The 72,089-nt window shown below is 43.7% G+C and overlaps 2 protein-coding genes and 1 pseudogene across 2 annotated transcripts; all 3 read right to left on the bottom strand.

Annotated features, from left to right (window-relative positions):
• Window positions 1-8,293: 8,293 nt before the first annotated feature.
• Window positions 8,294-9,654, bottom strand: LOC124412771. The gene is made up of 3 exons (XM_046892889.1): window positions 9,646-9,654; window positions 8,873-9,583; window positions 8,294-8,791 (listed from the first exon to the last, which is right to left on the bottom strand). The coding sequence occupies exons 1-3, from the start codon at window positions 9,652-9,654 to the stop codon at window positions 8,294-8,296; spliced, it is 1,218 nt and encodes a 405-aa protein (XP_046748845.1).
• Window positions 9,655-14,413: 4,759 nt separating this feature from the next.
• Window positions 14,414-53,211, bottom strand: LOC124412772 (annotated as a pseudogene).
• A 1,582-nt stretch (window positions 53,212-54,793) lies between these two features.
• On the bottom strand, window positions 54,794-60,043 carry LOC124412774. Its single transcript, XM_046892890.1, has 7 exons — window positions 59,991-60,043; window positions 59,413-59,561; window positions 58,503-58,685; window positions 57,303-58,462; window positions 57,082-57,254; window positions 56,163-57,022; window positions 54,794-56,112 (listed from the first exon to the last, which is right to left on the bottom strand). Exons 1-7 carry the CDS (start codon window positions 60,041-60,043, stop codon window positions 54,794-54,796), a joined length of 3,897 nt encoding a protein of 1,298 aa, XP_046748846.1.
• Between the last annotated feature and the right edge of the window lie 12,046 nt (window positions 60,044-72,089).

A 72,089-nucleotide genomic window follows, 5' to 3' on the forward strand; every position in this document is an offset into this window, starting at 1 on the left:
TCATCCGTAACTTTGTCAGAACGGTCAGAACCGACGAGAATCCAGGGTTCCTCGGCCAAATACCAACTTTTTTCTGAATTTTTGGTGCGGGGCGGCTTAGTGTCTGTAACTCTGTAAAACCCACCCAAGATTTCCAAGATCGGTTCATAAATAGCCGAAATCCGTTGAAAAATGTACAATTGCCAGGAAGTTAAATCCCACTGCGTCTCAATTGAGCAGCTGGCCAGGGTTCTACTTACCATTGCACTTACTGATGGTAATCACACCACTGATGGTAACACTTACGGGGGGGGGTTGAGAACCGCGGTTTGAAAACCACGGTCACACACACTCACACACGCACACCTCACACGGACACACACGCGGTGAGCCAGAACCGGCATATCCACGTTCAGTCAGCTCAGGCCGGTCACACGGGCGCACGCACACCTCACACGGTCACACGCGCACGCGGTAAGCCAGAACCGACATACTACTGCTACTTACGCAGTAACAGCTATACATAAATCAGACCGATGTCCGCTCGTACTACCGAATTCAGGTGACAGTCAACAACTAAGCTAATAATCGTCAATTGAAGAAGAGAAAAAAAATTGTGACAGTGCGGTGATATCGTCTCAATGTTATTGACAGGGCTTTTGAAATCCGTGAGATATAAAAATTCCCTGACATTTTTCTGATTTTTGCCTGATATACAAAATTCTCCGACATTTCCTGGTTTTCCAGACGGGTGGCCACCCTGCGGCAGCCATAAAGTGCATAAACATAATACAAAATTGTCCACATACATCAGAAGAGGGGCTTTGAAGCTGTCGGTCGTTTCAGGCGCATCGTCTGCAATTTCTTCGTAAAGTGAGGTTATGGTGAGGGATGAATATCGGTAATCCGAAGCTGTCAAAGTATGTTTCGTGTCCCGACGAACTGACAAAAAATGCCACCCTGTGGCTACCGGGTCGCGTGTGGTCATCGGTGTTCGATACAAAGGCTGTCGGGCGTGTCCAAATGAGTGGTATCTGATCCGTTGCAACAACCCTGGCCCTCCCGTTCGGAATCGTCGGTATCACGCTCCATATCTGTAGACTGTCCATTTTGCGCTTCGTCGTCTTTTTCTTCTTCTTCTTTTTCCTCGTCCTCGTTATCGGAAATAATCATACCACGCGCGGAAGATTGTGAGGGGATATTCGAGTCGCTCGTAGTAGTACGCAGATCGTAGGGAACGGCAATTTCGCTATCCGACGTAGGTCTGGGCGAATCAGGAGAGATTTTCGACGAAGCGTCTGGTTCTGGTATGACAGCTTCTAGCGATGAATTTCTCTGTGGTGGTTGAGGGGCCTGATGACTGGACGAACTCTTCTCTCCGGTGATGCTGTGCTTACTGGCTGACGATGCTTCTGTATGATCGTATTCGGTTAGAATGTCGTTGCGGATGATCCATTTTTTGAGTTTGAGTGCGTTCTTTATCGCGCAGGCGAAAAATTCCTCCTTCTTCACACCATGGAAGAAGCACCATTCCGAAGATCGTTCCAGCTTGCCGAATGCCGGGCTTTCGAGGTCCTCCAAGTTCAATACTTGTCGCGCAGTAACATTTTCAATATATTTTAAATTCTCGCGTCCGCGGGCAACAATACGATGAGCGTTACGTGCGATTTCTCGTAGATTAACGGCTAATTGAAGCAGAGTGATGTCACCTTCGAACCACTCGATGCCGTGGTGGTAACACGTAACGTAATTATTTACGGCACGTTCTTTAAGTGGCAGATCCGCGAAGGGATATGGTGGTTCTACTAACCAATGTGCCGAGTAGCGGTAATCTAGGGTGACGACTGCCACTTCTTTCGGTATAAATTTGCCGTAGACACGTCGAAACCCTTGGATATCCATCACGTAATTCATACTTGAGCTTCAACGAACGTACTCGAGTAAACAAAGATTGCAAGAGCGATGCTGTCGCGGTGTAGTTTGAATGCTGACTGACTCGGCATTGCAGATGCGTGAGGCGTTTTATATGCAGCCGTGTTTATCCGATGTCTCCAACTGGCCTGATGCTCCCCTTGAAGACGTTGGAGTGGAGGAGTGAGCGCGTCCCCTCTAGCGGAAGTCACCACCTGCTGTGTCGCGGCAGCGCTCGAGATGGGAGAGGAGTAACTCTTACCCCGAAAAATCTGTAATGACCTGACGTGCAGCATCCACTTCAATCAGATTATCGAATTCAGCGTACACCAGGCAATTTACAGTTTCTTTGAGGGCTTTGTTAAAGCGCACTTCGACCCTGAGAGTTTCGTGTTTGATGAGCGACCAGTAAGACGGACAGTTGGCGTAGAGATCGGGAGTTAGATCAAATGCCATTAGGCAATTACTTTTGGCGAACTGTTGCCGATTGATACCATTTCCGTCGTTCAGAAAATGAATCCCTGTACCGGAGAAGAGGGTGTGATAGGCGTCCACGTAGAGATCGTCTTTGCCAAAGTTCATCTGTAACGGTTTCGATGGAACTTGCACTCCGTCGACGTACAGCGAGAGGAAATTTAGAAAGTAGTTTTAAAAATTGAATGGATTGCGTTGTCTGTCTCCGTTGAAGGCTTTATTGCTGACAAATCCGATTATTACTCGTTTCGGTAGTTGACCGAGTATCACATTGTGCAGCGTTTCTGCTCGTACTCCTGCGCGTATGGTAAAGGATTTCACCTCGACTCTGTTCACGGGGTATTTTGCTGTACCTTTGGCTAGTGTCCGTGCATGCGCCAACAAGATTCCGGGGCTTATCTTCATCCGACGAACGAGCAGCGAAGTTTCCAGGATGTGTAGCTTGTGGCGATTTTCGGCTTCCATGATGCAAAAGTTATCTCTCGATCTCACGAGACGAAGATGCAGTTACACGCCGTTGAGTAAAAATTTGTCTTGATTGAATACGTCGCAGTGTAGATGACCAATGAGATCAACGGTACGGGCATTGCTCATGACCCGTTTGCGTTCGATGAATCCTCGATCCGCACCGGCAGCGTCAGCGTCGGATACATCTGATACTCCTTTCTCGCTGTCGTACCATAGTGCCGATGAAAGATGAGATTTCTTGGCGTGAGGTGCGTCATTCAGTAGGGTCTCTATGTACGCTCGATAGGCGTAAGAGTTGTTGGCTGGGGAGACTAGTTTTTGATTGAAGAATATATCGACTTGATTGGACATTGAGTGAAGCAGATTACTTACCGGAGTGGCGTGCGGAGTGGGCGCGTTGCTTTCGCTTGCTGGGGTGACCGGAGCCGATGGCTGTAACTTCACTCGTACGCTAAACATAGTGTGTGCCAAGTCGATGTACTCATCGCCGTTTCCAGGTACAACAAATTCAATCGAGGAATCATCGGTTAGAGATGATACGGGTTTGTAGTGTACCCATTGACCAGCCTCAATAGACGTATGCGTTGGTGGTAGAGAAAATAATTCCAGTTCCGACTTCATACACTCACCCGAATGCGCGTGCAGGAAGACCGTTGCTGATGTTTACGTTGTAGGCGTGCGGCGCGTGGATTTACCGGGGTCCAAATATGTCTGTAAGGGCCCGTTTTTTACAACACTTTTTCCGTTTTGTTTTCTTGGTGGTTCCGGCCCGCTTGGGTGTCTTTGCCGTTGTTTTCTTCTTCGACCTTCTCCGACCAATTTTTCCCGTTGTACCAGCTGTTCGTCGCGCGTCGACAAGTCTGTTTACGCGGGCGATGTTTGACTGACGCGCTAATCCTACGAGCCTCGCCTTTTATAGCCGGACCCCTTCATGAGTTTATCAATCTTTTCTTCAGCAGCTCTCTTCAAATTATGTCCCGATTCTGCAATTCGCCTCTTGACTGCCTGTTTGAACGGCGTGTCGTTGTTTATATCTGACATAACGTTCATCCCTGCACGCAGTGCCTTTTTTCCGACCGCTCTGGCACCACTGGTCAGCAACGGAAATATTCGACGAAACAGGCCTCCCAAGAAGCTCCCGATTCCGTGTCGTCGCTGATGTGGCGCACCTCGGCAAACCGTCTCTATGCCTCCACCGCCAAGTTGAGCTTCGTAATGATGCGCGTAATGAGTCATGTTGTACCTGGTGTTCTTTTTCTTTTTATTTTTGCCGCGTAACTCCTTACCCCCGTTTCAACGTGATTCCATCCAATTACTAAACGCGTCCGAAGTGCAGCGTAACCGTCAAAGTCCCGCGCGCGAATGGCACTGGTCTGCCGAATTGATCTCTTATATCGATTTCGATGGTATGAAAGTTGGTCAGCATCAGTGGCACGTAGTACAGCGGTGATAAGGTTTTCATCTCTGATTCGCCTCGTGAGGTGCTGTCTTTACTACATGTTTGAATGACTCGTAACAGCGGTGCGTAAACGTCTCCAGCGATGCGTGGTTCCACTAGGTTGCAATAAATAATCGTCTGGCAGCCAGGGATCCTTGATGATTTGTTGGTTTCGGATGCCTTGCACTCCGATGTTATAACTGCACCATCTTCAGCTGAACCGCAATACGTTACGCAGGGAGCCGTTTCATCTTTTGGTGGCATGTACCCTGGTGGATGTTCAAACGTAAGCGGATAGTGGATCTCGGCTAGCCCGACTTCCCATTCACCCGTTAATTGGATCTGACGCGGTAACTGCGCAATGTAACAGCACGTCCGATTCTCCAGAAAAAACTGCATTGAGCTGTTGCTCGGTAAAGTTAGGTAAAACTGATCCTGAGCCATTTTAGTTTCCTTTGCTGCACGAGATCGACGATGAACCAACAGAGACTGAGGGTCATGCCGCGGTAGTGCGCAATTTTATGAACTACGTGTTTTCCCTCTCCACGCGCTGACGTTCAAGCTCGTAGAACAAACCGTCGATCACCTCGCCGTTGAGATCTTCCAAGACGTATACTATCGGCGACTGCGCAAGCACTCGCCGGATCTTGAATAATTCTTCGCTCCAGTTCGCCACGTAGCCTTTCTCGAACGTGCCCTTGGTTTTGCTAATTCGTACAAAGTCATTCATACCGAACCTCGGCTTGCCGTTTAGACGGGGTGGATAACGCTTTTGCATGTGGACACGTGCTGTTGCAGTGTTACGAAGTGTCACTTCCGACGGTGCCATCCCAATGCTCGACTGAACCGTGTCGCTGTCGGCTTGCACGACTTGCGGCAAAACATCTACGTAGCGCCACGTCCTTTTGTGCGTAAAGTAGCGCCACAGACGTTCCTTGAGCGTACGATTGAATCGCTCCACCATAACTGCTTTCACGTCAGGATTACGTGTAACACGATATCGTATTTCATTGTCGCGAAGTATCTTCTGAAAAGCGCTCCCGACAAATTCTTTACCCTTGTCCGTTTGCAGTAGGTCGAGTCTGCGCGGCGTAGTGCGTAAGACTTGCTCAAAACCTTCAGCAACGGTTGCGGCTGTCTTTCGTTTTAGCGGGACCACCCAAGCGTACTTGCTCAATAGGTCGATGACCACCAAGAGATAACGAAAACCATTGTTTCGTCCTTTCATGGAACTCAGATCAGCCAGATCAGCTTCCCACACGTCGTCTATGTCGGAAACGCTGTACCTTGCTCTCGGAAATTTTCTGTGCACGGGTTTGTATAACGTGTAGGCATCCTGAGCCGCCAGCCATTTTCTCACCGATTCGCGAGAGTTGATTTTGCGTGCAAGACGCTCCAGAATTTGTGCCCCAGCGTAACCGGCGGTATGCGAGGGATCGTAATACGCTTCTTCATGCAGAGTCGTCATTTTTCTTCTTCTGCTGAAGTGTTTTCCAACTAGATTTTGTCACAGTGACGCGTTTGCGTAGGGCGTATCCTACGTCGTGAGATCGGCTGGACACGGGTGTAGCGTTTGCCCCGCTTCGCCGCTTCGTTGGCGAGCTACTGGTGCGTGTCAACGGTTGTTGCGGAGTGCTCTTCGATAGACCCGGCGCATCGAATGTGCGTATGTCTGTCCAAAGCGTATCGTTTCCTACGTATTCTCGAGGCACGTTGAGCGTGTGAAGAAACCGTGCAAATTGGCCAGCCCCTGCGGGAGTAAAAGTCTTCCTGGAGCGCATGGTATGATTGACCAGGTCGACGATTTTTTTCCCGGGAACTGTAACGCCGTCTATCGTGACGGTTCCGGTGGCATCCCACGTAAATCGTCCCGGTACGCCGCCGAGATCGCGCATCAGCATTTCGGCCTTTGTGCGGTACTTTTTCGGTACCGCTGACACGACTTTCTTCGACTGCGTTTGAACATTGTCAGGGCTCGCAGCTGTGCCGGGTGATACCACTGATTTTTCGGCTGCGTTTCCGTCTTCCTCCTTCTCATCCTCCTCCTTCTCCTCGAGAACATCTAATTTCATGGGCTTGCGTGCGTCGTTTGCAAAAAACAAATATCGTTGAAGTGCCTGCTCATATAGTTTCCACTTTTCTGCATCGTTTTTCGACGGTTGGTTCAAGATGTCCTTCATCTCGCTGTCGAGCCTTGAAGCGGGATCGGTGTGAGTGGTAGATGTATTTCCAGGCGAGAGCGTAGCGGCTATACCCTCGCTGACACGTTGTTGAAATCTCTTCATACTTTCCATCGGAATTAAAACCATCTTCTTTGTACTCTCCATCTCGTTACTTGGAGAAGAGACTGGAAGCTAGAGTACCGAGTATCGGTGCGAGTGAGAGGGCGAGGACACCGTTCCCACGTTGAACAAGAAATCGCTTTTTCGACTTCTAGGTACCCTGGTTGCTGGCCAATCGTCGTAATGTCCGTTTATGACGCCCCAGACGAATTTTCTGCGCTCTGGACAGTGCTACGTTACCCTACTAGGTGTTCAATGCACACTCAGAAATGGTCTTCACCAACGAATCATCTGCTGTGCGTAGCAATGCTGATCTCTGCGTCGGTTTCAATATCTGCAAGGCGTGCAGCGCTGCTGTGTTTGCTCCGGTGAAACCAGCACGAGCTCTGCGTCCGGGCGCGGTACGGCGTATTCGAGGCATCATAACTAAACGACTGGAACACGATGCGCGTTGCTGACCTTTATATCCTTTCGCGGAACGTAGACTTAGTGATTTTCATCTGAAGGAAAGATATTTGACCGGAAACGGCAATTCTCTGGAGTGGATTGCTTCAGGTTGAGAAGTAGATACCGTGCGGCGCTGCGGTAGCGTCGTGATAGGCCTCTTGAACAAACCCCGGATCCTCGGGATATACCTGTCTGGCGAGATGCTGAATCTGGGCGCGATCCCGTGGATTTTTAAAGAAGACTATGTAGTTTGCGTTGAGGGAAATATCTCGTTGACCGTGTCCCTTGTGAAACAGATTCTGTGTTATGCAGAAGACGCTGAGATACTTATGATGGCAAACCTTGGTGAAAAAATCCACGACAACGTTGTTTGAAACCTCTTGCATTAGATCGTCGATTATCAAGAGTTTGGGATTTTTATCGCCGTCGTAATCGGCGTGTTGGGGTAACCCTTCGCGGTACTCTATACCCTTATTCCCGACGTACAACGGTTGCCATTCGTCAAAGTACCATATAACGCGACTCAATTTTGTGTCGCACATCGACGGACCATGACGCAGAAAATTCTTGACAAAATTCGATTTGCCGCACTCTGATGGACCGGCGATGATGGCCGAAAACGGATGTTTCCAGCGTGTGTCCGTCATCGATGAGCGGGATTATTGAGCGAAGTGAGAAGAAGAAGAAGAATACAGAGATGATGCGAGATCTATAATTTTAATCGATTGAAGACACGTTCTTTTACTATACAAGCCTGTTCGCGGCGGCGCGGCGGCGGCGGCGGCCGCGGTACCCCTTCGTGCGCTGACCATGAGCATATTCAAGCGCACGCGGGCCGCGCAGGTACGAGCCTATCGGCGCTGTCATGAACGTACTAGCTGATTGAGCGTGAGACGCGTACGCCATGAGCTCGCTCGAACGCGTGCGCGCTGTGATATCAGCTCGAAAGCAGCGCGCCCCGCCGCGGTTGACGGTCTAGATTTTTTACGTGCAATGTGAGATTTTCGTTTTCACAATTTTTCATGCTGGATTAGGATTTACGTGTGGTACTAACCTTTATACAGCTGGGTGGGGCGCATACAAGCGGGCTTCTCCTAGGGTGTCCGGGCACGAGAGTCTCGCTGGTTCGAATGAGAGATGGATAGAGGCAAGAAGCCCTTCGGTGGTCTCTGTCTGTTTGTTTGTCTGTCGGTCGAGCGTGCGCGTGGCCTGTAAACTTCCGTCTGGGTGTTTGTATCGCAGGGTGAGAAGACGGTAGCGGGAGCGTAAAACTGTTGGGAGGCTGGGTTGATCATCATCTAGCACGGTAACCGTAGGGCAGCGTGTCGAAACTGTCGACGCAGCAACGCTTTTTCGCGAATACTGGCTTGCACGTTTTGCGCTCGGAGCGAGTCACCACTGCGTGCAGTTCCGTACGGCGAATAGCACGATACTCCAAATTGATGGGTCCAGCGGCTTCTACCACCATCCTTTTGATGGCCTCGAAGTTGATCTTCGAGCTCGTCGTGTGATTCAGCGTTATACCTTTCACCTTGCAAATTTCAACCTCTTCACCATTCGGACGTTTGACGATGAATGCGTAGAACTTTGGCCCCCCAGAGACAAAAGCCCGTATAAAACTCCCACGGCCGTAAGGCTCCAGCTCGTCCGTTAGATCGCCAAGGAAGTTACCCGTAGAAGGTTCAGACACGTTTAGTCGGTAGTGGTTCCAGGTATGAATGACTGAATCAGTATCGTAGTAGAGAACGCGCCGATCGAGTTTCTCGAGGTACGAGTAGAGCTTCAGCCGAGCCTGAGCAGTGGTGTACGCGGCAATCACGACGTTCGCCAGTGCTCACGGTTCAACGCTGTGTTGCGCGTGCGACCAACGCACGTACAGCACATCGTCGTTCACAGGCAGCAAACCGGACACCTCGACTTCAGGGTTGGTCAAAAGCTCGAGCAGCTGCTGTCGCGTCTTGATAACCTCCGTTTTCACCAGGTTCTCACGTTGCCCAAACTCACCCCAAAATGAGTTTAGACATAATTTAGAGACCGATCGCATACCGGGATTCTTTCCAATACGGTCGCGATCTAGCCGTATACCCTCGACACGTTCGTACTCGTCGAGATATCGCATTTGAGCCGACTCATCCTCGCATTCAGCAGGCCAGCCGCTTGCCTCTTGCTTAATTTTGAGGAAGGTGTCGATGTAGTCGGCGAAATGCCCACCTTGACGAGTAGTCGGATCAAAAGATGTTACCGTAAACTGCCAGATTTCGCGAATGCTCTTGATCTTATAGCCCATCTCCACGGTTTTTTTCAATTCAACGGACACCCACGTGACCTCGAATTCTCGCGCGGCCTCGTCATCATGTCTACACTCGCCCTGACGCAAACTCTGACAACATGAGCGGCACAAAGCAAACATAAGTTTGTCATGCATGCGCGCCGGCAAAACAGGGTGATACAGATTGCGCGGCGGTAAAACTCGGCATTTGGTCAACCCCTCGACTCGCGTGATGTCGCAACCACTCGCCCATGTCAAGAGCTTACACTCCTCTCCAACGTAGACCGTCGGGTGGCCAACCGGAAACCATCCATTCTTGCAGATGAACGGTTACAACGAACAAACATCGACATATCGTATTTCCTCGCACGCGTTGCCCGCTGCATCCGTTTTCACCTCATAGTATCGGGAAGTGTTCCCCGTTCGACCGCCGGTTGAGCGCTTCGCTCGTGGCAGTGGCAGCAGTCAGCGGGTGTGTCGCCACGTACTCCCTCATCTCCTCGTTGTCCCTCAAGCCTCGATCAAAGACGCATTTCCACTGCTCTGTCACGCGGTAACCCAGTTCACGCATACGCTCGGTCTCACGCATACGCTAGGTCTTCGCACGAGTTTCTTCGTAACGCTTGTCCAATGACTCACCATTAACGTTACGTCTGTCGCGGTTGATCCGCAGACATTCGCGACAGCCGTGCCAAAGCACCCGTGGAACTCGAAGACGTGCCGCGTGCCGTCGCCCGCGACATGGTATCCGTCCACCTTGCGACTTGTCTCCGGAATCCGAAACTCACGCCCGTTTCCGGCATGCCTGATGTAAATGCCCAGCTCGCGCTCCTTCAGGACTAGCCATTCCAGAGCCTTGCGAGACTGGGCGTCGGCAAGTCGATAGCTGCCCGGTGGCAGGATACCTACTCGCTCTGGTTTTAAGAAATTCTTACGAAACACCGCCGAGTAAGCCGAGGCAATTGTCATGCTCTCGGTAAAGGGACACACTCTGCCGCATTCCAGAAATACGTCTCTGAATGCTACGCACGCGCGCCGCAATATATCGACGTTCGACCGGCAGTACGACAGCAATTCCGCATCAAAGTCAAACACTTGATCGTTCGTTACAGCCTCGTTGTACCATAAGTAAAACTCTGCTCGCGCATTGCTACTCATGGTATCCGGAGAGTAAGGCTTTGCTGCGGGAAGCGGAACCACGTAACCAACGTTTTCAGGGGTATTGAAAAGGTGAGGAAATACACCTTTCACGGCAGCAGCCGGTAGTCCAAATGCCTTCGGTAGCGCCGATAATGCTATAGGCATATACGCTAGAGAATCTAGAAAACGGGGGTGCCCCGTTTCTAGCATAATGATCTTGCTACCGCTTAAGATGACCTGCGGTGGATTTCCAGCCCGCTGAACCATATGCCGCAGTATGAATTGCGCGTCAAAACCTTTTGCATTGTGTGCAATGCATACGATACGTGCAAAGTCGTGAACGGGCCGAGTAGCAAAGTCTACCAGCTCCTTGACCGGATCCCTCCTGAAAACGAACTCACGTACGAACCCGCAAGCGGAACAACCATTCGATATGTCGTGATCGTGGATACATTGCGTACACATTTGGTGCGCTACGCACAGGTTCGGCACATGTATGTTCATCGTCGCATCACCGTCCACCGTCTCGCATTGCTGCGTTTCAAAATCATAGAATATAAAGATGTAACGTTTTGGCCTGGTCGAGTCTTTTAGTGGCGTCATGTAGCAGTAGTGATTGTATGGTCTGTTGCATCGGCACGTGGCGCAATAACGAGTTTCACAAATGTGAGCCCGCCTCGAAAGATTCACGAATCGCCCGCAATCCCGGCATAAACGCAGCGTTGTACATACGGAGCGACGCGGACTGAAGGAGCCGATCCTGCGGTGATACTCCAGGCAGCCGTTACCACGAAACACGCGCCTGCAATCGGGACACTCGATCTCGCGAGACTCGCTGTTGCACGGTGGCGATGCGAGGCACTGTGGGCACTTATCAGAGCATCGGTGTTCGTACCCGTTGTTAAATTTTCTATTGCAGGGTTGACAGAAGAAGGCCCCTGCTACCGCCGCGGTTAAATTGACAATCGGACAATAATGCTTTTCGTCTGGATAGTACAGCAGATTTAAACGGTGCCTGACACCGCCTGTTCCGGTTGCTCTCACCACAGCAGTTCCGTCGTAAAATGCGGCTTCGCTGGTACTTAGCCTCCCCAACTCGTACACTGTGATAAGCAATCCCTCGCGTGCCAAACAGTTCTTGAACTGTGCGATTTCATACACCGTGCACCCTGTTGGCGGAATCTCTACACCAGCGCTCGAAACAAGATTACGAGCCTCTGCACGCTGCATACTTGACCTAGCAAATCTCACCATCTCGTAATGCTCGTGCAGGGCGCCACTGCGGGCCGGGCCCCTCTCGGCGTTAGCCTTGGCTACAACGAGGGCGCGAGGTAGGCATAGTTCGTCGCTGTTGACAATCTGCACGACGGATTTTTTAAATACCCCCGCATGCGTGATCGGCTTCGGCTTTCCGCGGCCCGTCGGTACGCCAACACTGTGTACCGTCACAGTGAAGACACTGTCAACGCCAAACTCTGATGAGCTCTGGGCTACGCTGGAAACCAGCTTCCAAAGGTCAGTGTACCGCGAGTCCCTCGCCGGACGGAACGATAACCACGCAGGGCCTCGATTGAAGCTATCAGCGCTAAACGTGAAACCTATGTAGTTGCTACTACGGCACGTTGCTACGGCATACGCATGCAGGTCTCTGAACGCGTCCTCCAGCCACCCCACCAGATTAACACTCGATTCAGGGGCCGCGATCTTTATTCGTAACTCACGCCCAGTGACAGCGAATTTACGAATAAATTTCGACGATTCACCGATAACCGTAAAACCCAGTGAAGTAGCCCCTTCCTCGGATGTCTGACTTGACTCAGACTCGCTCGCAGCTTCACTCTCCCGTTCCGTTTCCCTGCCCATGATTCCAGAGTTAGCTGACTCTGGCTCGTCGTTGTCGTCATCGTCATCGTTCGACTCGTATGTCACGTCTGAATCGTTATCGCGATTCATCCTGACTCTACCCCTACCGGTCTGTAGACCTGAGGTACTGGCACTCTCGTTAATGCCATATGGGCCAGCATTTCTTCTGATAATGGGATTCCCTGTTGTACAGTAATGTTCATCGATGCATGCACTGTGGCTAATTTTATTTTTTCAGCTCTTGTTTCTTTTCTACTCGTATTTTATGTGCCTATGGCCGGTGAAACAGTTGCACATGAGAAATGGGAGAAACCACGACGACAGCCTCTCAGCGCTGTCATCCATGTAACCTCTGAAATCGCGAGGGCACGAATAACCTCTTTCACAAAGTGCATAAGCCGTCAATTCAAGACTCGACGAATTATAAATATGATAAAATTACTGCTTCGTTCACAGCTGTGTCCACCAGCATCGATCTTAATTCTAGCGGATGAAAAACTCGATGTAATTCTTTCCACATTGTATTTTGCTTCATTTTCTACCCCATATCGGATATCCGGTTATTTAAATTCCACAATGATCAAAACCTACACCACTCGTAGCACAAACACCGTTTCAAACTTACCTGCGCGCTCCTCAAACGCGGCCATCAACTCACGAATAATCGCGAAACGGGAGGCACCCCGCCTCCGGATTACCCGCACGGCCGCACTGAGGCAATCAAAATTATTTAATGCCCCGCTGGCATGAAGAAGAGCCAGCGACCGTGCCCCGCAGACCGCCAGGAGCTGCCGCAATTGCCGAAGTAATTCCGCTGGTGTCATGCGGAACAACACCTCCCGACGGAAAACGGGATGCACGCGCCGAAGAACAGCGTTACTCTTGCAAGCTAAACTAGCCGCCTTCACTACAGCGTACCGCAACTCAGAGACTTTACACATTTCGAAATATAGGGTTCTATTCCTCAGCAAAGTGATTTTAAAACTGCGCAGATCTCCGAGCGCACAACTATTTATAAGTTCAGTAGGTCGGGCTTTGTTTAGACCAAATGCTAATACAATACGCTAACCCACCGCTCCTTAAATGTATGAAATTTTACTATGACCCACTAACGTAAAACCTCCGCGGCAACTAGTGCCGAGGCACCCGTAGACGTGCTGAAAAATAAACCAAAGCCACGTCGACCAAGATATCAGTCCTCTACCCAATACAGACTACATGTCAGCACCGGAGGACACATCACTAGACCACAAAATCAGAATATGTCACACAAATACAGGGCGTACAGTAGAAGCGCTAGCATCCTATCCTTCGTAGTATCATCTACCTGCGATTTTCGGTTGCAAGAGAGTACGTTAATTTCACGGGAACGTTGACAAACACGCAATAAGATTCCCTCAGCATCCTTTCGCTGCCCCGCAGTTATATCAAACGCTGACCCTTTCAGGTGTAGGGGGTGCAGCGAGAACCGGCCTGTTCACTGTAACATCCTATGAATGATACGACATCGAAATGGGTCAACCGGTGAGATCCCTTCGCTGTTCCCTGAGACATAACAATCAACATACCGTAAGGGTGTACCGCGGAATAGCGGGGACCAACCTGCCTTCCGTCACAAGGCCCAAACATTACTCACATAACATGAACCATACTGTATACACCCGCAACCCTTTTCATTTTTTTTCTTCTCTTATAACGGCTACATATACTTCCCTCGATAGACGGCAACTACCTACACCACCCTCCGTAACGGACACGAGATATAAACGTATTGCAGCTTTGGCCGCTGAAGATCGTAGACTCATCTTGCGACATCGAAATGTGACAGCCGGTGAGATCCGCCGCTGTTCCCTAAGACATAACAATCAACATACCGTAAGGGTGTACCGTGGAATAGCGGGGACCAACCTGCCCTCCGTCACAAGGCCCAAACATTACTCACATAACATGAACCATACTGTATACACCCGCAACCCTTCTCATCATCTTTCTTGTAATGACTACATATACTTCCCTTGATAGACGACAATTATTTGCACTGCCCTCCGTAACGGACACGAGATATAAACCTATCTCAGCTTTGACCGCTGGAGATCGTAGACTCATCTTGCGACATCGAGATGATACCCGGCGAGATCACTTTTAGCATACCGTAAGGGCGTGCGACCACACTATACACTGACAGACCTCTTCGCCATCTTGCTTTCTTATAATATCTATGTATATCAACTCGGTCACTTATAATGTCTGCGTATTCTACCCCTTGATGAATTGCATCTGTTTTACTCCCCTCGTGAAAACGGAAACGAGATACAAACAATGGCATGTGTTTAATACAGTCTGGTGAGGATCGCCTGCATGATCCGAGACATGTTTTGAAGATACGCCCACGGACTTCCTCAAGTTCATTTCATCCAGCAAAATCACCCTATGTCGTTGCAAAGGCGTTTTTTTATCGAAATGTTTTTGAAGCAATTTGGCGAAGTCTTTATCGAAACCACATTTCAGGTCAATCAGTGAAAAATATTCGCGGATGGTTCGAGAACAAGGCAGTGGCAGAACACTGTTCGTGCGAAGGAATTCCTAAAAACTCGGCGACCTTACATTCATCAATAAACAAAGCATGATCCACTGTTCCCCGTATCGACGATTCTTGCCGTTCTTCCTTGCAGCCTGTAAGTGTGTGTACTAGACACAGGCTAGGAGGCCTAGGTAGACGGGTCACCTAGTCAGTCGGTCCATAGACGTCGTAGAGAGCACGACTATCTATTTAAGCTTGATCAAGCAATCTCACGGTTATAATTTGAGTGCACTCAATATTTATTTAATTGTCTACGAAAAAACATTATGTACCTTGCCAATCCTGTTGGATTTCACATTTTTAATTAATAAAAATAATACGGACCGACTCGACGACACAAGACTTGACAGGAACGAAAGATAAGTCATAACTAGACAAGGATTATTCCAATGAATCTGTGTCATTCTTTTAAAATTATTTATGTTTCATTGAGTGTTGTTTTACATTGTTTTTATGTGTGTGTGTGTCTGAATGACCTTTTTATTTATACATATATTTTTTTTTATCCTTTTTTACAATATATTTAATTGAGTGGCTATTGCCCTTTTTACATCACGTATCTATCTTTTTTATTTCTACTTATTTATTCTTTTATTCATACACCTATTTTATTGATTATTGTTGATTTGACTGAACATATTTATGGTTCTAATGCATAAAACCCAATAATATTATATCTCGTTACAATATCTTTTATAATTGTACTTCTTCACCCCAAATTCCTTACAAGCCGCAATTATTTCCTGAAGTGCAGTCTGTTGAGTGGCTGGAATTTTTAGTTTTGAACATCTATCGATTAAAGTTTGATTACGAATGAGAGCAATTTCAGCAGCTTGTTCTTTCAAACTTCCCTCCAATAGGTGGATACGTTTGCGGGTTCTTTGCTGAATTCGTCTGATACGTTCATTCTTTTCCGCAATGCGTTTACTTTCCTTTGGTCAATAGGGTTGGAAGCTTGATGGACACGTTTCAATGATTTTTCCGGTTTCGATCTCGATTCTCTCTTTAGGACTACAGCCCTCATTTTAATGCAGCAAGCACATCTTTTCCTTTTCGAGATCAAAGTGCAATCTCGGGCATGCCAATGTTCGACGCCATCTTTGAAGACGCTGTTTAATGACAGATGATGCTCGTTGATAGAGCCGAGACCATTGCAGAAAATCATATTCTTGAAGTTCTCCAAAGCTTGCGGTAGTAAGTCCATGCTATCCAAGACTTGCGGGTGTTTACATTCATGCACGTCCACGACACGCCCGTATACAAAATAACGCGGCTGTTTGTTGGGGTCCAGCTTGACCAGTCTTTGTATGACCGGTACATTTTCGCCGTTGTTGACCTTAGATGTAGCGTATGAAAAAAGAACACCCGCGTTATCTATGCTCAATCCACCAACAGTCCACGACTTCGGTATTAAGATGGATTCATTGCTCCCTTCAATAGTACCTGTACAAACAGAAATAAACTGAAATTCCTGAATAAATAACACATTTAACCATAGACTGGTCACCATAAGCGACCTAACGAGTTTGGTCGGGTGATGAGGGATTCGCAGCTGTATTATCTCTCTCTACACTGGCCGAGCGCGTTGAGCATGTTTTTGGCAACGCCGCTCATTAGATAATTTCATTTAGTATCAGAAAAATGCTATCAGTTCATAGAATTTATTTTATTTCTCTTCAAAATTTGCAGGATACGTAATTGAAAAAATATAATAGTTTCTTAAACATCTCAACGACAAAAGTAAAATTTTTTTCAAGATTTTCCAATTAACCGATTGTTCATTGAAAAAAACAGCGAAATGCGACGCCACGCTCACAGGGTGACCAGTCTAGGGTTGAGGATGTACGAGTTGAATAGTTCCAGCCAAAAATTGTATCTAATTGGAATAATATCGTAATACAGCGATTCACTAAAAATCTGATGAAAATCAGTAACATTAGGCATGCTTCGAATAATAATCAACAATAATATGGTTCAATGGTTTTGATGAATTATTGAAATTATAAATTACTCAACAATTAATCTGTTAGTTTTTCTTGTCCGTATTACACTAGTCGAGTATGGTAATTTTTTCCAATGCTTATGATGTTTTTTTCAAACTCATTAGCTTTCTAAAAAATCATTACACTCAATTATAGTATAGAAAAATTAACAGATTAATTGTTGAGTAATTATATGTTTAAATAATTTGTCAAAAAGTATTAGACGATATTATTGTTGGTCACTGATGTTCATAGTATGGCGAATTTTTTATTGAAACGGTTCGACTCACACATCGTTAACGGGGCTCTTTCATAGCACATTAGAACGCACACAATATCCACTGGACTTAATCAACTTATTTATTTTACAGTTCAATTAACTGGAAACACTTACAGCTTAAAGTAACTTCTGAAAAGTTAAATTTGCAGCCACTCGTTTGGGGGGTGCGAACATCTTGTATTGGTTCATTCTGCATCGGCTCAGCTGAATCATTCATTACGGGATCCAATGCCATTTCGTTGGTTGAAACATCTGTGAAAATAAAACAAACGTTTATATACTCACCCACCTTTATATCTATTAGAGTTGATAATCATATTATTGCGAGTTCATTCGCATTTGAACCATTTCTTTCTGTTAGGAATTTTGTAGAAAGTTAATAAAATTTGGCGATAACATTCTTTAGCATCAATTATGGAGACATCATTTTTTTATTAAATTCCAAGCTTTTTAAAAGTTCCTGCGCTTTTAACACAGGCATCATCGCTGAGTATAACCACGTCCTTAAAGTTTTCGTGTCATGGTATTTTATATAATTATAAATATGAGAGCACATTTTCATAAGAATATTATATATAATATATGTATACCTTGTATGGAAGATCTTTCAATGGGGTCGTGATCAGAAGATGACAGAGTTTCAATTGCTACGGCAACCGGTGTACTCTCCGCTTCAACTGTTGGAGTCTCTTTCGTGACACAATAATCGTGCCCCTTCCTATTGTGTTGTGCGATGAAGCCATCGGCAACATTGACATTGCCCAATTCATTGATGTTGTCAAATTCAGAAAGCACTGCCGAAGAGTCGAGACGAACACGGGAATACGGCGCCTTAAAAAGCAGTCATTGTCATATTCAATTTAAAAAAATCAATGAACTGAACCGTACTGAACGCGCGGTAGAGCGGACGTACGAAAATCGTGCTCCACGGAATTCGAGCGCCAGGTCCTCCACCTCCTAGGAGGAGCGCATCTTATGTGCGTGAACTTAGCTGAGCAATGTTTGAATTGTTTAAAAAGGATTACTGTGCTGAGTCGTGCTATGCGTGTGCTGCCTTGTGCCGTAAATCAATGGTCAATATCTCAAAAAACCAACGAGATATCGTCAAAAAATGTTTTTTCGACTAGCTGAGCCATTAACGACAAGTTTAAATATTATGATTGTGCTGAGTAGATAAACGTGCACTGATTGTTGTGCCGCCAGAAAATTTTCTGTAAGTGCAGAGAATTTTGATATATTCGAATTTGAAAAAATGGCATCAGCTTCGCCTTGTGAAAATTGTTTAAAACAGATGATGGTGCCAGGTTGAGCTCCGTTTCTAGGACTTTGTGCCGAAAACCAGGGGTCGATAACTCGAACCGCCTTCAAAAAATTAACAAAAACAGTTTTGTGGCACTTCGTTAATAAGAAAATTGAAAAATTTAGAAAAGTCTAACTTTCACAACTGTGCAGGATTGTGCTGGCAACGCTGAGCAACTTTGTCTTCTAAACATTTTTTGTCAGAACCCCTTTTTCCAAAATACAAGAAAGTCAAAAATTATAAAATTTCTCGGAACGCAGAAAGTTTAAATTGAACGATTGTGCTCGATTGTGCCGGTGATGCTGAGCTACTTTGCTTCCGGAACATTTTCTGTCGGAACCACGCTCTCCAAAATACAAGAAAGTCAAAAATTATAAAATTTCTCGAAAGGCAAAAAGTTTAAATTATTCAATTGTCCTCAATTGTGCCGGTGATGCTGAGCTACTTTGCTTCCAGAACATTTTCTGTCGGAACCACGCTTTCCAAAATACAAGATAGTAAAAAATTATAAAATGTTTATTTTGAACTTTAGAGCTCAAAAGGAAATGAACAAACTTATAGGGAAGCAAATTTTTGTCAATTATGGTCTTTAAATAGAAATTCATCATATAATTAATTTAATGAGTACTAACTTAGTAATATTTAATCAATTCTTTTTTAATGACCAAAACTGTCGGAAATTCAATTTCCTACACTTCATTCATGCCCTGGAGTTAAAAATAAACAAGATAATGCAATAGTTTCACTTCGTCGCTTTTTTCAGGTTCAATTTGAAGAATATTGATCTTTTAAAAAAAAAATAGTGAAGACCAAAGTTGTGGAAAATCGACTTTTCAACAAGTATTGTCTATAGAATTTTCGTTACAATTGGAAATGGCTGAGTTATTCAAGAAAAAACGTAAATTCAAAATAGCGGACATAAGCATAAGCTAGATTTGGTTGCCATTCGAAATTGAGACGGCCCCCCCCCCCCCCCCCCCGCAACAGTAAAAACAAGAAAGAACGACGATGGAATTAGTGTTATATCAGGGCGATTTTTTAGACATAATGTAGTATGGGCTCTTATTCCATTACATTGTGTAGTCAGTAGAATTTACTCTATTCATGTGTATACATTTTTACATGAGTCGTAGGCTACTCGGTATGTCGAGTAAACTATGTAGTATCAGCTCCAACTTCCAGGTTAAATGTACTTTTTTCAAACCTATATCCTTGCGTATCTGATTGCACAGATATCAGATAATGATAATGGTCGGATTAATCGCGTGTCGATAATACAACGTTCGATGGCGTATTGATCAATACAAATTCAGAGAACATCCCATCATTCAAATTCAATTTAAAACTCTTATTTGAGTTTAATTGTAGTAAAAAAAAAGCGGATTATTGAGGATGATAAAAATAAAAAATAAATGTCCACTATAGAAATTTATAGATTTTGATTGAAGCGTTCCACGTTTCGTTCAACGGGATTGATCTTTTTTTTCAATTCCTGTAGTCTAAATTGGATAAAATAATCACATCTTATTATAAATACAAAATTCCAGTATTAATAATATTCAAAGGTTAGAACACGATATTATTGTTTTACGAGAATTATCAACAGTGCTTCCTCCATCCTCCCCGCTGTGCAAAGCGTTGCTCGGATATAGCAAAAAACATTTTTTCGGCCTGTGGTGGGGATGCGTTCCCTCGATAGGTAGTCGTAGTGGGAGAGCGGTCGTAGTGGGGGGACTCATCGAGGTAGCGCGTCTCGTGAGCGACACTGGTCTCTCATGAAATAGACAGATATCATACGACACATTTCCTTCGCGAGCGTTGCCAAAACAGCAGTATTATGGTCCCGAAAAGTTCACACAAACCACCGACTCCACCTGATCCACCAAAAATCGCTTACCTAAAGATCCTTTTACAGCTCCCGGAATTCCGAGATGTAATAACATCTGATGGAAAGGTTGTTATTCCGACAACAAAAATCTTTGATCAAATTTCAGAGGCGATTGGTCCTGATCCTGTCCTCAAAATGACACCCAAAAATATATATACGGTACTGAAATTAAATCGCTACAGTATCTATGCGGACCTACTACGCGAGCGCAACATAGATGTAGAGCTGAATGCTTCTCTGGCGAACTGCAGCGCTGATGATTCTGTCAATAATGCTACCAAGACCGAATTTACTATTGACGTGACTGACGTGTGGGACAAGATGGCTCCCGAAGAGGTGCACTACAGATTGAAAGATCGTCGACAGCGCATAGTATATAAATTAAAACGACGTTCTTGGACGAATCTCTTATCCGCCGCAATGTATAAAAAAACTGAAATACCGTGTGCGTTAGCTTTCAAAGTCAGTCAACATGACAGTCAGCGGTTTCTTTGCTACAGTATCCGCTGGATGTTCTGAATGCGGTTGTACATTTGAAGGGAAGATTATTCACGCTCCGACAGAAAGTGGAAAGATAATCATGGAGTGCATGGTTTATAATTTCGATCTGGACGTACGACATACCAAAAAACGACAATTAAACGGCGAGTTGAGAGAAGAAGTTGGAAATCAAATAGTCGAAGGGAATATGCAAGTATGCATGTGGCGGCGTAAAAGAGCCAACGAACTAATAAAAAACGTAGGAGATCCCGAACCTGCACATTTATCCCGTAATAATACGATAAAGAAGTTGAAGCAGCAACAGATGGACAAAGAACTTGGTCTTCCTACAAACGATATATTCATGAATCTTAGAGCTATGAAGTATGATTCTAAGTTCGAAGGTGCTATCCGATCGATTGGGTTGGACCCCATCTTTGTTCACTACTGGACCACAGACCAGATGGCAATTTTTGACAAATTTTCAGATATTTTATACATAGACGCAACTGGATCTGTCATCAAGAAGATTGAGTTACCGAATGGGAAATTATGCCCTCATTTATATTTATATCTAGCCGTTGGGCAAGTTGGCAATAAGACGGTGCCCCTGTTCCAAGGCCTATCCTCTGTTCAAAATTCGAACGCGATATTATTTTTGATTAATGAGTTTCTGCGCCAGGGAGCATTACACAGACCTTCATTTCCAGGTCCCAAAGAAGTAGTCACCGACTTTGATAAGGCTTTGCTCGGCGCGGTTAGTAGGGCCTGTGCTTTGCAACCGTCATTGAAAATGTATTTAAATACATGTTGGGACCTTGTATGCGGAAAAAATACCACTATTCCGCGTTGTCTACTACGGCTGGATATTTGCCATTTTATGAATATCGTTCCGAGATGGAAATGCTTCACTGGTAAGCCGTCGAGAGTGAGAAAAATGTTCCTGCGTTCGGTCGGAATGTTACGAAGGCAGAATACTTTCGATGAATTTGAAAAAATTGCTAAGGCAATCCTGACGCTGTCCTTGAGTCAAAATCAAGGCTGTGGGACCTTAGCGGATATAGCGAGGTCCGAGTTAACAGACTGCATCACGGGTAAAAATGTTTCGGACCAGGTTGATATACCGGAGACTTCAGCGTCCGAGGAAGAAGTACCACCTGAAAGAAGTATGGACGACGATTACTTGACTGCAACAAATACCTGGAAATGGGCTGATCAATTATATAAGAACTGCCTTTCGGAATTGCAAAATGAAACCGAGTCTCACGACGTAAATGGTTTTCATTGTCCCGGGTTTGCTAAAAAACTGAAGAATTTGCTACCTTACTTCCCGTTGTTCAGTGAAGTGATGCCTGATATTTTTGGATACGGATCTACAAATGCGACCTCAGCGGCTGTTGAATCCGAATTCAATGATTTAAAAAATCGCGTATTTCGTAACATTGGGCTGCCATTAAGGGTCGATAAGTTTGTTGCACGGCACTTGGCATCTATTCCGGGAAATCTAAAACTGGCAATGGCAGGCCAATATGAGCAAATCAATCTTGATGCGTTGTCTGCTCCGAAAGATGACGTACCACACGGTGAGCCCACGGATGAACTGTACCCTGTCCCTTTAACGCACGCTGCTCAGCGAAAAGCGTCAAATGTATCAAACGATGATGACATTCAGATGGACGCGATAAATGAACTTAACGAGGAACAAAATTGGCGGAACAAAAATGACAAACCGCACAAAATATTAAAAGACACCGACCCTGACCCTCATAATTCAGAGGACCCTTCGCGTACTGTAGAACAAAATCTGATGGAACAGACATGTGACGATGTGACTGTAACGTATGCAGTATCAGACGTAGAAACTAAACAGCCTGGCATGAAAAAAAATAAAAAATCAAACAAAAGGGTCCCATACACTGAGCCGTTTTCTGGATTTGTATCCTCCCACGCAAAGTACACAAAGTTACCACTCATGGCAAATGGTAATCTTTGCCCGTACGTACGCGATGATTTGAACACAACAGTTATTGTGATAAACACCTGCGGTTTCAACAGTTTGTGTCAAATCTTTGCTAAGGCGTCGGTGGATAACGTCATTTATCGTGACGCCATGACAAACATGCAGTCTGGGATATTTTCATGCGTGAACATATTAATATCGAACGGATTGTGTGTTAAACTCTGTAAAGAACGTGCAAGGGTGTTAAGGGGTTTATCTCAGCTCAAACATACAACGGGCCGCAATGGCGTAATTAAAGTAAACGCTGACTCGACTCTCTACAATTTAGCCACTTACCTACTTGAAAATGACCCAAGTTGTGTGCAACGTACGAAGTGTTTAATTTGTGGTACAAAAAACGAACGTAAGTATCCCGTGCAAACCACGAACTTCGACATCTTATGCAATGAAGGGGTCAGTCACTTATCGCAGGCTATAGACGAGAGTCGAAATGCTCCTCAATCGTGCTGCGGAAAAGGTCCGAGCATTGAAGTCACTTATGGTCCACATATTGTATGCGAGGTAGACTGTGGTAAATTAACAAAAACTGCCCTAGCTGAGTTTCCCAATCAGATTACACCTGCTAAAGCACGCACGTATCGCCTCGCTGGCGTGATTGCATACACAGGATCGAGAAGAGTTACATCAACAGGGCATTATATTGCATATCTCAAAACCGAAGATAATTGGTTGATTTATAACGACAACGTAAAGCACTCGGAGATAGTGGATTATGATACACAAGTAGATGCCCACATTTGTGTATACGTCATAACCTAGAGTATGGAGGCACGGGCATATATGTATATGACCTGTGGTCAAGTATCCAGACATTTATTGAAAACTGAGCAATATTAAAAAAAAAAGTGAAAAAAGAGAAAGAAAGGTTAGAATGATGTAGCTTTACTCGTGGAATTCTTCCACAGCATAATGATATAATTATATATGTATATCTAATAACCACGACAAATATACAACTTGTATTGATTACCTAAATGTTGAAAAATATTGAACCGAAAAAAAATGAAAATAATTGGAAGAAACGTCAAAATAATGTAGCTCTACTCGTAGAATTCTCCCACAGCAAAATAATATAAATATAAAACTTTCATTAATTATATAAATATGCCACAGTACGTGTTGCAATATTGAAAAATAATCAACCGAAAAAAAGTAAAAAAAATTCAAAATATAAATAAATAAAGTACGTTTAAAATAATGTAGCTCTACTCGTAAAATAGAAAATATAGAACTTGAATTGATTATACGTATATCACAGCATGTGTTGAAGTGTTTCCAAAATGACCAAAAAATGAAAAAACGAAAAAAAAAAAAAAACTAAAAAAAACTTTAAAAAAAAAAAAAAACCTCTACGATAGCCATCACCTTGTCGATGGTGTGAAGGCTTAAGCTCGGTTGATTCCAGTCAACTAAGCATGGTTAACAATATTCATTATTATTCATTACACCGACAAATATTTCAACAGGTTTCATTTGATAGTCAGCAGTTAGTTAGTTAGTTTATATTTGGTATCAATTCGCAAGTATTTTACGTGCGTGACTTTTCTTCAAGATTTCTCTCGGATTTTGAAATGAAGCTCTGTACGCTACAAAGATATCCAGCAACGTTTTGGAAAACATTGTTCCTTTTTGTTAGTTGTTGTGTGACCATTTTCACGTGGTTATGAAATGATAGTATCAAGCAGCATAGCTTTAACGGAAATAACAATAATGGGTAAATCCAAATATGATAAGGATGGTCAATCCCATAGTGGAAATTATTTTCAACGTTAAATTTTGATTGATATACCATTATAGATACCAGTGTGATATGCTCCAAGCAGAAAATATTGCAAAGTATTGTACTGATTATCGAAGTCTCTACGACGTGTAGATAGACGATAACTATATGACGATGAGTAAACTTAAATGACTGTGGAGGCTTCCAACAGTAGGTTATGTATTATACCTGAAATAATCAGTCTGGAAAAGAATCATCATTTGTAATTGCAATTGACAATACATATTCAAAAATTTCAATGTTTGGGGATTTTTGGAATTTTATGATTTTAGGACTCTGTTGTATTTTGAAGAGCGTGGATTTGACAGAAGATGTTCTGGGGGTAAAGTTGCTCAGCATCGCCGGCACAATCGAGCACAATCAAATAATTCAAACTTTTAGCGTTTCGAGAAATTTTATAATTTTTGACTTTCTTGTATTTTGGAAAGCGTGGTTCCGACAGAAAACGTTCCGGAAGTAAAGTTGCTTAACATCGCCGGTAAAATCGAGCACAATCGTTGAAACTAAACTTGTTAGTTTCTAGGAATTTTCTAATTTTTGACTTTCTTGTATTTTGGAAAGCGTGGTTCCGACAGAAAATGTTCCGTGAGCAAAGTAGCTCAGTATCACCGGCACAATCGAGCAGAATCGTTCGATTTAAACTTTTTGCATTCCGAGAAATTTTATAAGTTTTGACTTTCTTGTATTTTGGAAAGCGTGGTTCCGACAGAAAATGTTCCGGAAGCAAAGTAGCTCAGTATCACCAGCACATTCGAGCACAATCGTTCAATTCAAACTTTTTGCGTTCCGAGAAATTTTATAAGTTTTGACTTTCTTGTATTTTGTAAAGCATGGTTCCGACAGAAAATGTTCCGGGAGCAAAGTAGCTCAGCATCGCCGGCACAATCGAGCACAATCGTTAAAACTAAACTTGTCACGTTTCGAGAAATTTTATAAGTTTGACTTTCTTGTATTTTGGAAAGCGTGGTTCCGACAGAAAATGTTCCGGAAGCAAAGTAGCTCAGCATCGCCGGAAAAATCGATCACAATCGTTGAAACTAAACTTGTTACGTTTCGAGAAATTTTATAATCTTTGACTTTCTTGTATTTTGGAAAGCGTGGTTCCGACAGAAAACGTTCCGGAAGTAAAGTTGCTTAACATCGCCGGTAAAATCAAGCACAATCGTTAAAACTGAACTTGTTACGTTTCTAGAAATTTTATAATTTTTGACTTTCTTGTATTTTGGAAAGCGTGGTTCCGACAGAAAATGTTCCGGAAGCAAAGAAGCTCAGTATCACCGGCACAATCGAGCACAATCGTTCAATTCAAACTTTTTGCGTTCCGAGAAATTTTATTAGTTTTGACTTTCTGGTATTTTGGAAAGCGTGGTTCCGACAGAAAATGTTCCGGAAGCAAAGTAGCTCAGCATCGCCGGAAAAATCGAGCACAATTGTTGAAACTAAACTTGTTACGTTTCGAGAAATTTTATAATCTTTGACTTTCTTGTATTTTGGAAAGCGTGGTTCCGACAGAAAACGTTCCGGAAGTAAAGTTGCTCAACATCGCCGGTAAAATCGAGCACAATCGTTAAAACTAAACTTGTTACGTTTCGAGAAATTTTATAATTTTTGACTTTCTTGTATTTTGGAAAGCGTGGTTCCGACAGAAAACGTTCCGGAAGTAAAGTTGCTTAACATCGCCGGCAAAATCGAGCACAATCGTTAAAACTGAACTTGTTACGTTTCGAGAAACTTTATAATCTTTGACTTTCTTGTATTTTGGAAAGCGTGGTTCCGGCAGAAAATGTTCCGAAAGCAAAGTAGCTCAGCATCGCCGGCACAATATAGCACAATCGTTTAATTTGAACTTTTTGCGTTTCGAGAAATTTTATAAGTTTTGACTTTCTTGTATTTTGGAAAGCGTGGTTCCGACAGAAAATGTTCCGGAAGCAAAGTAGCTCAGCATCGCCGGAAAAATCGAGCACAATCGTTGAAACTAAGCTGGTTACGTTTCGAGAAATTTAGTAATCTTTGACTTTCTTGTATTTTGGAAAGCGTGGTTCCGACAGAAAACGTTCCGGAAGTAAAGTTGCTTAACATCGCCGGCAAAATCGAGCACAATCGTTAAAACTGAACTTGTTACGTTTCGAGAAACTTTATAATTTTTTACTTTCTTGTATTTTGGAAAGTGTGGTTCCGACAGAAAACGTTCCGGAAGTAAATTTGCTCAACATCGCCGGCAAAATCGAGCACAGTCGAATAATTTTAACTTTTTGCGCTTCAAGAAATTTTATAATTTTTTACTTTTTTGTATTTTGGTGTGACGGGAGGTGAATCCCGCACTTAGTTTGGGGGGAGAGAGGAGGGAGACGAGAGACGGGGAAGAGAAACTGCACGTGCCGACGTTGTGAAAAATAAGGTATATCGTGTCTTTAATATGGCATTGATCTTACGAGCTACTTAACAAAGGGGGTCGGTCCCACGTGGCGGCTGGCCACGCCCCAGCCGGTTAGCGTGTTTCTTAAATCTAAATCCTTAAAAACTAATGAATTAGTGCTAATGAACGTGTGAGTGAAAGGGGGGTGGATGTGTGTGTGAGCGTGTGGATGTGTAGGGGGACTGGGGGGGCGTGTGGGTGTGGATCGGATGGGTATGCAGGGGGTGGATGCAGTGATTGGCAGTGGCGGTGCGGTGCGTGGTTGGTGCACGGTAGAATGGATGTATTTCAGCTGACCTTTTCGCTCGTAACTGGAACTCCTGGGCGTCCGGCGTCGTACGTGGTTGGCACAAGAGTGCCTTCTCCGGCCGGCCCGGCGCGTCTTCGGGTGCGCCCGGGCCGGTTCGGCATTGTTCGGCCCCGCTCCGCGGGTTTGGGGCTTATTGTGACGTGCACGCGGGGTGCAACGTCACAACTCCCCCCTCCCCACACGGGGCGAGGCCTATAGGGTGAGCGGGAAGGGTGGTGTGGTCGTGTGGGTGTTTTTTGGTTTTGGTTTTCTTGTTGGGTTTCGCCAATTTGTGTGTTTGTTCTGGATGTCGTTGTTGGTTGAATGTCTGTTGTTTCTCCTCGTGCCTTTTTGTGTGTTTGTTCTGGATGTCGTTGTTGGTTGAATGTCTGTTGTTTCTCCTCATGCCTTTTCGTGTGTTTGTTCTGGATGTCGTTGTTGGTTGAATGTTTGCCGTTTCTCCTCGTGCCTTTTTGGGTGTTGTTCCGTTTGTCTGTCGTTCTGCCAATCTGTGGGAGGGGTTAAGGGATGATGAGTAGTGTGTTACTTGGTGTGTTTGTGTGTGTGTTTGATGTGTGTGTGTGTGTTCTTATTCTAGTTAGTTTTATTCTATAACTATTATTCTTTCTCTTAATTCTACTGTTTGCCTTAAATCTACTTGGTGTTTTCTTAAATCTAATTTGTCCTGTCTTAATCCTAATTTGTGTCGTGCTAGATCTACTAATACTTGTTTTTCTATTCTGAGTGTTCTTATTCTATTTTTACTTTGTACTTTCGATTTCTGTCTTATCACATTTTTGTTACTTTTTGTTTTGTTGTGTGTTTTCTGTTTACTTATTGTTACGTAAATGTGTACTTAAATTTTCGTGTTGGTTCCCCGGTTTGTGGCGTCGTTCTCTGCGTTTTCTGGGTTGCGTCTGCGTGTTTCCTTCGTCTGTGTTTCTTCTCTGTGTTGACTTGTTGTGTTGCGCTGCACCCGGTGTGTGGTTTGTTGCGTTTGGTGGCTGGCTTGTGTTCTCTTTCTCTCACCCCGTCTGTCGTCTCGTCTCCGGTCTGTCTTTTGGTCTGTCTACGTACTGTTCTTAACAAAGCAAAGAAAAAAAAAGGCGGTCCTTGTGTTGTGTGTATGGCTGTGTGTGTGTGTGTGTGTGCGGCTCTATGTGTGTGTCGTTCAAGTTTTTGTCTTATCGTTTTCCGCGTTTCCGGTCCTGTTTCTTTTTTTGTAACTGTTTCTTTTTCATTTGTCTTTTTCGTTTTGGTGTGTTTGGTCGTTTTGTCGCGTTGTCTGTGTGTGTCCTAACTTCTATTACCGTCCCTGTGTCGGAGTCCGTGTTTGTCGTCTCCGTTTCTGTGTCCCTTTCTGTGTCTGTGGTCGTAGGGTGGGCTGGGTCGTATGCGTTTGTGGTTTGTAATGTGCGTTTAGCCTGTCGTGTGTCGTGTGTCTTGATTTTTTGTGTTTTTGGGAAGGGTGGGTAGTCCCTTGTCCTTTGTCTCGTGTGTGTCATCTGTAAGGTTTTTGGTGTGGCGGCGTATCGTGTATGGTGTTGTGTTTTTGTTCCGGTGGTTTGTGTGTTTTTGGGGTTGTATTCGATGTGTAGTGGTCGTTCGTTGGTGTGTGCTGGTTGTAGTCCGTAAATCGTCATGGCTGTGTCGTCCGTTGGTCTTTGTGTTTGGTGTGTGGGTGTTTGGTGGTGTGTTCGTGTCTGTTTCACCCACGCGTCTAGTTTTTCCGCCTCTTCCAGCGCTCTTTCTACGCGGTCCCTGAGTTTTTCTGTTGGTGATGGTGTTCGTGTGCGTGTACTTGTGTTGTGTGCTATGTTTGTGTTGCGTTTCATGGTGGTGTCTGTGTCCTTACATGAGTTTTCGTGTGCGTGTAGTTTGTCTTTGCGGACCAGTCCGCCGCATTTGTTGCAGGTGGCTGCGCCGCTGGGATTTGTTTTGTGTGTGTGTTCTGTTGTTGTTTTTGTTACTTGTGTGGTGTGTGTAGGTTTGCTTGTGAGTGTTTGTGCGTATGTGCGTGTGGATGATGCGTGTGTGTTCGTGTGTGTTTGGGTGTGTTTGGCCGGGGTGGGCAGTAGTGTGCGTCGTGTGGTGGTGATGAGTGGTGTGTGTGTGGTTGTGGGTGGTTGCGAGTATTCGGCCGGGGTGGGTAGTAGTGTGCGTCGTGTTGTGGTGGTGGTGGGTGGTGTGTGTATGGTTGTGGGTGGTTGCGTGTATTCGGCCGGGGTGGGTAGTAGTGTACGTCGTGTTGTGGTGGTGGTGGTGGGGGGTGTTTGTGTGTCTGCGCTGTCTATTCCGTCTGGTCCGTATCTGTGTAGGTGTGGTGGTTTTCCTGGTGTCTGTAGTAGCGGTATATGTGGTGTCTGTCGTGTTCGTCTGTCGGGGGGGTATGCCATCCGGGGGGTGATTCCCGATGGCCCTGCTTCCTCGTTTCCTCTTTGCATTTTCTTGTTTTACCTGTTGGATCGTAATGTGTGTGTTAGGTTTTTGTTTAGCTTGGTTATGTGTATAGTTTTAAATTGTCTATGTGCCATTTTCCTGCACTTTTGCCGCTTTCTGATTTTAGTTCGTATATTGTTGGTGAAATTTTATTTGTGATTATAAATGGACCTGTAAATCGTTTGGTTAGTTTAGCTGCAACTCTATCTGCTCCGGATGAGAGCGTGTGATTTTTTTTTAGTACTCTATCTCCTACCTTAAATTCGACATTACGTCTACGTAAGTTGTAATAGTGTGCTTGTTTTTCGTTTGCTTCCACCAGGTGTCTTTGTACTTCCTCGCGGAGCGTCTGTAATCGTCTTAAATGATCTGTCCACTTGTCTGTGTCCTGTGTTTCTATTTCCCTGTCATCTTCTAGCTGTTTTTTCATACATTGCGTTGGGTTTAATTCCCTGCCTAGATTGAGGAATGCTGGTGTGTGTTTGGTTGATGTGTGTGTACATGTGTTTAGTGCGAATTGTAGGTCTTGCAGGTGTGCGTCCCATTCCCGGTGGTCATTGTCTATGTATGCCTGAATCATTGTTTTGATTGTACGATTTACTCGTTCTACCGGGTTTGCTTGAGCGTGATATGGGGGTATTGTGGTGTGTCTGATGTTGAATTTTTGTGTGAGTTCGCGGATTAGTTTGTTAATGTATGGTGTACCGTTGTCTGTTAATAGGATGCGTGGCGTTCCCCAGCGTGATATTACGTGAGAGTGGAGTGCGCGTTCTACCGTTTGTGCATTTGCTTTTTTCATTGGCGTCATCTCTACCCATTTTGTATACAAGTCCTGAAATACTATTATGTATTGGTTTTTGTTTTTTGAGAGTGGTAGTGGTCCCATAATGTCCGATGCTACCACTGTCCATGGTTCCTCGATTATTCTTAGTCCCATGAGTCCTGCCGGTTTTGCTTGTATTATTTTTGTCCGTTGGCAAGTTCCGCATTTGCGTACATGGTTGACTATGTCGCGGTACATGCCGGGCCAGTAGTATTCTTTTGCTACGCGTTGGTATGTCTTTTCTATCCCTAAATGTCCTGCTTGTGGTGTATTGTGGTTTTCGTGTAATATTTGTGTGATGTTGTTTTTTGGTATTACTAGTTTCCATGGGTTTGTGTCGGGTAAAAGGTTTGAGTGTAGTGGGTCTGGTCTATGGAAATATAGGTTGTTGTCGCGGATTTGCCATGCTTCGTTTTTCTCTGGTCGTGTTTGTACTTGTGCTTTTTTGTATGTGTACCATTTGTCTGTGCTGTCTGTTATTGCGTGTGTGATTTCTTCGTGTTCGTGTAGTCGTGATAGTGCGTCTGGTACGTGGTGCATAGCTCCTTTTCTATGTTCTGGCTCGAAGTCGTATTCTAAAAGCTCTAGTGCCCATCTCGCTAGTCGTCCGGTTGGGTTTTTTAATTCCCTGAGCCATTTTAGCGCCGCGTGGTCCGTGATGACCCGGAATTTGTACCCTTCTACGTACGGTCTAAATTTTTTGATGGCCCATACGACGGCTAGGCATTCCCTCTCCGTTGTCGAGTATTTGCGCTCCGCCTCGCTTAACGCTCGGCTGGCTTATGCGATGACGTGTTCTTCGTCATCGAGGGTTTGCGTTAGCACGGCGCCGAGGCCTGTACCGCTTGCGTCTGTTTGTAGTGTGAATGTTTGTGTGTAATCTGGACATGTGAGTGTGGGTGGCGTGCTGAGTTTATGTTTGATTGTGTCTAATGCGTGTTGTTGTTCTTTTCCCCATTCCCATTTCTGTTCTTTCTTCAGTAATCGGGTTAGTGGCTCGATTATTTCCGCGAAGTTTGGGATGAAGCGTCTGTACCACGAGGCCATGCCTATGATTCTCCGTATTTGTTTGATTGTTTTTGGTTGTGGGTAGTCTGTTATTGGTTGTGTTTTGTCTGGGTCTACGTGCAGGCCGTGCTTGTCTATGATGTATCCCAGATATTTAACTTGTGAGCACCCGAATTCACACTTTCCTGGGTTTATTGTTAATCCTGCTTTTGTTATTCTGTCCAGTATGTGTGCGAGTCTGTGTATGTGTTCCTCGTATGTTTGTGTGACTATAATGATGTCGTCTAGGTATGCGAATGCATATGGTTCCGCGTCTGCGCCTATTAGTTTATCGAGTAGTCTTTGGAATGTCGCGGGTGCGCCTGATAGGCCGTATGGCATTCGTTTAAATTGGAATAACCCTTTTCCCGGTACTGTGAATGCTGTTATGTGTTTGCTGTTCTCGTCTAATGGTATTTGGAAGTATGCTTGGCTCAAGTCTATTTTTGAGATGTATTGTGCTTGTCGTAATTTGTCTAGTATTGCTGTCATGTATGGTAACGGGTATGCATCTTTCCGAGATACTAAGTTCACTTTTCTGAAGTCTAGGCAAAATCTGTATGTATTGTTCGGTTTTTTTATCATGACTATTGGACTTGACCATTCGCTGTTCGAGGGCTCTATTACGTCCTATCTCAGCATTTTTTCTACCTCCTCGTAAATTGCTTCCCGTATTTTCGGTGATACCATGTAATATCGTTGTTTTATTGGTGCGTGTCCTTGTGTGTCTATTTTGTGTTTGATTAAGTGTGTGAGGCCTAGTTGTCCCGGCGGTGTGATGATTTTCTCGTGTATTATTGATTGTAGTTGTGTGTGTTGTGTTTGTGTGAGCTCCTGTATGCCGGCGCACGCTTGTGTTTGTAGTGGTTGTGTGTGACTTTGTGTTGAGTGTGTTTGTGTGTGACTTTGTGTTGAGTGTGTTTGTGTGCACCGGTTCGGGTCTGGTCGGAAGTCTGGTGTGGGTAATCGTGTTTTTCTAGTTTTATTTTTTTTCTCCGGTTTTCCCTGCATGTGGATTTGTGTTGGGTGCGATTGCGTGTATAGATTTGGATTCGGCGGGAAATTCGGTGTGGGTAATAATGCTTTTCTGGTTGTAATTTTCCCTTCCGGTTTTCCCTGCGTGTGGGTTTGTGCTGAGTTTGTTTGCGATCTCCGTACGGTTAGTATTTTTCTTGGTTCTGTTTGTATCTTTTTTTCTTTTGCTTCCGCCTGTTGTAATTTTTCCGCGGCTTTCGCTTGTTTTGTGTGTGTTTGTGATGCTTGGTCGTGGGTGATTGGTTGTGGGGTTTGTGTTTGTGTTGCCTGTTCTCGTGTGGTTGCTTCGATTGGTGTTGGTAATTTCTGTGGGTTGTGTGTGATGTTGTATTTTAATTCTGGTTGCTCCGCTATTGACCATGTATTTTTTTCGTAATTAATTATCATGCCGAACTCTGTTAACGCGTCTACGCCGAGAATGCATGGTTCTGCGAGTGTCGTTACGGTGCCGAAATGTATGAGTTTTGTGACCTTGCCGATTCGCAATGGCAGCATTGTAGCTCCGCTTATAGGTGTTTTGGAGCCGTTCGCTGTGCTCAGTGTTCTGTTCGGTGTGTCGTATATGTCTATTTGTGCTTTGTGTATTAGTTTGATGGTTTCCGCGCCTGCATATGAGTGAGATGAGCCTGTGTCTATTAACGCGTTAAATTCGAAGCCTATCATATCCACTCGCACGTGAAATCTTGGGTCCTGTGTGTCATTGTGTAATGTGTATGTTGTGTAATCGGGTGTGTTGGTGTTGTTGTTTTCGGGAGCTACCTCCACCCTGTTTAGGTGTTCCCTTATTCGTTTCCCTGGTTTTGAGTGTGGGGGCATTCTCGTCTGAAATGTCCTGTTTGGTTGCAGTTAAAGCATCTGCTTATTGCTGTGTTTGTATTTGTCTGTGGTTGAATGTGTTGATACGGTGGTCTGTACTGTGTTTGGCGGTTCGTTGGCAGGTTGTAGGTTAACGCTGGTGGTATGTTTGGTGTGGGTAATAATGCTGCTCGTGTTTGTATGTGTGTTGCTATCCGTGGTGTGAATGTGTTTGTGTTTTGGTATGCTGCTGTGTAGTTTTGTTGGCGGGAGTTTGGTGTTTGCGATCTAATCGTTTGTTGTCTGGTGTTTTCCCATTCTACGTTTGATTCCCACATTTTCGCCGCGTTTTCTAGTTGGTCGAAGTTTGCGAAGTCGTATGGTTTTATATACGTTTTGTATTCTATTCTCATGTTTCGGTATGCTATGTCTAGTTGCTTGTGTATTGGGTATGGGGGTATGAGTTGTGTAAATAGTGTTCTTATTGCGATGAGATATGGTGTGATTTTTTGGAATTGTCCCTGCATGTAATTTCTTATTTTGTGTTCTAGTCTGTCTCTGTATTGTGAGTCCTGGAATGTGTATAGTAGGTCGATCTCGAATTGCGCGCGTGTTTGCCATTTTCCGCGGTTTAAGCGGTACCAGTTTTTCGCATCTCCGTCTAAGATCGGGGTTAAATTGTCTATTAGTTGTTTGTCCGTCATGTCGTATCCTGTCTGTAATTCTCTTAGGTTTTCTATGAATTCGTATGCGTTTTCGTTTGTTCGCCCTGCGTATGATATTTTCCACGTTTGTATGGTTCGCATTGGTATTGTTGCCTGCTGTGTGTTATTCATGCTCGTGTTGTATGTGTTTACTGGTTGGTTATGCGTGTGGTGTGTTGTTTGTGTGTCGTGTCGTCGTGGTTCGTCAAAGTCTATCAGGTTGCGAATTCCTGCTAAGTTGAGGTTGTTTGTGCCCATAAATGTATCCGCGCCTATTGTTGGGTGTGTTAGTCTGTTTTGTGGCTGGATGGTTCTGTTACTGAGATCGTGTAGTGGTGAGATTCTCAGTGTTTGTGTGAGGTCTATTGGTTCGATTCGTCTCGGTTGTATCTGTGTGCTGTGCAGTGATTCGCTAATCGGTTCGTTTATAGGTGCATCTAATAGGCTTAACTCGTGGTTCATTATGTTTCCGTCGTCTCGGAATGGTTCGTGAACTTGCATCCGCTGATAGTATGGGTATTGTGTGTGCGTCCCCTCGCCTGTGTTGTGGGTTTCGCGCGCGTCGCCGTGTACCGTATTGTTTTGGTTCCGCGCCCGGGTGTGTGTGTCTGTGTCGTCGAGTGCCGAGCCGTGCGGCATGCTGTGTCTTCTATTTGACATTATTTTGTTTTGATTCTGTGTGTTCGTGTATATGTGTGATTTTAACCGTTCCTTTTCAAATATCTCGAATATTCTCGTCGTGATTCTACTTTGTTAGACTGATTAATTTGTGTATTGTCTCGTTTCTCGTCTCGATTTTTGGGACTTAATGTGGGTGATTTGCGTTGGGCGCCAATTTGTGACGGGAGGTGAATCCCGCACTTAGTTTGGGGGGAGAGAGGAGGGAGACGAGAGACGGGGAAGAGAAACTGCACGTGCCGACGTTGTGAAAAATAAGGTATATCGTGTCTTTAATATGGCATTGATCTTACGAGCTACTTAACAAAGGGGGTCGGTCCCACGTGGCGGCTGGCCACGCCCCAGCCGGTTAGCGTGTTTCTTAAATCTAAATCCTTAAAAACTAATGAATTAGTGCTAATGAACGTGTGAGTGAAAGGGGGGTGGATGTGTGTGTGAGCGTGTGGATGTGTAGGGGGACTGGGGAGGCGTGTGGGTGTGGATCGGATGGGTATGCAGGGGGTGGATGCAGTGATTGGCAGTGGCGGTGCGGTGCGTGGTTGGTGCACGGTAGAATGGATGTATTTCAGCTGACCTTTTCGCTCGTAACTGGAACTCCTGGGCGTCCGGCGTCGTACGTGGTTGGCACAAGAGTGCCTTCTCCGGCCGGCCCGGCGCGTCTTCGGGTGCGCCCGGGCCGGTTCGGCATTGTTCGGCCCCGCTCCGCGGGTTTGGGGCTTATTGTGACGTGCACGCGGGGTGCAACGTCACATTGGAAAACGGAGTTCTGACAAAAAATGTTTAGAAGACAAAGTTGCTCAGCGTTGCCAGCACAATTCTGCACAGTTGTGAAAGTTAGACTTTCCTAAATTTTTCAATTTTCTCATTGACGAAGCGCCACAAAACTGTTTTTGTTAATTTTTTGAAGGCGGTTCGAGTTATTGACCCCTTGTTTTCGGCACAAAGTCTTAGAAACGGAGCTTAACCTGGCACAATCATCTGTTTTAAACAAATTTCACAAGGCGAAGCTGATGCCATTTTTTCAAATTCGAATATATCAAAATTCTCTGCACTTACAGAAAATTTTCTGGCGGCACAACAATCAGTGCACGTTTATCTACTCAGCACAATCATAATATTTAAACTTGTCGTTAATGGCTCAGCTAGTCGAAAAAACATTTTTTGACGATATCTCGTTGGTTTTTTGAGATATTGACCATTGATTTACGGCACAAGGCAGCACACGCATAGCACAACTCAGCACAGTAATCCTTTCCAAACAATTTAAACATTGCTCAGCTAAGTTCACGCACATGCGCATCTTACTTTCTGCGCTCCAAATCGTCTGCCTGGTGACCTGCGACCTGCGGGAGAAATTCCCTCACTTCAGATCTTTTGCCCGGTGACTTATGACCTTCAGGACTGACATATTGCAATTTCTGCGCTCCAGGTCCGTTACCTGGAGAATATCCACTTCCAGCACCAGCACTCCGTAGTTCCCGCGCTACAGGTCCGTTATCTGGAGAATACCCACTTCCAGCACCAGCGCTCTGTAGTTTCTGCACTCCAGGTCCATTACCTGGTGAATTCCGATTTGCAGGACCAATGCTCCGTAGTTCCTGCACTCAAGGTCCTTTACCTGGTAAATTACGATTCTCAGAACTATCGCTCTGTAGTTCCTGCGCTCCAGGTTCATTACCTGGAGAATACCCACTTCCAGCACCAGCGCTTCGTAGTTCCTGCGCTCCAGGTCTATTACCTGGTAAATTACGATTTTCAGAACTAGCGCTTCGTAGTTTCCGAGCACCAGGTCTGTTACCTGGTGAATTTCGACTTCTCCGAGAAGTGCACCGTATTTTTTGCACCCCCGGTCATCTACCCGGTGACTTTTGACCTCCAGGACTGACATATTGTAATTTCTGCGCTTCAGGTCAATTACCTGGTGAATTCCGACTTGCAGGATCAGCGCTCCGTAGTTCCCGCGATCCGGGTTCTGTACCTGGTGAATTCTGACCTCCAGGACCAGCGCTCCGGGGTTCCGGCGCTCCAGGTCCATAACCTGGAGAATACCCACTTATAGCACCTGCGCTCCAAGTACATTACTTGGTGAATTTCGACTTGCACTTGCAATTCAGTTCCACGAGTTTACAAGTGATACGTGATAAATTCAGTCACATCGGCGTCCAAAGTATAATTGGACAATTTTGTGTCTGATTCGTGAGTGATTGTAAAACTAAGTAGAGAAGAGAAGAAGGTATAAAGTGATATTACCATGAATCGTCGCAGGTATGTGGAATTATCCCTGGATGATTTGGCGGTCTTGCAGAAAGCTGGACAATCAGGTATGTTGTTGGATACGCATATAAACAAATTTAGCGATCTATTGGAGAAACAAACAACTTATCGCATGCAGAGTACTTTATTGGTACAAATACCAGGATCAATTCAAAGTGTTTTAGAGGATGAAGCATACATACAAATATTGTTCCATGGTCCGAGACATTTGGGACATTGGATTTGTGTCTACTACGATACTGAAGTATTACATGTATATGATAGCGCTAACAAAAGAGTATTGCACGATGATCATCAGATATTTTTAAGCAAATTGCTATCTATCGACAATATACGTGTTGTGTTTGAAAAAGTACAGCAACAAAGTAATTACTGGGATTGCGGGGTGTTTTCCATAGCTTTTGCAACTTCGATTGTTTTTTGTTTGAATCCGTGTGAGGTACAATATGATATATCACGGATGAGACCACATTTATTCAGTATGTTTAATTCGAATCACCTAATACACTTTCCATTTATACAAATAACCTCGCATAGCGATACGCCGCGTAAAACGTTTTCCACAGGTGTTTGTAGAAAACATAATGAAGGTAAGGTTGTGGAAGAAGTCGATAAGGTGAATATTCAAGTAAGTGAATCGATCGCACAAAAAGGTTTGTCCGAGTACGACTTTGTTATGTACAATAGGGAGCAGAAACATCCGAATCGACCCCTTAATACCAAAACTGGAGTTGATTTCAAACGTACAGCTCCAAATGCCACGAAAATCATATCAGATCTAGAAAAGGTAGATGACATACGAGCGGCTATATTACGCTGCAAAGATGCAGATAGAAAAAAAGGAAGTCGTGCAAGAGAATCTCAGGAACAACGGGTCAACAGACTCAATGCTGCTGCAACGTATAAAATGAAAATTAGGGAGTCTATTCGGCAGAAAAGTTCAAGGAAAAGAAAATGTTATGGGAAAGAAGGTTTGATGTCACCTGCGACAAAAAAAAGGAGAACTCATCTTCTGATAAGGAGTCGATGAGGTAAATATCAAAGCAAGTAAATCAATGCCACAAAAAGGTTTATCTAAAAAAAACGTCTTCATGTACAATAGAGAGCTGCAACATAAGAATCGACCCCTCAATATCAATACTGGAGTTGATTTCAAATGTACTGAACCAAATGCGAAGAAAATTACAGAATTTTGAGGAAAGGTTGATGACATACGGGCGGCTGCATCACGCTACAAAGATGCACGTAGAAAAAAAGCAAGTCGTGCAAACGAATCTGCGGAGCAGCGGGCCAACAGGCTTAATACCGATGCGATACGTCAGAAGCAAAGAAGGGAAACCAACAACAATCTGGAAAACACGAAGGAGTCCGTGGTCTGTAAAAGCGATGCGGATAGAATGAAAAATTGTCGCGCGAAAGAATCTGAGAAACAACGGGCCAACAGACTCAAGGCTGATGCAACACGTCAGAAGCAAAGAAGGGAAACCAAGAAAAATTTGGAAAAGACGAAAGAGTCAGTTCGGGAGGAAAGTGTGACGAAAAGAAAATGTAATAGGACAGAAGGTTTGGCGTCACCTGCGGCAAAAAGAAGGAGAACTAATCCTTCCGTGATTTCCATAGAAAGGTTGTCATTGGAAAGTCCAGATTTTATAGAAGATGAAGTAGAATTACATGATTTGGAAAAAATGAATCATTTGTGTCGGTTTTGTCATGCTAAACATTTCATTTCTGAATTGCCCGGTGATAAAAAGTATAGTACTTGCTGTCACAAAGGTAAAGTACGTATTTTGGAAGGTAGCTCCTATCCGAATGAGATTCAAGCATTGATCAACGGTAATGATGCGTATAGTAGAAATTTCAGGAAAAATTCGAGAAGTTACAACAATTCCTTGGCATTTGCAAGTTTTGGTGCCAAATTAGATGCCTTCAAAGGTCGAGGTCCATTTGTATTCCGTATATGTGGACAAACCTATCATAATACTGTAACGGGCTTTTTACCTCACCTGGGGAAAGGCGGGGTCGGCACAGAGGCTCGTTTACAAAAATGGCGTTGACCAACACGGCAATAGAAAGATGGAAGAATAAAGATTGACGGCACTGCAGAACAGGTGTTGGGCGCCAGGCTCGAGAGAGCCGTAAGAGACTATACTCTTACCAGATTCGAAATTTAACGTCCTATAGCATTCGTTCGCCGACTCGAACGGCGAACCAAACTCACACAACCAAATCCCAAAGCGAAACTATATCAGGGGCAAGCACAAACAAGAACAGCCGACTAGCTAGCGGTGAGGGGAACGTGGGCGCGAAGGTGAAATAGTATAGATGAAAATCGAATGATTATAGATGTAATTACCAGCATTTATTAACAGGCAACGCCGTTACGGCAAGGCAGAAGGCAACAGGCAATAAAATATTTACACGGCAAGCGGTCTTATCGGTGGCGGTACGCTTCGATACAATTCAAAAATAAATAGAAATAAAACAAAATAGCATAAAATGTAATACAGCAACAAAATTAAACAATTCAATATAACACGGCAGAAATCAAGCAGTATAAGCTAGAAGCGACCAAGATAAGCGAATAATAAGCGGCGAAAAATCAGCAACAGTGCAATAACTCATGCGACTACAGAATCGTTGTGGAGTAAATTCGTTAACAATTTCAAAACGCAAAACAAGGCAGAACAATTCCAAGAACCAACTTGCTAACACTCTAACAGTGTCCCAAATACGAGATAATCCGTCTTCGCTTTTTCTATATTATCGGCACGGTCGCCTGTCGCTGCTTGACGGTGGTAGTTACGCTCGGCAACGACGGCATGGGCGCACACACTCACTCACAGATTCTCTCTCTCTCTCTCACACTCACGTACTTGGTACGCGGCCGGGAAGCGGCACGGTACCCGATCTATTACAAGTTATACGTTACAATAAAGCGGCAAAAAATTATCGAATGAACAACCAGAGCATTTACTATTAAATATACGTTAAGAATAGCAAGTACAATCAACAATAGAATCAAATAGAAAAGCTTAGCTACCACGAGGCTCGCGGGCTTTTATACAAAATGGCCGACCAAAGCCGGCCGGCAACCTGTTACAAGTGAAAAATGGCCTGAGGCCATTGAGAATCTACAGCCAGCGAGATTCGGGATAGCGGCAGCCTACCTTTTTACGGCACACACGGCGTCTTTCCTTGAGAACGGCAGTTACTCGATCTTACAGGGAGCTTAACGTCGGCACAGATACCAAATACGCACTGAAGCAAAATGACACAGCTAGTGATAAGCAGAAGAAAACTCAGAGCGAAGCGATTAACAGGTGACTGATTCACAGTGCATGGGAGAGTGAGGTGGCCGCCGGCCCTCGGCGATCGCGATCCCGCGGTGGCGCTACGGGAGGGGATGATAGGTAGATTGGCGAGAGACCGGCGGGAGCCTAGGCAGCGGTCTGGCAGTGGTCTGGCGAAGGCGGAAATGTCCTGTCGGCATCGGCGAGCCCAGGGGGAGGCTGAGTCCGGTTGTTTGTGGGTGTCGGGTGGCAAGGCCGGTCTTATCGGAGGCTCAGGTGGTGGCAACTCGACCCCTGGGCGGCAGCGGCAGCATGTCCTTGGCGGCATCAAGGTCCGAGCAAGCAACAGCGCGACTACTCGGTCCGGGGCTTCGAACTCCACGCCGGTCGTCCGGTGGTCTCTCCGCGTTTCCCGCGACGGCAGCGCAGGGTGGTCGTTGGATGGCGTTGGCCTTGGCGGCGGCAGTGGCGGCGGCAGTGGCGGTCACCTCAGAGAATGGGTTGGGGGAGTAACAAAAAGCATTAGCAACAATACATAAATCTTAAAACTAACTCTGGTTGTTCAACGGCGGCACGGCAGGACTCTCCCTTGCCCTTTAAAAGCGCTTGACGCGGCCGCCTGGGAGTGGAGGTGCGGGTCGGTCACGGGCTGGTAGACCCGCCACGTCACAATACATATGCGCTACATCCAGATGTCAATGAATCCCGTAAATATGGACAACTATATATTGTTGATAATGAGATCGCTACTACAGTACGTATGCAATATCCCGGCAATAGCGGCTGCTTAGCAGAGGTATTGAGCGTATTGGATAACGTTATACGCAGGGTTAATCCATATGCGAAGGCGTTCAATATGATGTATGAGGTGGAAGAAAACGAAAAATTGTTGTCCGATGCAACCGGTTGTCCAGCCCGTGAAGTTAGAATGTGGTTGAAGAGAGATGAAACAGTTGATAAAAATCGTTTCAACATACTAACGTGCAATGAAGTGGCAGTGGTGTTCGTTGCTGAAGATGGCGATCCTCCGTTACAAAGAGACATATGTGTATATTCTTAAAGTGAGGGTCCTATAAGTACATCATCTCTGACTCAACATGTTAACCCTATGACATATCCTCTCATCTTTCCATCCGGTCAGTCCGGATGGACGCTGAAGATGAAGCAAACGGGGGGAAAACGTGATATAACAGCGTTGCAATATTACAGCTTGATGTTGAGCGACAGAGGCGGATTTAATCCATGTGTGAGTATGGGGAGTTCATCCCAGCAATATATTGTCGATATGTGGACGAAAGTTGTAAGTCATCGTTTGTATTTCATAAGAAATCAACTAAGTCAATTACGAGCAGAAATGTATAAAGGAGTAATTGATTATCTACACAACAAAGCCGGACGGGATAATGCAAGGATAGGGAAAATGGTTATATTACCGTCTTCGTTTAGTGGGAGTCCACGAGCTTTGCAGCAAAGTTTCATCGATACAATGGCAATATTGCAAAAATATGGCAAACCCGATTTATTCATTACTATGACCTGTAATCCTAAATGGAAGGGAATCGTTGAAAATCTAAGTCCTGGTCAAACTGCAACGGATTGACCGGACCTTATAGCCAGAGTATTTTATCCAAAAGTCAAGGAGCTGAAAGCAGAATTAATCGACAAAGCAGTATTTGGAAAGTGTGCTGCTTATGTTTATGTTATCGAATTTCAAAAACGAGGATTACCACATGTTCATATGTTGTTTTGGCTAGAGGAAGACAGCAAAATTCGGGATGCAGTTGACGTTGACAAAATTGTTTCGGCCGAGATACCCGATAAGGCAAGATATCCGTTACTACACGACATCGTCAAACAATGTATGATTCACGGCCCTTGTGGTCAACAAAATGTCAATTCACCTTACATGGATCTGAAAACAAACAGATGTAAAAAACGATTTCCGAAAGATTATGTGTTGGAATCAAATTATCATTCGAAGGGTTATCCCATTATCGTAGGCGAGATGATGGAAACCTTATTGTTTTTGATGTAAAGAAAGATAGGACAAGCAGAACTGCTAACAATAAGGACGTTGTGCCGTGTAACGCATATTTGTTATTGAAATTTAATAGTCACATCAACGTGGAGATATGTTCGACGGTGCAGTGTATAAAATATTTATTCAAATACTGCTATAAAGGTCATGATTGTGCGATTGTTGGAATGGAGAACGTGCAAGAAGATCATAACATCATATACAATGAGGAGGATGAATATATATCGACGCGATATGTTTGTCCACCTGGAGCAATGCATCGTCTGTACGAATATGCGATAAATGAACAGTCCCATGCTATATACAGATTAGCAGTTCATGTAGAAGACGAACAAGTGGTATATTTTGAAGAGGGTAACGAAAAAGTAGCTATAGATAAAAGCAAGGAATCTACATTGCTCGCATGGTTCACTTCAAACACCACTGATGTCGAAGCACGTCAATATTCGTATTGTGAAATTCCAAATTATTACGTTTTCGATCAAAATATACGAAGTGGTCGAAACGAAAGAGATTTGTAGAACCTGTTTTGAGTAGAATGTACTTTGTGAGTCCTGAGAAAACTGAGCGTTATTATCTTAGAGTGTTGTTATTACACGTTCATGGAGCTCAGTCATTTCAAGATATGCGCACATATGGTAGTAAAATTTATCCAACTTATTTTGAAGCGGCAGTTGCGCGCAAATTAGTTACTGATGACGAAGAATGGGACAAATGTCTTTCTGAAGCGTCAAGTTTAAAATTTCCGACCGAAATGTGTCGATTATTTGCGTACATATGTGTATTTGGCATGCCGATCAATGCTCGCCAATTATATGAAAAGTACAAATCTGATTTTGTCAATCATAACGAGTATAACGAACAAAACGAACAAAAGGCTTCGACAGTGATAAACGAAATGCTGATATTCCATGGATTTACATTAAACATTTTTAATCTACCCGATATTGAAGAAAATTTTTCAATGGTTTTTCATAATAGTAATGATAACGAGAATACTGATTGCGTGATCGCGTTGAAACAGGCAGTCAAAGTTTTCGTGAATAGTTTAACCAAAAATTAACGTGTCGTATCCAATGCGGTTCCGGCGGCAGTTCGTGGTCTATCTTCTGATAAGTGTATTTATTCGGACGGTCCCGGAGGCAGCGGGAAGAGTTACTTACATAACACGATCATTTCTACATTGAATAGTGAGAATGCAATAGTATTGCCTGTGGCATAGACAGGAATTGCAGCAAACTTATTAAAAGGGGGCAAGACGGCTCACTCAACGTTTAAATTACCATTTCTTTTGAATGAACAATCAACGTGTAATATAAAACCTAATTCCAAACATGGTCTATATATTTGTGATGCAAGTTGTAATTTGGGACGAAATAACAATGGCATCAAAATACGCATTAGAAGCCGTTGATCGTATGTTAAGAGACGTATGCTGCTGCAAGGAACCATTCAGGGGTAAAGTAGTCGTAGTTTCCGGTGATTTTCGGCAAACTTTACCTGTCGTACGACATGGTAGCAGAACACAAATTATAGAAGCGTGCGTTAAAAGAAGCAGTTTATGGTGTCATTTTGTATATATGTCATTGAAAGCTAACATTCGCGTGTGCGATGGACAAACGGATTTCAAGCAATGGCTTTTGAAAATCGGTGATGGAGTATTTTTCAATTCATTTGAATTTAACAATGGGGTTGCTACCATTCCGACTGATATACTGTCGAAAGGGAATATTGTGAAAGAAATTTTTGGGGAAAGTATTGATCCACAAGATTTATCAACTTTTAGTAAAGTTATTCTAGCTCCGACAAATACCGACGTTATTGCTATTAATCATGAAACATTGTCAAAAATCAAAGGTTCCAGCGTTGATTATCTGAGTGTAGATTCAGTTGAGGATGCAGACAATACAGATATTGCAAATGTTCTTCCGATTGAGTTTATGAATTCATTGGCGCCAAATGGTCTTCCACCATATAAGTTATCGTTAAAATAAGTCGAAGTATTGTGATTCTGTTGCGTAATCTTAATTTATTATAAGGATTATGTAATGGCACTAGACTAGTTGTCAAAAAGCAGAATCAGCATCTCATTTGTACTGAGATCATCGGTGGAACTTTTGCTGGAGAAATAGTATTAATACCGCGCATAGATTTATCACCATCCGAAGAGGAGGTTCCGTTCAAGATGGTGAGAAGACAGTTTCCTGTTAGGTTAGGTTGTGCAATGACTATCAATAAGTCACAAGGACAATCTTTTGATAAAGTTGGAGTATATTTACCAAATCCAGTCTTCAGTCATGGTCAGTTGTATGTTGCTCTGTCTAGAGTCAAGTCTAAGAACAACCTCAAAGTGTTACTAACAGAAAAATCTGTTATAATTCATAATCAAAATTCAGGTGACGTCAAATCGTGTACTAGAAATATCGTTTACAAGGACATTTTAGGTGCCTTGTAAATCAAATGACTGATTCATACTGGTGAACAATTGATTCTGTGATCATTGTAATATTTATATTCATATTGGTAGTAGAAAAAATATGTCATTAAAGCTGGCCTTCTATTAGTGCCGCCCCAAATACCGCCCCGTTCTCAGCTTTGTACGTGTATCATTTTTTCCACTCATCATACAATTATCGCAAGCTATGATAGAGCCCTCAACTAAAAGTTTTTTTTGCCTGTTTATTAGTTCTTGGTAAGATGTTAGATTCAAGCGAGTGCTTTGCTGTAATTAAAGAAGCGGACAGAAAATTAATTGGTGCGTACAGAGATCAAAGGTGCAGAATGTTGATTTCCGTGAAAATTACCTTTTATCCCTGCTGAACACTAATGGGAGAGCCGAGTGTGTTCAATGTCAGTTGTTCAGAATGTTAGTGTGCCATTATGAATGCAGCAGCTGATGCCTGCCATAAAAAATTTTGGCTACAATTGTTGTTTGTCAGTAGTTGCGTGAGTTTTCATGTTCTATCACAAATTGTTAATGCTCTCTCAGAGTAGGTTGGTATATACCGATAGGGAAATTGAATCGAATATGATGTCCCAGTAGGTCTATCTATTATTAAACATGACGTCGACACTTCATGGACGTTTAAATTATGATTTTTTTTTTGACACAGTCATACATTTAAGAATGGTGACATTGATTTCAAAAGTAGTAATAGTTCCAGTCTACTGGGATATTTTTGTTCAAATTCAGAATACACTATAAAAATTAGCAGCTATGCTCATTTGTGGGTAAAAGCGCTTCGCAAATCAGCTGCCACTGCCCTGTGTAGAGATGTGTGCGGTAAAAACTTCAGCTACTACCCCTTTATGTGAGTTAGTGATGTTACGAATATTCACATTTGCATACTTCTCCATACTCACATTCGCATTTTTAAAAATTGTGGAAATATTTTGTGAATGCGACTGTCTCAAACGTTTTTTAGTTTAATTACGGAAATTGCAAAAATTATGTGGAGGAAAATCAAAAGGATTCGTTTAATAATGATTTTCAATTATAAAAGTTCGTATGTTTGAACTACACTCCGAACCTGAACTTAATTTATTCCTATTATGAATTTGTCGTTCAATAATCAAACACTGTTATCAATTTGTCGTTACATAACCAAAATAAAAACAGATCAATAACCAAAAGGCTTCATTTGGATTGGTTTGGCGAATTAGAAACTGAGATACAAACGGCGCTAATGTGCGCGTACGACTTGAATTGTATATCTGTAAGTCTACCAATTGTCCATTCTAGCCATAGAGAAATGGTCTTAGATTTGAAAATGTATAGCTGCATTTGCATTTGCATATGCATTCGTGACCATCGATGACGAATATTCGCATTCGGAATTGCGTTCGTGTACACCTAGACATTCGTTACACCACTAACGGGGAATAAGCGCTATAAAAATCAGCTGCTACCACCTTACGTGGTGATTCAAGCGCTAAAAATATTAACCGACAAAAGTTTGGAGTGATAATTCCAATGTCTAGAAAATAAGGAAATAGTTATATGTAGTTGTTATCATAGGATGTATAATGTATAATGTATAATGATATCGAGAAAAATGAAGGTAGTGATTTAGTCTTCATTTTGAATTCACGTATTTTGATAGGATGATAGAAATCTTACGAACAAAAGATACATTGATGCTCAATATAAGAAGTGCATTATGTGCATATTATGCCATTGTCATACTGATCATGCGTACATACAAATAATATCGAACGGTAATAGGTTAAATCTAACTGGTACTTTACTACATAGGTATGAGCGTTACATAGATGATTTGTTGCTTTATGTAATGCGCGAGCACTTCAAATATCAGCCAGAATAGAATGGAGTAACAATTAAAACCCTTTGAATATAAGAAAGTAGTGATGTTTAACTGTAGACGTTGATTGGCTATGAAAACGTGAAGCTTTGGAAAGAATTCGAGAAGAACTCGAAAAGAACTTTCCTAATATTCGCGAAAAACGTCAAGTTAACACCTAAAATTTTTCAGTATTCGTTAATTTCAAATTCACGTATATGTGTATCGGGATTCTCGATGTTATCCTATCCAACGTATAGTGTAATGTTAGTTATCAAACAAGTAATACAACAAGCATTTAGTCATCTATGATCATAATTATTAAGGAGGACGTTCAACAAACCGCACCATCCACATTCATTGTACGAGATGCCAATAACTAATTACACACGCGTCGTGAAGAGCAGATTATAAAAAGCGTGGCTGCTGGTATAAAATTACGCCGCTCTTCGAGATTAAATTTCACTTCAACAGGCCGAAGAATTTTGATGTCTGATGCGAGGGCACGTGTCAGGGTGCACAGCGTATGGAGTTGTGTGTACGTGTGAGTATGCATGAGCGTGCTGTTGACGTAGGACAGCGAGGGCTACGGTGTTATCAGTCACGTTACCAACGGCTCGCCGAATGGTCTATGCTTAGACTCATGTATTTACAGGGATGATTGAATATCAATTGAAATCAACAGTGCGTTATTCGTTCGCCTTCAAGTACATCTCACTTTCAATATTATTATTGGAAGTGTCTGCATACGTCCTTGCACTCGAGTGTGCCTATCGTCTAGAGGTGTAATAATTTGTTGTATACGTGATATATTATCGGAGATCTGTTTGTTATTACATTGTATCATAGTCTTTGAATATCGCTGGTGTCCATCTTGGTAGTCGACAACACCTTTTGCTAATTACTCACGGTATAGTCACCAACACCTTCTGCCAATTACTCACGGTAAGATAGTCTTAATATTCTTTCAATTAACTATGTTATACTGCAAATGTGTTGTATCCAGGGGTGGATTCACCTAAAGGCCGAGTAGGCCGGAGCCTAAGGCGGCAAAATTCAGGGAACGGCAAAATTAGGTGAAATTTTCTCGTTTTTTTCCAATTACCAAAATGTTAAAATACACTAATGAAAAAAATTGTTGAAATTACTAAATATACGGTCGAATACAAGCAACTAAATAGTTTTTGGACATCAATTAAAATTGTGTCATTCCAACAGTATATTTTGATTAATTGACACTGATTCATTAAATTTGATCATTTGCAGACTTTCGTGGTTTTTTATTTCCGTTTAATTCTTATACCTCATTTAATTTTTCGCGCTTTGCAGGGAGTAGGGGGGCGGCAATCTTCTGTAGGCCTAAGGCAGCCAAGGTATCAAATCCGCCCCTGGTTGTATCACCACACATGCATGTCCGTCTCAGATAAAATCAAATGATGAAAGCAAAGCTTGAATGTTAGGAGTGAGTGGGTCCTGAAAGTTGAATTTTATAGTGTGCAGGAGTTAGATCACGATGAACATAGAATAGCATAACATAACATGACATACAACATAGAACGACATAGACTGACATAGACTGACATAGACCGACATAGAACGGCATGGCCGTAGTGAAAGGGAAGTATCAATGACGCGTTGTTTTCAAATGACAGTCGTCATGAGTTACGTACCACTGTCATTTCCAAACAACGCGTCATTGCTACTTCCCTCTTCACTACGGCCATGCCGTTCTATGTCGGTCTATGTCGGTGTATGTCGGTCTATGTCGGTCCATGTCGGTCTATGTCGGTCTATGTCGGTCTATGTCAGTCTATGTCGTTCTATGTTGTATGTCGTGTTATGTTATGCTATGCTATGTTCATCGTGATCCCGGCTTATTACGAACCTTGGTTTCTGTAGTTCGAGATTCTCCACGTAATACGTCAATAGATGTTAACCGATATAAACGTCTATAAAAAATGTTTTTACAGATAATATGGAAGGTTGAGGTACGATCGTTTCACGAGGTCGCATACCGTCATATGGTCTGGCACGATAAGGGCGCGGAGGCAATGGAGCGCGCGTCCCGGAAGTCGAATTTTACCAAGTGGACGGCCCGGATCGCTATTCCTGAAATTGAAGATTCACTAAGTGAAAGGCCTGGATGACGGCAACTATGAAGTGCCTAGCGAATCTACAGTACTGGAGCAACGGCGTGCGAGTCCCCAAGGTCGAGATATCTGTATTAGTAGAAATTAAAACTTCTTCGCGATTATTCTCGGTAAGATACTATGAATATTATTTCAATCAATTTAGTTATATTTCAAGTTTAGTGTATTGATAAATTAACACGTATGTTTTAGATGCAATAAGTAAATGAAAGAAAAATCTGAATGTGAAGACTGGATGGGTCGTGAGCGATGCGAGGACAATGGAGCACGAGTCATGAAGGGTGAGATCCATTAGGTGGACGATTTTGAGTGTAGGAGCCGTGGAGCGCTATTTCTAGAATTAAAGATTCATCAGGTCAATGACTTGCATGCGGAAAAAATCTATCGCGAGTCTCGGAGGTCGAAATTCATCAGGTAAAACATCGCTGTATACAAGAAGATTATCGCATACGATGCGTCCAAAGCGCATTCGTAATGAAAATCACTGCATAGAGCGTACAAAAATCTTTTAAAGTCTGCACTATAACGATCATAACGTCGTGTTTTATAGGTAATGGGTGAAAAAATGTTGAGGTGGCATGGGGATACCACAAAATATATTACGAAATTCCGGAACGTTTGATTCTTTGTTAACGAAATCAATGGATAATTCCGTTGTTGGCCCGAAAGGTCATGTACCGCCACATGGTTAGTCAGGCTCAGGGCGCGGGAACAACGGCGCACAGCTCCATGAAGGTCGATGAGGTGACTATTGCAAGGTGAATATTGCTGCATCCGGGTGAATTTATGTATATGAGTAGTGCAAAGTGCATTTGAGGTGAAAATTATTACGTGGAACATAGGATAGTAAAGGATATTGGTAACGTTTGCGGGATAACTATCCTTTTGACTTACAAGTAACGATTGAGGAAACGTAAAGCTAGCGTGTAGGTACTACAAAAAGTCAAACGAGGTAGATCAACCAAAATAAATGGGTATCTCCGTAGTTGCTTTAGAAAGCCGCATATGGATGTCAATCGGTAGTAGATCAAGATGAGGCAGAGGTTAAAGATACAGCGATACAAGAAGAAAGAAGCGGCCGATTCTTTGATAGCGAATTTGACAGTGATGGTGTAAAGGTATATGTACTTTCAAGTTCAACTGCGACGATAAGTTGACGTTTCGAAAAGAACATGGATTTCTTTTGCGTCTGCGGAATACGTTCAGTCAACACATCAATTTTTAGAATATTCGTTAATTCAAAACTTACATACATATTTAGATTTATTATGTTGTCCTACCCAATGTACAACGTAATGATAGCGGAAAATTGTATGTAGTGATTTGATCTTTATTTTGTACTCGCTCATTTTGATAGAATAATTGTTTACCACATAACGCAGGTCAAGTTTGTTACCAAAAATCAATCCGGCTGTATTTTATCTCGATCGCGTGGTTGATACAAATGTAAAATAAAATACTAACGCGAACGGAAATACGAAGAAGAAAATATTCATAGATGCTCAATATAAAAAGTGCATTATGCGTATTTAAATATTATGCGATTGTAATACCGATGATACGTACATACAGATAAGATTGAACGGTAATAGGTCAAATCTAATTGATACTCTATAACGTCAGTATGAGTATTATACGAAATAGTTGTTGCCTTATGTAATTCCTGAGCACTCCAAATATCAGCGAAGACAAACGTTTAGAATATAAGAAAGCAGTTATATTTAGGTGTAGACGTTGATTGGCTATGGTAACGTAATGCTTCAACAAAAATTCGAAAATAAAGATACGATAAAGATTTATCTCGGTATCTGCGAAAAACGTTACGAAAACACATTAAATCTTTTAGTATTCGTTATTCCAAAACTTACATATGTATTATCCGCGATGTTGTTGTAGCCAATGAACAATGTAATGATAGTGAAGAAGTAAACGTAGTGATTTAATTCTTATCCTGTACTTGAATGTTTTGTTGGAATAATTCTGAGAGGTCGAACGTATGTAGAATTTAGTACCAAATATTCATCAGATCGACTGTAATTTGTTGACATCGCGTAGTCAATGCAAATGCAATATGAAATACTGAGGCAAACGGAAATATGAAAAATAAAGCATTTATGACAGATATTTAATATGAAGAGAGCATTAAGTATATTCATGTGATATGCGATTGTGATTTCGATGATGCGTATATACAGATAAAATTGAACGGTAATAGGTCAAATCCAATCAGTACTTTATAACGTCCTTATGAGTGTTATACGGAATAATTGTTGCCTTATGTAATTCCTGAGCACTCCAAATATCAGCGGAGAGAAGTCTAGAATAGTAATTAAAACTTTTAGAATATAAGATAGCAGTTATATTTAGTCGTAGACGTTGATTGGATACAATAACGTAATGCTTCGATAAGAATAATTCAAAACTTACATACGTATTTTCATTTGTGATGTTATCGTAGCCAACGTACAATGTCATGATAATTGAACAGTGAATTTAGAAATTCAATCTTCATTTTTTCCTCGCCTGTTTTGACAGATTAATTTCAAAACGCCGAACGTATGTTGAGTTTGGTACTACAAGCCCATCAGATCGACTGTACTTTGTTAAGATTGCGTAGCTAATGAAATACAAAAAACAAAACACTTACAAATGCTCAATATAAAAGGTGCATCATGTTTATTTATATGTTATGTGATTGTAATACCGATGCATACATACATATATGATTAGATGGTAATTTGACAAGTCCAACTGGTATAGTCTTATGTCGGTCAACTCAATTACCTCAAATTCGACAGACTCTGGTCTGCGATGTATCGTCGATAACGTAGAGCATAACACAAACGTGAAAGTTGTGGTTCGTTTAGAAAGAGGACAGGCTGAGATCTTTTTAACTTAACGTTAACTGCCACTTATGTATATCGTGTCATAATGTAGTAGTGTTTATGCATCTTACGCGGTTGTTCTTTAAGCCGGCCGTCTACATAGTTTCTTAGACTTTGAACTTTATACATATTGTAAAACTCACTGATTTAGTGTATATTGTTTGACGAATAATTTAATGACGAAGAATCGTGGCTCAATTTCGCCACTGATTTTATGATTACCAATTGTATTCATCGCATTAGAGTCGATTGAAACCTAGCCACCCCATTACTCCGTGCACCAGTCCGACGCGTCGGACGTTAGAAGAGCGTTAATTATGGTGTATAATAGTGTAGTGGTGTTCATGCATCTTACCCCATTACTTCTCAAGCTGGGTCTCTCAAAATACTGAAATAAATGGATAAAATGATCTATTCTTATTATGTATTCATGTATGTTTATAGAAATATTGGCAAAGGCTGAAATCCCGGAGCTTTTGTGGGGATAACTATATAACGGAACGATGTATATTGTATAAACAAAGCAGATAATAACATCAAACATGTTATATGTAAATCACGCATAAATACTTGAATTTTGTATTTGCACACATGTTGTGATAATATTTTGATCATCGTTTATTACCCCTTAAGAAATCCTCAAGCAGCAAGGGCGTGAGGTATCTTATAAATCTCGTATAATCTGGTGAAACAATGTCAACGAGTAAGCGAGCGCAGCGAGCGCACGTGCACAAAAATCCTAGCCTATTACCTAGCGTAGCCTAGCGTACCCTAGCGTATTACCAGCTAGACACTAAAAAAACTACATACACTAGAAAAATCAGCAGCTATTCTCCTTTGTGGATAATAGAACTTCGCAAATCAGCTGTCACTGCCCTATGTGGAGATGTGTGCGCTGAAAACTTTGGCTGCTATTTTATTATGTAAGTCAGTGGTGTGTATTGATTAACATTCATTAACCATTGAACAATCCTCAAGCAGTATGAGCGTGAGGTAACTCATAAATTTCGTTTCATTTCGTGTCACTGACAACGAGTAAGCGAGCGCACGAGCACAAAAATCAGCTAATCCGAACGAGCTTTAGCGAACGACGAAATATGAGCAGCTAGTTATTATTAAAACTCATACCGATTAAAACTGTGGGAAAAATGCAACGAATAAACTTACTTCTGCGATAATGCGACCGTTTGCGTCATATTTTATCCACTTCCTTCTGATGAATCGCTCCGGAAAATGTTTTTCACAAACAAATTATGACGAATTTAGGTAAAAAATTCCAGGAATTGTAGCAATCCATTTTTCACGCAGTTCACGATTCGATGGAACTTTGAACGCGGAGCTCTTTTCTTTCGCTAATTTTCGACCCGTGTTGCAGGTCGGAACCGCACAGGAATTAGTCGTCATTGCACTCATCTCTCGTGTTATTAATTTTAATCACAGTCATACGCTATTCGAAGATAACCTTACTTTGCTATGAAGTCAGACCGTGCCTATGAATAACTGACAGCGCCGCGTAGTGGCCAGTAGTGGCACAAAAAACTTGAACACTAACCCGGCTACCCCTAACACTCAAATTTCAGTTCGTTGCAGGACCTGTATGTAAGACCGTGGTACTTGCAGTGACACACCACGTGACGCGTCTTTGACTCTTCTCCCCGTCTTATTGGGTGCTCTTCGTGCGGGCCCATGGCGCTTTATCAATCCGTCATGCCGTAACTATGGACCCTCGGATATTTCGCTGAGACTACCTTATGTAACATATTCCCCATATAAACTCAGCTACAATTTGTCTATTCGGTTTATCGTACCCTACGTCGATGTATATTTCCCGTTTAAATAACATGTAATTCATGATTTTTTAAATTTTAATTAACATAGCTCCGTTTTATTTAATGGTATTTTATTGCGATTAGTCAGAATTTGTAGCATATTAGTAACTCTTTGAAAGTACCCACTAACATTTTTTTGTACCTGAACCCGTCTCATCGGCGTCGGTCTCAGAAGCCCAATTTTCTTGAAAATTGTTATATTTTCATAATTTTTTTTTTTTTCGAGGAGTTGCGGAATCCAAGTTACGGATTCACGCCAGTCATACGGGCTAGTGCGGATGTGGGATTCCAGGGTGGCCTCCCCACTAAACCGCCACCTCCTGTGCAATGCCCCCAGCCAGGAACTATGGTGATATTACTTCTAGCTGGGGGCTCTGTCTGTGTATGTCTTGTCAGTCTGTCCGTCCGTTCAGTGCGGGCCGTCCGTCAGTCATGTTACGTCAGGCAGCCGTCCGCGTTCTTACGTCGTAAGATTGTCTCTGTGTAGGTGGCAACGAGTTGCCACCTTTCCGTACTGTGGAGCATCACCCCGACAATGTTATCGGGAGTAATACCTCCCACGACCGTCTCAAGTCTCTGTCGCTGTTCTATCCAGCGGTCACATTCAAAGAACGTGTGTTCCGCGTCGTCTCGTCCGGGTCCGCAGTACGTACAGTTGGGCGTCCGTACTCGGTTCATGTTATGTAAGTACCGTCTGAAGTAACCGTGGCCCGTCAGAAGCTGGGTGACGTAAAAGTTTACATCCCTGAACCCCCTCTGGATCCACGGTCTGAGGTCCTTAATAAGTCGTCTCGTTCAGTTTCCCGTCGTTTCTTCCGTCCAACGTTCTTGCCACGTCTGTATCGTCGCGTATCTTTCCGTCGTTGCCGCGTCCCGTCGGGTCACCTCCGCGTCTTTTCCGTAAACCCTCCTACGCTCGAACGCAAGAAGGTCTATGGGCATCACGCCCGCCACCGCCAGAACAGCCTCTGCTGAGACCGTCCGATAGGAGCAAGCGATCCTCAACGCGCTCCGTCTCTGTACCGTCGTCATTGCGTGACAGTATTTCGTAGTCTTTAGGGAATCTGCCCAGATCTCCGCTCCGTAAAGCAGAATCGAGTGTGTGGTGGACATTAAAAGTCTCCGTTTCCCCGGTCTCGGTCCGCTCGTGTTTGCCATCAAGCGGCTTAGGGATGCTATCCTTTCGGCCGCCTTCTGAACTGTCCGTTGTATGTGAGGCTAGAAGGTCATCTTCGTATCCAGGGTCACCCCCAGGTACTTGACTTCCCCTCTGGTCTCGATCTTGTCCGTTCCGACCGTCATGCGTAGTGTGGTCGGTATGCATCTTCTGGTGAGAAGCACCAGTTTTGTCTTTTCCGTCGCGAGTTGCAGTCTGTGGTCAGTCATCCACCGTCCGACTCGTCTCATCGTCTGTTTTAGTACGTATTGTGCCAAGTCTGGAGTGCGCTCGACTATCACCGCCGCCACGTCGTCAGCGTAAGCGACTAGGCGAACGCTGAGCGGGAGCTCCAGTCTCAGCAAGCTGTCGTAGATCCCGTTCCAAAAGTCAGGTCCCAGTATGGATCCTTGGGCGACCCCCGCGGTGATCTGTCGCGTCACTTGACCTTCGGTCGTTCCGTACGTCAGTCGTCTGTTCCGAAGGTAGTCTTCCACAACCCGGAGCAGGTAAGGCGGGACCCCGAAGTCGCCTCTCAGCGACTCCAGGATGTCCACCCACCTGGCCGAGTTGAAGGCGTTCCTGACGTCCAGTGTCGCCAGCAGCACGATAGGTCGCGCTACGTGGCAGTGTCTGTCTGTCTCCCGGAAGGAGTCGACCATCTCCTGGATCGCTCCGATCGTCGATCGACCCCTCCGGAAGCCAAACTGTCGGTCTGACAGTCCTCCTCCTTTTTGTATTGCGTCCGTTAGTCGTGGTCGCAGTTCAAAAAGTTTCCCCGTCGTGTCTAGTAAGCTCAACGGCCGGTAGGCCGACGGTGCGCTGGGGTCGCCCTTACCATTAGGGATAAGGACCAGCTTTGCCGTCTTCCACCGGTCGCTGAAAGTCCCTGTCGTGAGGCATGTGTTGTAAAGGTCGAGAAGTATCTCCGGCCTCAGGCTTGCCATCAGCCGAAGAACCTCCGCCGGTACCCCGTCCGGTCCTGGCGCCTTACCCATCCTCATTGCCTTGGCCGCTCCGACGAGCTCCTCAGCAGTAAAGACGGGGGACGGCGCCATCTCGTCGTCGTTCGTCGCGTCTGTCCGCGTCGGGTGCGTCGGAAACAGTCCGTCTACGATCCGTCGTGCGGTTTCAGCGTCCTTGAGTTCTGGCAGGATCCGGGCCCCCAGCCTACCAGTCACAATCTTGTAACCGGCACCCCAGGAGTCGCGGTCCACCTCCTTGCAGAGCTTCTTCCAGCATCGCGTCTTACCGTCCCTGATGGCGTCCGTCAGTTGTTTCCGTGCCGTCTTGTACTCGGCCTGGCGGGTTTCCCTTCCGGGTCTCCCGCCAGCCCTAGTCACCCGTCTTCGTTTCGCCAAGCAGCTCTTCCGCAACTCGGCTATTTCGTCGGTCCACCAGTACTGTGGACGATCTGTGGCTATCTGTTACGTCCGTACCGTCGTTTCGGCATTGTGCTATTGCACAGTCGTGTCGTCAGTTTGGCCGTCTCGGCTGCCAGTCTTTCCGCCCTTTGCCGGCCAGTCAGCTCCGGGGGAACGTCGGTAATCGGGGCCGGCGCTCTCGCCAGTTCCACCGAAAACTTGTGCGCACCGAGTTTGTCTATGTTCCACCGCGGGGGGTGCTGGATCCTTGTCCGTGTCGTCGTCGTCTCTCCTGCCACTTCGAAGACGATGTACTGATGATCGCTGGCCGTGTAGCCCTCGAGCACCCGCCACCGCCCTACCCGTGGCAGCATCCTGTCCGTCGTCATCGTTACGTCCGGGATGGAGTCTCCAAATCCCGGCCGTCTGTACGTCGGTACGTTTCCCGTGTTTGCCACTACCAGGTCCAGCCTTGCGGCCATCTCCAGCAGCAGCCGTCCGCGTCTGTTCGTCTCAGTCATGCCCCACTCGATCGCCCTCGCGTTAGAGTCCCCCGCGACCACGAGGTCCCCGGGCAGGTCCCCGGGCAGGTCCCCGGGCAGGTCCCTGAGTCCGTCTTCAAGGAGCGCAACCTTCGCCAAGAACTCCGCCGCAGCGCAATTTGGGGTTAGGTAGACGCTGACGTAAGTGACAGCGCCCACCCTAGCCCAGACGTAGTCGTCTCCTACTCCACGAGCGGCTGTCCGGGCTCGGGCGGCGCCCCTCACCCAGATAGCCGCTGTCTCAGTCTCGTTCGTAATCCAATCCTGTGTTCGTCGCACCCTGTACGGCTCGCACAGGATCAGAATGTCGGCGTCATGTTCGTCCGCTATCTGTGGTAGTAGCACGTCTGCTGTCCTACTGCGGTTCAGGTTGCCCTGAACTATCCTGTCCATCGTCCGGCCTGCTTTCTGCACTCCTCCAGCGCAACTCGGTATACAGCGCACCTTCCAGAGCCTGAAAAGTGCGCCGCATCCCCGTGTCCCGCCTTGGAGCACAGTGGGCAGTTTGGTCTGTTCTTACAGTCCGTCGCGAAGTGTCCCGTCTGGCCGCCCTTTCTGCAGCACCTGGTCCGGTCCTCGTCCGTGCAGTTTGCCTTCGTGTGGCCGTAGCCAAGGCACTAGTGGCATTTCGTCACGTTCAGTCTTTGTCGGACGCGGCAACCTACCCATCCAATCCCGATCCGTCCCTTGCCAACCAGCGCCTTGGCTTCGTGCGATTCAAGGTCGCAGACAGCCATATACTGCTCGGCTCGGTTCGGACCAAAGATGTGGACCCCGAAGTCCGCGTCTGGTCCCGTCTCTCGTCGCAGTGCCTGTATCACGTCGTCTCTGGTCGTGACACAGTCAAGGTCCACGATCTCCAGTTGTACTCTGGAGACCCCGGCCCTGACGTTGCCTGCGTCGCCGACCGCGTCTTGTAGGGCGCGTCCGATATCGTCTCGTCCGTTGGCGTCTGTCTTTATCTTCAGAAGACACAGACCATTCTTCGTCTTTCTGAGAGTCGTCACTTTAACGTGACTCTTCGCAGGATCTACCGTGGCCCGTATCCTCCTCACGATGTCGGAGTACGTCTTGTCTATTCCGGGTTTGACGAGCACAGCCGTCCCCCATTGCTGGGGAGCCGCTCTGCGCCCTTCAGCCCCGGTTGACGTGTCCATCGTCGGGTTCGTTCCATCCGTCCGCGTCTTCCGTTTCGTCTTGGTCTGTTTTTTTGCCACTGTTTGCCAGTCGGCGGCTGGTTCCACGGCCGTTGGCCTCTTTTGGGAGGTCTCCGGAGTGGTTCCAGTCGCTTCCCGTTTTCGTTTTGTCCGTGGAGTGTTTTGCGTCCGCTGTTCCGTCTGAGCGTCCGTTTCCGTCATCTCGTTGTCCGTCTTGTTTTCCGTCGAGACTGCTCTGTTGCGCCTATTCAGCGCAACATTGGCAGCCTCGAGGATCGTCTTTATGCCGCGTTTCACGGACATATTCATGTTTTTTTGGATGGCCGCTGCCTCGGCCATCCCTGTCGCTGTCCTGTGAATCAAAAACATTATGTCCGTCAGGTCCATATCGTCCGTGATTCGTGTTTCCGTGCCGACTGTGGATGCAGCGGAAGCGCAACTCACTCCGCTGCCTGTGCTCGACACGCTGTCCGTCCTGTCTCGTCGTGGTTGTTCCAGTGTCGTCCTGTCCGCTTTTACTGTTTTCGTGTCAGTCGTCTTCGTCGCAGTGTTTGTCACCAGGTCTTTGCACAATTTGCGGCCCCCAAAATCCATGCCGCTGTCATGGGCCACCGGGGTTTCACCCGATCGGAACCCAGGGTGGATTTCCCCTGTGCAGGGGCTACCACCTGAGGTAAAACGTTGTTACCCTTGTGCATCTTCATAAACGTTCCTGGATGCTAAGGGTCTCTCGGGGGCGCGACTCCCCGTACCGTGCCGGAACAAAAGCACGGCCCCTGAGGTCGTCTCGGGGGCCATCCATCGGGCCTGTGCCGACTTCAGTCCCCCTTGACTTACTCGATGTACGCGGGTTCGTCACATTCTGAACGGGGGGTTTGACCCCCCCGCCGCCTGCGTTACATATTTTCGTACTTATCAACAAAACAGTTGAAGTTATAAAAAAATTGTCAAAGAACGATTTGTAGGAAATTAAATTTATTTTATATAAATATATTATTTATAACTTCAACTTAACTCAATTTAAGTAATTTCTGAGGCCCATTGACAGTTAAAGTCTAGTTCGACGACCAGAACTGTGCGTCGATTCTCAAGAGCTTCGCCCCAAGCGTAGAATAAACCTTATTGTATTTATTGGCATTCTCTGAGTTCGAATTGCTCAAATTTAACATCCAATATTACATTCATAAAAGGAGTGTTTGTTTCATGTTAGACCACTACACTGGTGTAACACGATTGACTCAATTGAAATTGCGTATTAACTTCTGTATAATAAATTGTATGGATTCGATTTGTTAGCGTTACATATCGTCGAGGGGTCCGAATGAACCCAATCGACACAAATACCAGATGGATGGATGATGAGAACATGAATAGTAAAATTAGACTGATATGAATTTGTTGACAATGAGAATCAGAATAAATTTCCAAATTATTAACCCTTTTTTACTACGTGTTATTGTTAAAATTCCATACGTAATACGCTTATAATATTATCGCTTCGTTACAGTGAATCGAAAAACAGTTAAAATCACTGCACAGGAGCGGCGTCTTTTTCCCCGACATTTTATTTATTGGTTATGAAAAGTTCCGGGCATTAGGACATCCGTGATATGCTAACCTGTAAAAATATTTAACATCCGTCGAGTCTTCAATTGACGGCTTATGCATTTTGTGAAAGAGGTTATTCGTGCCCTCGCGATCTTAGAGGTTATAGGGGTGACAGCGCCAAGAGGCTGTCGTCGTGGTTTCTCCCACTTCTCCTGTCGACTGCTTCACCGGCCATAAGCACATAAAATACGAGTAGAAAAGAAACAAAAGTTGAAAAAATAAAGTTAGCCACAGTGCATGGATCGATGAACATTACTGTACACTCAAGTTCTCGGTAAGCAATGCAGCGAAAGTTCAACTCCACCGGACTAAATGCACACAAATAATAAGGAATGTATTAAGCCCGCACTTTCAAGACTGTCGATGCGATGACATTGGTGACAGAAAATTCAGCTTGCTTCTCGACGAGTCCACCGATGTATCTGTAACTAAATTTCTCGGAATAGTAATAAGGTTTGTTTCATAATCACTAATCCTATAGGGTCTCTGCTGGATTTCCACCGTTAAAAAAAAAAAATGTTGTCCAGGTATTACAATGGAAAAGGGAGGAACAATTTTTTCGACTTTCTTATCTCTTGAGGAACTCACCTCTGGAACTGCAGGAGCCGTTCTCGAGGCAATTGGACGAGTAGCAAACTCATTTACGTTGGATCTCTATAACCTCATAGGCATCGGAACCGATAATGCTTCCGTTATGGTCGGTGTCAACAATGGATTGTTCGTTTTGCTCAAAAACAAGTACAACTTGCCACATCTAGTTTTGATCAGATGCATATGCCACTCTCTTCAATTAGCCGTCTCGCACGCGACGACAGAAACTTTACCACGGAATCTCGAGTTCCTAATCCGCGAGACATATAATTGGTTCGCTCATTCTAGTCTCCGACAAATCGCGTACAAAGAAATACGCGTACAAACTTATCAACGAGGGTGCTGCACCACTGAAAATACTTCAACTAAGTGGAACGCGTTGGATTTCTATTGAACCAGCGATTGATCGGATTCTAAATCAATGGGATGAGCTCAAGACGCATTTCGAGACCGTCAAGAGAAAGGAAGCTTGTTATACAGCTGAAATGTTGTACAATAACGACAAAGACGCTACAAACAAAGTTTATCTGACATGCATCCATTCAATACTCATCGACGTACAGCGCACGAATAAATCGTTTTAATCGGCGTCTGCGGATCCGTCGAAGCTTCTCGAGGATCTGAAAAATTTGCTTCAGGCAGTCTCATAAAAAATTTTAATTCCAACAGCTCGAATCAATATCTTTACGGATAATATCAACAGATCACTCGATCCGAATCCATATCTGGGGTATGCCTTGAAAAAGCTCTCGCGGAGATAGATAGCAGTTCGCAGAATAAGAAAATACTAAAAGATCGATGCATTGCGTTTACGACAAAACTTTGTACGGAGCTGCGAAACCGACTACCGACGAATCTCGTTTTACTCGAGGAAATGAAACTGTTACATCCAACTGAGAGCTTGAAGCCAAGAGCTCATAAGATTCCGATCACGAATTTGGCGAAACAGTTCATAAGTCAACCCAAGCAAATCAAGAGAATCGAGACGCAATGGGTCAATTTGACGAATATTCAATGGAGTAACGTTTCATCGTCAACAGATTTGTGGAACAACGTTTCAAAGTACAGAGATGCCTGCGGGGGGAACTCTTATAGAGAACTCTCAGATTTCGCGTTACAACTACTGAGCTTGCCATACTCTAACGCTGATATTGAACGCGTAACAGATTAGCTCCTGATACAACTAACGCGATCCTCCACGTACGGTATGGCTTGAAGCGCTCGGGGAAATGCTGTTTTAGATACGAGCTTCCAAAAGATGTCCTGAGTAAATAGGGACCTTCCAAGCTTATGGGATAAAAGACTCTGCAAACGACGTAGTTTCGACATCTTCGATCATGCCTGTCGAAAATTCGGGATTAGACAATGATTTATCTAGCATGGCTGTACTTCTGTCTGGAGAATAGTAGCGCATATGAATTATTCCGCCCCTTTCCAATTTATTGTGCAGTCGGGAGTTTTCGAAAAATGTATTTTTTTTTCAAATCAGCTTAGGATTATAGCTGACAATATATTTTTATTATTTTTGGCTGTGCGATCGACGGGTACTCTGCGCCGTGAAAGCACCGTACATACTAAGATATATGCCCTATGCAATGAATAATCTAAGTTCTCGTCAGTATAAGTTAATAAAAAAAGAGATATTAGCGTTTTTTGATAAAAATCTGATATTTCAAAAATCTGGTGACTTTTATTCTTGAAAGGTGTCTTTTTGGATTCACGTCTGGTGACACCAATGACCTGTGATGTCGACTTGGCAACACTGACAGCAGATCCAAGGGACGGAAGCCCGGCTGTCTCAATATCATTTTCGAAGTGCAAACCTGAGGCAACGAACCCGGCTGTCTCATGATCATTTTTATGGAGCAGAACAGACCCGAGGTATAGAAACCCGGCTATTTCTTATGAGGGTTCATATTCAGTACAAACTGCGATCCGATTTAAATCAATTCACAGCGTTATAATACAAAACCACTTTTTGTAAACAATTTAAGTTTTCTTTTGAAAATCGAGAAGATACGAGGCAAGAGACCCGTCGATCTCACATCATAGTTTTGAGTTATTTTTGGTTTTTTTATTATCAATTATTTTTTGTTTATTTTTTCTTTATCAATTTTTCGGCGAGATAAAATCTCTTCAACTTTAGAAATCTACATTGTGTTAGAGAATAGGCTAAGGCATCACGGTAGGCACTCATCTGTAAATATAGGTCAAGTTCCTGTAAATATTAGATGAAATAATATAGCTTTTCGGTACAAAAAATCAAATCAATTAAATTCATTGCAACTTGAACTCATTCGTCGGCACATAACTAATCCAATTTAGAGATAGGAGCAACGAGTAAAATCCGCGCTCATTTGGCAACGGATAAAAGCCGCGCCATAGCGTAGGAACTAACAAAGTAACGTAGATAGAAGCAACGAGTCAAATCCGCGCTCACAACCATAGCAACGGATAAAACCCGAGCGGAGGTAGGACATACGACACTCAAACTCCTATACCCTTGCACTGACTGACATGTGGATGTCCTTAATATTCAATATAGTCAAAGTATAATTATCAAAGAGAAGGACAAAGACTACTCACCGGCGCACCGTCGGGACTGCAGGTAGCGGTACCTACAGCGCGAACGTTACAATGTACAATAGTTCTATAATTTGGCGACGATTGGCGGTAGCGAATCTTGATATTGTATAGGCGAATGCAACCTTTCCTTCCGTGACAACCAGAATTTTGTTTCTCAATAATTTATAAAGATTGTGGCAAAACACCCTCCCCGCAGTCGTGTGGCGAATCCATGAAAGCGACAAGGGGCACAAGTCAGGCCTAAAGACCTAATTTTTAGTGTGCGCCGGCGTTCCACGACCCGCTGGCACGAAGCTATTTCCACCGTCCTTCTTCTGGGCACCAGGTCGAGTGCGATTTTACTTACCCAGCCTCGAATCAAACTGGGAGATACCGGCTAACCCCCGGAGACTCTCGGCCCGAGGGTCGTGTGTCCGCGGACTGAAGCACGGCCACCGCAGCGAGTTTTTGCGATAATCTCAAGAAAGTCGGGCACAGGAGAGAGCCATCAAATAATTATGGGACGCAACTGATATTTGGTTGAACAAAATGACATTTATTACCTGAGTAAATTGTATCCTCCACAAATATTTCGCTCGAAGGCGCTCACACGCTCTCACACTTTACTCACTAGGGGGACGCTTGGCTCTAGCGTGACGTCGAGTATCGCAGTACTTAGCTGACTGCCGGTCAGAGGTGGCTCGCAGCCCTGCCCCCCCCCCCCCCCCCCCCCCCGGGCCCCAGCCCTTCAGGAGTACGCGACCCGAAAATGGTCACTGAAGCGCTTCGCGCGCCACAAGATTCAAAGATTCAAGAAAAAAGTGTGCTCAATATGTATTATTACACTGTGAGAAAACCGATGTCAAAAACGACACCGTTTCAACACCGCTCCGGGTTCTATAGAAGTCCACACCGATTTTGGTGTCAACGCACGTTGTCAAAGTCCCGGTGTAATCAAACGACACTGTGGCTCAACACCAAGATAGTTGGTGTGCATTAACACCGAAAAGTGTTGATTGTAATCGACACCGATAACATTCAGCAATAGTACAAATACAGCGGTGACAAAACTGCGTTGTTAATGTACACCAAACGGTGTTATAAGAATGTAACTTGCTGTGCACCAAATGGTGTTAACAGAATACATCGGCCCTATACTGTGCACCAAACGGTGTTGACTGAATAGGTACACCGGCACGACACGTGCACCAAACAGTGTTACGAGAGTACACCATACTGATTATTGTATAATATATGCGCATGCATGCATGCATGTGTTTATTTTTATACACGTATATACACGTACGTTAAAGTGTACGTGTATCATACTTGTACGAAAAGAAATTATGGGATTGCCACAATTGGGAATGAATAAGTCAGGATATTTATACATATATATAAATTTTGTTTATTAATATAACAGTGATATAATCATGTATCTTTGGTGATATATATATGTATATTGTGACGAGGTTTTTCGCCGCTCTTGTTCACCCGGAGAAGTTCCCAAGAGTTAACCTGGTGCACAATGATTCGGCAACCCGCGATGCAATCTGCCGCTTACCAAAGCTATCGCGAAATTTCGTCGGGCGCCTGGCGTGATAAACACGCCTTGAATCTTTACTTTCGCAATTCCTCGGCTGTCCTTCTCTATGCCAGGTAGCTCAGTACCGCGGAGAGGGGGTAGGTAGTTTTGCGGAGAGAAAGAACGGACACTCGACACGATACAGAATTTAACAAAATAAAATAATATATTCAAAAAAAAATTCTAAGCGGTACAAAACAAAAGGCAAAAGAAACAGATACTCAATTCGCCTCCCGCGATTCCACAAACAAAATAGAAAGAAAATCAAATCTTAACTAGACCTTAAATCTACGTGCGCTAGTCGCGTTCCTCGTCTCAACGAGATCAACAAAACAAAAATCAAAATACAGAAAATCGACAACGATACGAACACGCTACTCGTGATCGTCCTTCCCTTAATTATAAATATCGGCGCTATTCGCCAAACACTAACAGAATTATCGCGCCAATCGCAAAACATACCCTACAAGTACTCGACAGTAATTCTTACTTAACAACTTAAATCGAAGCGATTAATCGCGACGCATCCGAAACTTCACTATCTTCCGAAACAAATCAAACAAGGAAACTAAAAATAATAACCCAGCCAAACAGAGCGCTCACGCTTAGCGATACGCGACCTACACGAGAGGTGACACTTTCTGAACACGCGAACGCGACTTGACCCTGTGCAGCGGAATTTGGGCTGCTCGCAAATAACGAAACGAATGACTCTACTCAACATGTACAATAGCCAAAATTGACTCGATACGTTATCGCAAAAAAAAATCAAGCTCCGGCCACCAACCAAGGAAATCGGCAAACGAATTTCGAGTATCGTTTGACGCAATTCAACATGGCCAACCGTTACCTGGTGCGCCGACCTAAACCGTTCTCGAAATTTGTCCGCAAAGAAGCAATAGCGCTTACCGCAATGAATCCAGACCAGAAAAATCTCCGTCAAGATAATTGGACAATAGTCCCGTCTTCCGCGAATCCCAAAATTTTAACACCAATCGCTCAACTCTCTCAATAACCCAAAAAACTATCTTTACAAAATTTTCGCAGCCTTCGCTAGATTCAGCACCAGGACGCAAGTGTCCTGCTCCGTCACGCCGAGCCAAAAATTCAAACCGAGGCGTTGTCGTTTCCGAAATTTGACGAATCTTATTGGGTATCGAATTACGCGACTCTTAAATTCTAGCTTATTGCTAACGTCGGTTTCCGCTGTCGCGGCTCGCAGGTTGGTCGTTGGACTCTCCGGTGTTCAGTCCTCGTCACTAGCGTAGAGGCAGCACGATCGTTGGCATGATGGTGTATCGCGAGGAATGCAGGCTACGGTTCGCTGGCCAACAGCGGGAATCTCGTCCGCCTAGGTTTCCCTCGCGGCAGAGCTCGGCGTTGGCGCTCCCTCCGTAGCCTCGTGTGAAACTCTTCGCTCGCGGTGTATCCTCCGTTGAGGTCTCTCTTTACGGCCGGTTCCACACTCTCGAATTCGTCGTCTATCTCCCTGGTTGGTGTCGCAAATACTCAAAACAAAAGTAAACAAAAAGACCCCGTAATACTCCATTCGCTAGCCTGTAAAGGGTCCCCTCTCAGTGTTTCGGATGCGTGACCCTTGTCCTGGCGCTCTTTACGAATTAGATAATCATTCTTGTCGCGAAATCCCTTGTTAGAGTCCCGCCTAAGGTTCGGGGAGCCACTTGTAACGAGCATAAAAAAAAATGCCACGGTACAATATATATATATATACATACATATATATATATATATGGGGCATTCCAGGTCAATTCGACAAGGGTCTGACCCTCACCCTCTTCAATCTGAGTCTCAATGACCGGAGGTGTTTCGTTAGCCTAAAATAACATCACCAAATTTTTCTCAGATTTTTACCAAGCCCGCTGACGCCTCCCGATCCCTTCAGATGATATTTTCGAAAACGGTCAATCGGACATTTTTGAAAATTATGAAAAAATTACATAAATTCTGTAGGCAAAAAGAAAAATATCCCAACCAAAATCGAAGTGGACAGGCAAAACGGTAATTTTTTTTCAACATTTTTACTGAATAATTTTTTTTTCAATAATTGCGATTTTTTTCGCATTTTTCAGGATTCAATATATTTTATTGATTATATAGATTATATAGGAAAATATATTGAATCCTGAAAAATGCGAAAAAATCGAATTTGCATTGCATGGATTTGTAGCTGTTGGTAAATTTATCAAAGACTTGGTCGTAACCAATACCGATTTGAATTTCGCTAGGAAGTCTGAAATCAGGCAGGGTAGAATATATTTTTTTAACTTTGTGTACTGTGTTCAAGGATTTGAAAAGATTTCTCTTCTTATTCAAATAATCATAGAGTACTGCAGCTGTAGGTGTGTTTGTACTTTCAATAAGATTGGATATTTCATCGAGGATACCTGTTAATAAACCGTCTGTACCTTCAAGAACAAACTGCATTGTTGTTTTTGGTATTGTAATCGAATCTAGCTTTAATGCATACAGGACCTCGTGCGGAAAAGTTTGTGATACTTCAACACTTTTATGTAGAGGATGAGACATACGATCTGGTTGTATTTCACTCGATTCCATGCTATCTGATTCCAAGTCTGATTCAAGTTCTAAGTTTGCTTCTTCATCTGAGTGGTCAAGATTCTGCAAAGTGTCGTGTAATGCAATACCGTTCACAACAGATTCATCTATGTTCGAATCGGAATTATGACCTTGCTTTAAATTACTACTGCGACTTACATGGGATTGAGAGTTATAAGTGACATGATTAAGCATATGTCGCCTAAGACCACTATAGGTTTTGAATGAACAAAAACACTGATCGTAGCAGCACCTTAACGTTAAGCGTGTATGTTGAAATAACCCATGGTCAGTGCATAGATGTCTAGTAACATTGACAACTGCTACCAGTTTTTTGAAACGGATAGAGCATGTAAAAACCATCGTACTGCTTGTCCAATAAAAATATACTATTCTATAATATTATATTACTAGGGAATTAAGTTCCAGTGGTTGGTAGTCACTAGCGAAAATGAGTTAGTAAAAACATAGATAGATATGTAGCAATGATTAAAAATATCGATTAGTAGGTATCCACAGACCAGTGGAAGTGTACAGTTAAGAATGAAGTTATCATTACTAAAATTATTATGAAACGTGATTTATTGGTTAGGAATTTCTGAGTCAAACGTGCTTAAGGCACATGTATCCAAAATGAAGTATAAGATACACTTATCGTTAAAAACAGAAGAGAAGTAAGACTAGGAACGCTACTTCAAGAAGAATATAGATTATAAAAATAACGGCATTCGTATAGTTACAATTCCGTACTGGGCTGTGATAGCCATGTGCGAACCTCACGCATTCTTGCAGTGAACTTGTCAGGTGAATGCATCTTGTAGAAGAATTCTTGAATAAAGGTGAAAAATGATTTCAGGTTCGAATCATATTCCATGTCGAAGACAAAATGGGACTTGAAGAGTAAGTCAAAGGCTTCAGTTGAGGTGCGAGCATCAATTGGAATGATTTTATCCTCAACTGATATAAAATATGAGGATATGGCCTTCGTATTAGGTCCCAATGCTACTAAACACGGCTAGTTTGTTTTCCTCACCACATTCTCCAGTGGATTTCCAAGCTGAAAATAGTGATACAGAAAACTTAATGTAGTCGAAGAAATCAGATTTCAATTCGATTTGACAAATCATTGAAAAAGTGTATGTTAACTCACAACATAAGTTAATTCATTTATTAGATAACAGTGATCATGTCAAATCAGCTATGACGTTACGGTCGCAAAAGACACGATATGCAATTGTATTTACCTTTTGAAATACAAGTAACCGTTCTGCTGCAGTGTTAATACCTTCTCGCTCAGCCTTTTTTTGCCCTTAGCTGTTGGTGGTAGCAGCTTCAGGAGACATAGATAAGCGGTAGTAATTTTATCCTATTCTATTGAAAAAAAAAAGAAAATAAGAAACAGAATATCTTAATTCGATTATTTTACAGTTCCAAAAGTGGTATAAGAGACAGACCTGTAGATTCTTCACGGTATAAAAAATTTCTTTCAGCTACTTCTAGTATTGTCTCTTCACAGAAATCACTTATGTGTACATTTGGATCCATCAAGGTAAAATCTATCTCAATCCGAAAAAAAAAAATTCAAAAAATGTATATGTCTGTTGGATAATAATAGTATACTTCTTCAGTTTCAGTATGATAATAATATTACCAACCAAGTAGGGTATGTCCAGAAATCGTGGGAATTTTTCTAATATTCTACGTGGTTCAGATCTTCTAAGATGATATGTGTCTTTCATAGCAAACGCTATCGCGTCCCTTTGCATTTTTGGGCATGCATGTTTTAGGAATTCCAATTGTTCTGGTTCAGTTATTTCATCAACTTTTTCAATCTCAGTTGGCCTTATAGGTTAGCTTCCAATCGGTTTCTTTACAGATGCAGAATTTTCCTTATCTGTTCTTCGGCGCCAAAGACTTCTTAATCTCCAAGCAATGAATCCACTTCGAGTCGATGGCTCATAAAATGCTTCCTATAATCATACAATACATTCATTACATGATGTACATATTTTCAACAACGCGGATCTCAAAAGAGCTGATCAAAATTTGAAAGAAAAAAAAAAATTGTATACATAGACGCATAATTTCGATTGTTGATGATTTTGATCATTACAGGTGTAAAATCAATCAATAATGTAAAATTGTACGATTAAACGAACTTACCTGTAAGTGAAGTTCTATCGTAATTGTATGGAGCGCCTCTTCCCCGAGATCAACATGGTAGTACCCGTCCTCTCATGCCGATGTCGCCACAAGTTTATAGTAAAGACAAAGTTTTTTCTACCCACCACCGCACGCGCGACGCGCGTCCCGCAACTCATTTCTTTACAGTGCTGCCGTAACTATTTTTTGGGACTAACCTGGCTTAGTTACGGGTTTTGGGTGGGAGTGTGATCTCTTCGGAAGAGGCGCTCCATACAATTACGATAGAACTTCACTTACAGGTAAGTTCGTTTAATCGTACAATTGTATTTCGCGCCTCTTCCTCGAGATCAACATGGTAGATGTTGAAAGTTAGTTACGGCGGGTGAACGTTTTGACAAAGTTCTTTATTTTTAACTAAGTAATTAATAGAGGCTTCAGAGTAATAACAATATATAAGATTTATGACTCTAAAATCGCTCTTGCGAAAACGTCCTTGGACTCAGTTACTTCTAAGTTATAAAATTTGGCAAACGTCTTTGAATTTTTTGCCCATCCCGCGGTCTTTTTAATAGTGTCTATGCTTATACCTTTTTTGCGCGCCGCCGACGTAGCCGCATGACGAGTGCTATAGGCTGAAAAAAATCTCGGTGTCAACCCCGCTCATCTTTAACACGGATTTTATCCAACGACTCAGGGTCTGAGTTCCAACCATCTTATAGGGCTTTTTGAACGAGATAAATAGAGTCGTTTCGGACTCTCTTACTTTTTCAGAGCTATTTAGATACGCTTGCAACGCGGCCGCTTCACATATTTTTTCGTTTTCCGGGTAAAACTGCAGAATTAACGTCGGCTGCTTCCTGTTTATACTCGAAGTCTTTATTCGTCCAGGTATCTTTATCTCGAACATGTTCTCTTTTTTATTTATATTGCGGATGTCAATGAGCGATAGAGTTTGAGGTCTATGCCCAGTTATTAGTGCAAGCAATATTATTAACTTCAACGACAATTTTTCTAGCGATAACTCATTATTTGACGGCCAGCGCGAAAAAAGATCGAGAACGACCTTGCGATCCCAGATAGACTCGTACTTCGGTGCAGGAGGCCGTTGTTTCGCGGTTCCCTTACAAAACCGTTTTATTCTTTTATCGTGCTCGACCTGGGGTCCCAACAGTAAGGCTATCGCTGACCAAAAACTGTTGATAGTTCCATACGACGCTTCGTTATCGAATTCGCTGGCCAGAAAAACCAATACGTCGGGAATCCCCGCTGTGAGACTGTCGATTTTTTTCCTCTTCACAAAATTTCCACCAGCGCTTCAAGCCAGTTTCGTATTGTCGCAACGATGATGCGGTTATCGAGGAAACCACGACGTCCCATGCCTCCTTTGGCATTCCTCTCTTCGCAAACGCTTGCTCGATATAACTCCGGCCACCAGGGTAAGTCTTCGCCACAGCGGGTGAGGTTCCCTATTTGTAGAACGTATAAGATTGATATTTGGCTCAAAAAAAATCGGTTCTTCTTCGAACATAGACATGCATAACGGGAACCAGGCTTGGGAAGGCCACTGGGGGACAACTATAATACCTTTGGCCTTTTCTAGCTGTACTTTTTTCAATACTTTTAGTATAATCGAGAAGGGTGGGAACGCGTAAAAAAAATGCTGTTTCCAATCAATTGTAAACGCGTCCACTGCGATCGACCCCGGATCTTTTTTCCACGATACGTATTTCCTGCACTTCGTATTCGCTCTACTCGCGAACAAATCAATCTCGGGAATTCGAAAAGTTCGTGTAATCTCATTGAGAGCAGAATCTGATAACGCGAACTCCGTTTCGACCTCTAACCTTTTCGACTCAGCGTCCGCTACCGAATTCTCTTCGGAGCGAATGTATCATGCGTAAAGCCGAAGATTTCGGTGTTTCGCACCATTTCCATATATCTTTCGCGAGCGTACTTAACTTCCGCTTTTGAATACCGCCCATACGGTTGATGTAAGCGATCGCTGTGGTATTATCAATACGGAGTAAGATATTACAGTCCTTTAAGAGAGGTACAAAACACTTAATCCCGAAAAAGACCGAAAGAAGCTCGAGATAGTTAATATGATTTTCGCGTTCTTTTGTACTCCAAAACCCATGGGTCTTTTCGCCATTGCAACAAACGCCCCAGCCAGACAGCGATGCGTCTGAAAAAATCTCCATTTCGAATTCGAAATTCTTGATCGGGTTTGTCATTATCATAATGTGAGATTTCCACCAGAGTAGGTCTTCTCGGACATTGTCGGATAGTCTCATAATTGCTTCGAAATTATCACCGTTTTCTCGAAGAGCAACCATCTTTTCTCGTTCTAGGTCTTTCATATACGCCCAGCCATACCTGGAGGCTTTGCAACAATCGCCGAGGCTACCAACGAGAAATGCGAATTCGCGTATCGAATACGAATGACCCACGCGAAATTTTTTGATCGTATCGAGAATTTTTTCTTTCTTATTTTTGGGAAGCTCGATTAACATACTCTCTGTATCTAGTATAAAACCCAAGAATTTACAACGTCTCGATGGCTTAGTTCGAATTTTTTCCCGATTGATTATAAACCCCAGCTCGCGTAGTAACGCATTCGTTTGTGAGATTCGAATATCAGAGCGCCAGACTCGTCGATGGTTGGGCGCGATTTCAGTGGAAGGTATAAGAACCTGGGTGTGGTATATAAAACTGGTTTTGAGGTGTATGTGTGCGATACGTTGGGATTCACTGCCTATTGTCAGTCGGCCCACAGACGTGGTCTAAACAAGATACGACACATGAACTTGATCAAGCAAACTTATCTCCTACAATCTTCAGTATTTTAAATATTCAGTTAATATATACCCACACTTAAACATATCGCCGACCCTGTTGGGCTCTATATTATTTCATAAAATACCACGGACCGACTCGACGAAAAAGATAAGTCACAACAAAAAAGAGATTGTTCTGTGAAATCAGTGTCATCCTTTTAAATTATTTATGTTTCATCCAGTTTTGTTCGACATTATTTTTATGTGTGTGTGCGAATGATTTTTTTTTTATTTATACATATATTTTTTTATCTTTTTTACAATATATTTAATTGATTGGCTATTGCCTTTTACATCGCGTCACTGTCCTTTTTATTTCTACTTATTTATTCTTTTATTTATACATATATTTTGTTAATTATCGTTGATTTGGCTTAACGTATTTAT

The sequence above is a fragment of the Diprion similis genome, chromosome 11 (assembly GCF_021155765.1).
Source record: "Diprion similis isolate iyDipSimi1 chromosome 11, iyDipSimi1.1, whole genome shotgun sequence".
In the NCBI taxonomy this organism is placed as follows: Eukaryota; Metazoa; Arthropoda; class Insecta; order Hymenoptera; family Diprionidae; genus Diprion; species Diprion similis.

Coding starts and splice junctions, on each gene's coding strand:
- LOC124412771 (XM_046892889.1), bottom strand. Junction 8,792..8,872: donor TGAACGACGATGTGCTGTAC/GTGCGTTGGTCG, acceptor ACCACTGCTCAG/GCTCGGCTGAAGCTCTACTC.
- LOC124412774 (XM_046892890.1), bottom strand. CDS start 60,043: ATGAGTTTGCTACTCGTCCAATTGCCTCGAGAACGGCTCCTGCAGTTC. Junction 58,463..58,502: donor GACCCTTAGCATCCAGGAAC/GTTTATGAAGAT, acceptor GTTTTACCTCAG/GTGGTAGCCCCTGCACAGGG. Junction 57,023..57,081: donor CACTTTTCAGGCTCTGGAAG/GTGCGCTGTATA, acceptor GACGATGGACAG/GATAGTTCAGGGCAACCTGA.